Source organism: Panulirus ornatus, chromosome 4, assembly GCF_036320965.1.
Source record: "Panulirus ornatus isolate Po-2019 chromosome 4, ASM3632096v1, whole genome shotgun sequence".
NCBI lineage: Eukaryota > Metazoa > Arthropoda > Malacostraca > Decapoda > Palinuridae > Panulirus > Panulirus ornatus.
Genome location: NC_092227.1, coordinates 87,128,459 through 87,200,547, shown reverse-complemented (window position 1 = coordinate 87,200,547; position 72,089 = coordinate 87,128,459). Strand labels below are relative to the sequence as shown.

At 40.9% G+C, this 72,089-nt stretch overlaps 1 protein-coding gene across 2 annotated transcripts; it reads right to left on the bottom strand.

Moving 5' to 3' along the window:
• Positions 1 to 18,804: 18,804 nt before the first annotated feature.
• LOC139746154 (acyl-coenzyme A diphosphatase FITM2-like) lies at positions 18,805 to 71,752 on the bottom strand. 2 transcript variants are annotated; one of them, XM_071657032.1, is made up of 6 exons: positions 71,599 to 71,752; positions 62,738 to 62,810; positions 57,749 to 57,822; positions 51,995 to 52,203; positions 33,036 to 33,188; positions 18,805 to 19,475 (listed from the first exon to the last, which is right to left on the bottom strand). In XM_071657032.1, exons 3-6 carry the CDS (start codon positions 57,783 to 57,785, stop codon positions 18,972 to 18,974), a joined length of 903 nt encoding a protein of 300 aa, XP_071513133.1. In that variant the 5' UTR covers positions 57,786 to 57,822; positions 62,738 to 62,810; positions 71,599 to 71,752; the 3' UTR covers positions 18,805 to 18,971. The 2 variants fall into 2 exon arrangements, with proteins under 2 accessions (XP_071513133.1, XP_071513124.1); XM_071657023.1 differs by lacking the exon at positions 62,738 to 62,810 and having other exon boundaries at positions 71,599 to 71,732.
• Between the last annotated feature and the right edge of the window lie 337 nt (positions 71,753 to 72,089).

Here is a 72,089-nt window from a genome sequence, read left to right as displayed (position 1 = left end):
CAACATTAAGTGATGAATATTTTCATGGTTGTGTTAAAGTAATAGAGAAGTTGACATATATATAAATTTTTTTTTTTTTTTTTTTTTTTATACTTTGTCGCTGTCTCCCGCGTTTGCGAGGTAGCGCAAGGAAACAGACGAAAGAAATGGCCCAACCCCCCCCCCCCATACACATGTACATACACACGTCCACACACGCAAATATACATACCTACACAGCTTTCCATGGTTTACCCCAGACGCTTCACATGCCTTGCTTCAATCCACTGACAGCACGTCAACCCCTGTATACCACATGACTCCAATTCACTCTATTTCTTGCCCTCCTTTCACCCTCCTGCATGTTCAGGCCCCGATCACACAAAATCTTTTTCACTCCATCTTTCCACCTCCAATTTGGTCTCCCTCTTCTCCTCGTTCCCTCCACCTCCGACACATATATCCTCTTGGTCAATCTCTCCTCACTCATTCTCTCCATGTGCCCAAACCATTTCAAAACACCCTCTTCTGCTCTCTCGACCACGCTCTTTTTATTTCCACACATCTCTCTTACCCTTACGTTACTTACTCGATCAAACCACCTCACACCACACATTGTCCTCAAACATCTCATTTCCAGCACATCCATCCTCCTGCGCACATCTCTATCCATAGCCCACGCCTCGCAACCATACAGCATTGTTGGAACCACTATTCCCTCAAACATACCCATTTTTGCTTTCCGAGATAATGTTCTCGACTTCCACACATTTTTCAAGGCTCCCAAAATTTTCGCCCCCTCCCCCACCCTATGATCCACTTCCGCTTCCATGGTTCCATCCGCTGACAGATCCACTCCCAGATATCTAAAACACTTCACTTCCTCCAGTTTTTCTCCATTCAAACTCACCTCCCAATTGACTTGACCCTCACCCCTACTGTACCTAATAACCTTGCTCTTATTCACATTTACTCTCAACTTTCTTCTTCCACACACTTTACCAAACTCAGTCACCAGCTTCTGCAGTTTCTCACATGAATCAGCCACCAGCGCTGTATCATCAGCGAACAACAATTGACTCACTTCCCAAGCTCTCTCATCCCCAACAGACTTCATACTTGCCCCTCTTTCCAGGACTCTTGCATTTACCTCCTTTACAACCCCATCCATAAACAAATTAAACAACCATGGAGACATCACACACCCCTGCCGCAAACCTACATTCACTGAGAACCAATCACTTTCCTCTCTTCCTACACGTACACATGCCTTACATCCTCGATAAAAACTTTTCACTGCTTCTAACAACTTGCCTCCCACACCATATATTCTTAATACCTTCCACAGAGCATCTCTATCAACTCTATCATATGCCTTCTCCAGATCCATAAATGCTACATACAAATCCATTTGCTTTTCTAAGTATTTCTCACATACATTCTTCAAAGCAAACACCTGATCCACACATCCTCTACCACTTCTGAAACCGCACTGCTCTTCCCCAATCTGATGCTCTGTACATGCCTTCACCCTCTCAATCAATACCCTCCCATATAATTTACCAGGAATACTCAACAAACTTATACCTCTGTAATTTGAGCACTCACTCTTTTCCCCTTTGCCTTTGTACAATGGCACTATGCACGCATTCCGCCAATCCTCAGGCACCTCACCATGAGTCATACATACATTAAATAACCTTACCAACCAGTCAACAATACAGTCACCCCCTTTCTTAATAAATTCCACTGCAATACCATCCAAACCTGCTGCCTTGCCGGCTTTCATCTTCCGCAAAGCTTTTACTACCTCTTCTCTGTTTACCAAATCATTTTCCCTAACCCTCTCACTTTGCACACCACCTCGACCAAAACACCCTATATCTGCCACTCTGTCATCAGACACATTCAACAAACCTTCAAAATACTCATTCCATCTCCTTCTCACATCACCGCTACTTGTTATCACCTCCCCATTTACGCCCTTCACTGAAGTTCCCATTTGCTCCCTTGTCTTACGCACCCTATTTACCTCCTTCCAGAACATCTTTTTATTCTCCCTAAAATTTACTGATAGTCTCTCACCCCAACTCTCATTTGCCCTTTTTTTCACCTCTTGCACCTTTCTCTTGACCTCCTGTCTCTTTCTTTTATACTTCTCCCACTCAATTGCATTTTTTCCCTGCAAAAATCGTCCAAATGCCTCTCTCTTCTCTTTCACTAATACTCTTACTTCTTCATCCCACCACTCACTACCCTTTCTAAACAGCCCACCTCCCACTCTTCTCATGCCACAAGCATCTTTTGCGCAATCCATCACTGATTCCCTAAATACATCCCATTCCTCCCCGACTCCCCTTACTTCCATTGTTCTCACCTTTTTCCATTCTGTACACAGTCTCTCCTGGTACTTCCCCACACAGGTCTCCTTCCCAAGCTCACTTACTCTCACCACCTTCTTCACCCCAACATTCACTCCTCTTTTCTGAAAACCCATACTAATCTTCACCTTAGCCTCCACAAGATAATGATCAGACATCCCTCCAGTTGCACCTCTCAGCACATTAACATCCAAAAGTCTCTCTTTCGCACGCCTGTCAATTAACACGTAATCCAATAACGCTCTCTGGCCATCTCTCCTACTTACATAAGTATACTTATGTATATCTCGCTTTTTAAACCAGGTATTCCCAATCATCAGTCCTTTTTCAGCACATAAATCTACAAGCTCTTCACCATTTCCATTTACAACACTGAACACCCCATGCATACCAATTATTCCCTCAACTGCCACATTACTCACCTTTGCATTCAAATCACCCATCACTATAACCCGGTCTCGTGCATCAAAACCGCTAACACACTCATTTAGCTGCTCCCAAAACACTTGCCTCTCATGATCTTTCTTCTCATGCCCAGGTGCATATGCACCAATAATCACCCACCTCTCTCCATCAACTTTCAGTTTTACCCATATTAATCGAGAATTTACTTTCTTACATTCTATCACATACTCCCACAACTCCTGTTTCAGGAGTATTGCTACTCCTTCCCTTGCTCTTGTCCTCTCACTAACCCCTGACTTCACTCCCCAGACATTTCCAAACCACTCTTCCCCTTTACCCTTGAGCTTCGTTTCACTCAGAGCCAAAACATCCAGGTTCCTTTCCTCAAACATACTACCTATCTCTCCTTTTTTCACATCTTGGTTACATCCACACACATTTAGGCACCCCACTCTGAGCCTTCGAGGAGGATGATCACTCCCCGCGTGACTCCTTCTTCTGTTTCCCATTTTAGAAAGTTAATACAAGGAGGGGAGGATTTCCGGCCCCCCGCTCCCGTCCCCTCTAGTCGCTTTCTACGACACGCGAGGAATACGTGGGAAGTATTCTTTCACCCCTATCCCCAGGGATAATATACATATATATATACATATACACACACACACACACACACACACATATGCACATACACACACACACACACACATACATATATATACATATGAAAAATGTAAGAACAATTTAGAAACAAACTTTTAGCTTGAAAAAAAAAAAAAATGAATGTCACATAATGGTTCAACCTCTGGCTATGGAAAAGGAATATACATAAATATGCAACAAAAATAATAAGCTACTTGCTTGCTTAGCTGTGCGCTTGTTCTTGGAGTTTATGACATTCACAGTTGGTATGCAATTCATTTATCAATATATGCACTGGTTGGCACAAAGAGATTGTGGTGATGGATGATGATCAAGCGGTCGCCCTTCTGACCCTCGAGGAAATTCAGAGTTCCTTTGGTCAGCTGGGTGGGTCACAACTCCTGTGGTTAGCTGGGTGGGCCACAGCTCCTATGGTCAGCTGAGTGGGTTACAACTGCGGTCAGCTGGGTGGGTCACAACTGGTCAGCTGGGTGGGTCACAATTCCTGTGGTCAGCTGGGTGGGTCACAATTCCTGTGGTCAGCTGGGTGGGTCACAATTCCTGTGGTCAGCTGGGTGGGTTACAATTCCTGTGGTCAGCTGGGTGGGTCACAATTCCTGTGGTCGGGTGCGTGGGTCTAAACTCCTGGGTCAGGTGCATGGGTCACAATTCCTGTGGTCAGCTGGGTGGGTCACAACTCCTGTGGTCAGCTGGGTGGGTTACAATTCCTGTGGTCAGCTGGGTGGGTTACAATTCCTGTGGTCAGCTGGGTGGGTTACAATTTCTGTGGTCAGCTTGGTGGGTCATAACTATGGTTAGGGGCCATGGTCCATTGTTTACACTGAGACAACCGCATTTCCAGCACAGGCACCAATGGCTCACTGTTAAAGGCTTCTAGTCTATATTATTTACCTCTTTCACAGTCAAATTCATTTGAGGTAGACACTCTTGTGCGAAGATGATAGGTCCAATCAGGGATAATCAAGTGAGCGGCTGGAGAGTGCCAATGACACACGTAGTAGCCCAATGAGGGTTGCTGCTGGTGTGTGTGTGTGTGTGTGCTTTTTTGGGGTGGTGGGGGGGGGAGGCTTTGTAGGTGACATTTTCTGTTTGTAGATGGTATGGCTGCGGTGTTGGACTCCAGAAACTGTAGAAGTTGGTGTCGGAGTTTAGAGGTGTGTGGGAAGAGGAAGTTGAAAGTACTTGTAAACAAAAGTAAAGTAATGAAGTACAGCAGGAGATGGGACAGGATGGTTTGAAAGTTTGTATAAGGAGGACCTGGAGGAAATGGGGTGTTTTAGGTAATCGGAAATGAGCATTGCAGCAAAGGAAACCATGGGTCAGAGCTCTAATGGAAGAAGAGGCTAAAGTCCTGGTTGCCATAAAGAGCATGCAAGAGAGGTCAGTGTCTGCAAGGGCAAAAATGGGTATGTGTAAAGGTATAATAGTCCCAGCAATATTGTATGGATGTGCATCTTTCGATTTAAGTGCAAAGGAAAGGAACAGGGTGAGTTTGAAATAAAATGCCTGAGGACAATATGTGGTGTGAGGAAGATCAATCATGTAAGAAATGATGGAATCAGACTAAGTCTAACTGGAGGGGTCACCAAGTTGTGCTGAAATAGTTCAGGCATATGGAAAGGATGAGTGAAAAAAGTCTAAGAGGATCTTTCATTTCAGAAGCATTGGGAACAAGGGGTTGAGGGGGACAAATGAGATGGAAGGATGAAGTAAGGAACACTTTGTGGCATCAAGGCTTGAACATTTAGTAGAGCAAGAGGCATGCATTGAGTAGAATGAAATGGATCAATATGGTATATGGTCGGCAACATGCTATCAGTGAGGTGAACCAGGGCAGATAAAGTAAAGATGATTCATGGAATAGTCCATGGGGCTTGGGTATGGATAGCAGGTTCTGGTTTCAGTGCATTATATTTGACAGCTGGATATTGTGCTGGATATATGTAGGTGGGGCCAGCTTTTGTTTGTTTCTAATGCTGCCTCACCATGGTAGAAGAGGCAGTTGGGGACAAAACAAAACACCAGTACATGACATGAAATGATTACATTCTACAAAAGAAACAACTGCAAACACTAACATTACCATTCAAGCAAAGACACCCACAAAAAAATCACAAACCATAATTATTTCTGTAAAGTGGATGGCACACCTACCTTTCAATTCCCTGAACTTAAGTTTTTATCTTTTAAAGTCTTCTGTTTATCTTATGCTCCAATTAATCCACTGGGTCAAATGTTCACACCTTTAATTGAGTTTAGTTCACTTTTGTCTCCATTCACACCTCATCACCTCTCTGTGTTATTCCCTCACTCTCTTTCATTCTCCTTACCCATCTGTATATTCATACATTGCTTTCAGCGACACGAGGTAAGCTGTCTCTACCTGATGTCCAGCTTCAATCAACACCCACTCTTTGTTCTTATTGTATTTTACCACTGTTTCCCAGCCCTTTCAGTCTGGCTTTAAGTAAAGAGATCATTAGACTGCCTCTGGTCAGTACCTTGAGAGAGATAGGTATCAAAAAGATTTATCATACAGAAAACAAATGTGTTTAGCCTAACTACAATGGCAAACAACAAGTGTCTGTTAATTTCACAATAATGTTAATGTTTAATGCTTATGTTGCTTATACTGTGGAGTTATTGTGCTTTGTTTATTTTTTTGTTTCTTGGTGTAGAATGTAACGAGTAAAATTTTTTTTTACAAATTTTTGAACCAGAAGATACATGTTCACTAGCTTGATGTTCTACATAACTTGTAGGTGTGGATTAATTCCAGAGCATAAGAGTGTATTCACAATACATATTATAATGACAGTACTGATTTAGGTTTACTGAAACTAATGTAAAACCAAATCCTTCCAAGACCTCACCATTCTGACAATTGCATCAAGAGTAATCGTCACATGAGTTGTGGGTTAAAAGGATGTTCATGCACTATTACTCTATTCCACAAGAAACAAATTCTTCATTTTTCCTTTTCATCAAGTCTGAGAATGAAATGGATCAATATGGTATATGGTGGGGAACATTCTATCAATGAGCTAAACCAAGGCAGATAAAGTAAATCATGTGAGTATTGAGATGGTTAATAACTAAAGTTTGGAGGGTGATTAAGCATCCACTGCCCTATAATCAATTTCCCCACTGTGACCTAACATGCTTCAATACTTACCCCTGATAGCTAGCTTCTGAATGCCTCCACCTTTAGAAACAGAACATACTGCTCTGCAAAGCCCAACCTCATAAAGATACTCTGTGGCCAAGGGCAATCAGGGAGTGAACCGTTGTCATATCTTTGTATCCATAAACCACAAAGGTGTGGAACTCCTGACCTTCTCATGTCTTTCAAAATATTTATAACCTGCCCCTTATCAAAAGGTAAGATTTCTATCTCCAAAAAATCTGCCAATTCTTATCTCTATTTTTCCTTCTTTTATTCTTTTTATTTCAGTGTCAATCTTTTATATTAACAACTTATATTTCTTACAAATAGATTTTCTCTACCTAATTGCCTCTCCAGCTTTAGCACAGTGGTGTCAGGAAAAGAGGAACAATGAACTTATTCACATGTATAAAGTCTCTGGATATCCTGTTACTGTTATAACAATACATCTTATTTCAAAGCTTTTCTATTTCATTCATACACATTTGTATCAACACTGCATATGACTGGAAGGATGAAGAGTAAATTTTTCTTGGTAGCCAATGAAATGGGGTTGATGTTGTTGAGCATGTTCAAATGCAAAGCTGCAGTCTCTGTATTTATTCCAACCTTGAACAATTTATGCATAATTCATCTGGCTGTAAACAAATAACTGATCAATGTAAAAAGGTTATTCAAGGCAGTCATATATTGTTGAAAAAAAGAACCTGGCTGGTAATATTACAAATTGGATCACAATTCCTACAAATCATTACTAAAGCATTCTGGTCACCTTAAACTGCTCCACCTTTTCTACACTTATCACGATTTATATTATAGTGCTATGGTGTTTATGTTTTGTATGCCTAAAACTAATTTGTAAGACCATCATGTTCTTTTCATTATTTTTCTTCCATACTTGTTCATTGTTTTCTGAGTGAGATTACATACAAAGAATAGTCACATTCACTCACATCCATTCTCTGTCAGATATGTTTAATGTGCCAAAATCAAAGCCCCCATCCACAGCCAGGCCCCACAGACCTATCTATGGTTTCTCTGACCACTTCATGCACCCTAGTTCAGGCCCGGAAGCCACAGAGCTAATTTCACTCCATCCTTCCATCTCCAATTCAGTTTCCCCTTCTCCTTGTCCCCTACACTTCTGATACATATACCCTCCATTCATCCTCTTTCGCAACCATACTCTTACGAGCACACCCATCTCTAATTCCATCATTTCTCACCTAATCAACCCTCCTCTTACCACAAATTGTCATCTACATTTCATTTCCAACACATTCACCCACCCCCTTCCAAAATCTATGATAATCTAGGGCCCCTACCTCAAATCCATACAACACAGTTAAAAGCACTATACTGTTGAATGTATTCATGTTTACCCTCATAGACTAAACTTTCCATACATCTCTTAACATGCCTTACCTGCACTACGGATTACTTCAGCCCATGGTTCTATTTACTGACATGTCCACTCCCAAGTATCTAAAACTCCCCATATCCTCCAAGTTCTCTCCATTTAAACTCACTCCAAATAACCTGTCTTTTTCTAATTGTAAATTCAAAGAAATATCTGTAGTTTCTAAATGTAATCTGTCATCAGTGTCATGTCATCAGCAAAGAGTAACCGACTCCCCCTCATGTACCACAGATCTAGTTCTATTCTGAAAAACCCTTGCATTCACCTCTCTCACCATCCCATCTACATACAGATTAAACAGTCGTGGTGACATCTCGCAACCCTGCCACAGATGCACTTTCACCTGGAACCACTCACCCTTCCCTCTTTCTGCTTGCATTCAAGTCTTACTTTCTTCATGTGGACTACTCTCTACTTCTGATAGCTTTCCTTCCACACCACATATTCGTAACATTTCCCACAAAGTATATCTGTCAACCCTATCATGTATCTCCAGATCCATAAATGTAACACAAAAATCCTTCTGTTTCTGTATTTCTCTTACAAATACTTCAAAGCAAACACCTGATCCACACATCCTCTACCACTGCTGAAACCACATTGTTCCTTCTCAGTCTAGTGCCCTGTGCATGCCACCACGCTCTCAAACATCACTCTCCTTTACAACTTACCAGTTACACTCAACAAACTTATACCTGTAATTTGAACATTCACCTTTGTCCCCCTCTCCTTTATAAAACATTCCTATACAGGCATTCTTCTAATCCACAAAACACTGAAAATCGTAACCAACCAGTCAACAACACAGTTTTCTCAAAAAAGCCAGCTGCGATCCCATCCACTTAAGCTGCTTTGCCACTCTTCATTTTACACAAGGCTTTCACCACCTTTTCTCTTTTCACCAAATCACTAGCCATGACTGTCTCACCTCACATACCTTTATCTCCAAAGCACCACACATCTACCACCCTATCATCAAATGCATTCAAGTCCTTCAAAATACTCGCTCCATCTCTTAACCTAATCCCTGCCTCTTACCACTTCCCTATCTGCCCCCTTCACTAATGCTCCTATTTGTTCTTGTTTTTCACACAACATTAACCTCTCTAAAACATTTTCTTAATCTACCTGAAGTTTGCTGATATTTGATCACCCCAACTCTCATTCGCCCTCTTTTTCATACTTTTCTCCCTCTTCTTGTAAACTTCTCAGGTGCACTTCCCATTCCCTTGCACACCTTCCCTGCAAGTAATGCCCATACTCCTTTCTTTTCCATTTCATTAGCAACTTAACTTTCTCATTTCACCACTCCCTACCCTTTTTCACATACCCACCTTAGACACACCAGATACTTCTCTTGCACACAAGCATTACTTCCCTAAATACCTTCCATTTCTCGTCCACTCCCCTAGCTTCATTCATTTGCACCTTGCCATTTGATCTCCCCTGGCATCTCTCCATAAAAGCCTCTTTCCCAGACTCAATCATTTTCACCAACCTATTCCCTCCCATATCATTTCCTCTTTTCCTAAAGCCTCCACAAAACCTCTCCCTCACTTCCACCAAATAGTGATCAGACAATCCGTTGGGTGCCTGTCCCAGCAAATTCAAATCCAAGAATCTCTTTTTTTACATAACTTTCAACAATTCATAATGCAAATATGCCCATCCACCACCTACTTTACAAACCCATATATACTTATGTATATCCCTCAATTACAAACTAGGCATTGGAATATCACTCCCTTTTCAGTACACAACTCCACAAGCTGTTCACCGCTTCCTTTCACATTGCTGGGTACTCCCTGCCTCATAATTATACCAACATACACATTACTCATTCTCAAATTTAAATCATCCATCATTAATTCTAGTTCCCTTAAAACTATACTGCTGACATACTCACTCTGCTTCTAAAACACTCACCTCTCTTCCTAATTTCTATCATATCTTGGTGCATATGCAATGATAATACCCCATCTCTAATAATACACGCTCATATTTACTGATGTCATTTGAGTTCATTTCACACAACTCTTTCATCAGAAGTGCTACCCTTTCCTTAGCTCTCTCCCTCACACTAACCCCTGACTTTACCCCTAAGATATTCCCAAACCAGTTTTCCTCCTTCCCCTTGAGCTTAGTTTCCATGAGATTTAGAACACTGTGGATCCTCTCCCTTCTTGTCATCCTGGTTATATGAGACAATCCAGGATGAGCCCTCAAGGAGGATGAATACTCCTCACATGGCTCCTTTTGTTCCATCTTATAGAAATTAAAATACAGGCATGGAAGGGTTTCCAGTCACCAGTTCCTGCCCCTTTTAGTCACCCTCTACAATATACAGATAAGACAAGGGAAGTATCCTTTCTCTCCTGTTCCCACTAAAAATAAATGACCAAAGAATGAAAATAAAACCATATGCTTAATGGAAACTGGAGCTCATCCGAAAGATTTCCATCACAGAAATGACAGAGGTTCTTTCAAATTTGAAGAGTATGGAAGGGATAATGGCAGGCTTCAGTTTAAATCATGGAAAGACGGGGTTGTAAGAAACAGGAATAGTCTATAAATATCTTGCATTGTGATGAAATTCAAACTGCTATCATGATGAAGAGAGTATGGAAGTATGTAATCCAGTTAGTTTTCATTATCTTCTGAGCAGTACAAAATAATGTGAAATAAACAGCTGGGATGAAGAAGTAAGATTGTTAGTGAAAGAGAAGAGAGAGGCATTTGGAGGATTTTTGCAGGGAAGTAATGCAAATGACTGGGAAAGGTATAAAAGAAAGCAGCAGGAGGTCAAGAGAAAGTTGCAAGAGGTGAAAAAGAGGGCAAATGAGAGTTGCGGTGAGAGAGTATAATTAAATCTTAGGGAGAATAAAAAGATGTTTTTGAAGGAGGTAAATAAAGTGTGTAAGACAAAGAAACAAATGGGAACTTCAGTGAAGGGGGTAATGGGGAGGTGATAACAAGTCGTGGTGATGTGAGAAGGAGATGGAGTGAGTATTTTGAAGGTTTGTTGAATGTGTTTGATGATAGAGTGGCAGATATAGGCTGTTTTGGTCGAGGTAGTGTGCAAAGTGAGAGGGTTAGGGAAAATGATTTGGTAAACAGAGAAGAGGTAGTAAAAGCTTTGCGGAAGATGAAAGCTGGCAAGGCAGTGGGTTTGGATGGTATTGCAGTGGAATTTATTAAAAAAGGGGGTGACTGTATTGTTGACTGGTTGGTAAGGTTATTTAATGTATGTATGATTCATGGTGAGGTGCCTGAGGATTGGCGGAATGCTTGCATAGTGCCATTGTACAAAGGCAAAGTGGATAAGAGTGAGTGCTCAAATTACAGAGGTATAAGTTTGTTGAGTATTCCTGGTAAATTATACGGGAGGGTATTGATTGAGAGGGTGAAGGCATGTACAGAGCATCAGATTGGGGAAGAGCAGTGTGGTTTCAGAAGTGGTAAAGGATGTGTGGATCAGGTGTTTGCTTTGAAGAATGTATGTGAGAAATACTTAGAAAAGCAAATGGATTTGTATGTAGCATTTATGGATCTTGAGAAGGCATATGATAAAAGTTGATAGAGATGCTGTGTGGAAGGTATTAAGAATATATGGTGTGGGAGGCACGTTGTTAGAAGCAGTGAAAAGTTTTTATCGAGGATGTAAGGCATGTGTACCTGTAGGAAGAGAGGAAAGTGATTGGTTCTCAGTGAATGTAGGTTTGCGGCAGGGGTGTGTGATGTCTCCATGGTTGTTTAATTTGTTTATGGATGGGGTTGTTAGGGAGGTGAATGCAAGAGTTTTGGAAAGAGGGGCAAGTATGCAGTTTGTTGTGGATGAGAGAGCTTGGGAAGTGAGTCAGTTGTTGTTCGCTGATGATACAGTGCTGGTGGCTGATTCATGTGAGAAACTGCAGAAGCTAGTGACTGAGTTTGGTAAAGTGTGTGAAAGAAGAAAGTTGAGAGTAAATGTGAATAAGAGTAAGGTTATTAGGTACAGTAGGGTTGTGGGTCAAGTCAAGTGGGAGGTAAGAGTTTGAATGGAGAAAAAGTGGAGGAAGTGAAGTGTTTTAGATATCTGGGAGTGAATTTGGCAGCGGATGGAACCATGGAAGCGGAAGTGAATCATAGGGTGGGGGAGGGGGCAAAAATTCTGGGAGCCTTGAAAAATGTGTGGAAGTCGAGAACATTATCTCGGAAAGCAAAAATGGGTATGTTTGAAGGAATAGTGGTTCCAACAATGTTGTATGGTTGAGAGGTGTGGGCTATGGATAGAGTTGTGCACAGGAGGGTGGATGTGCTGGAAATGAGATGTTTGAGGACAATGTGTGGTGTGAGGTGGTTTGATCGAGTAAGTAATAATAGGGTAAGAGAGATGTGTGGAAATAAAAAGAGTGTGGTTGAGAGAGCAGAAGAGGGTGTTTTGAAATGGTTTGGTCACATGGAGAGAATGAGTGAGGAAAGACTGACCAAGAGGATATACGTGTCAGAGGTGGAGGGAACGAGGAGAAGTGGGAGACCAAATTGGAGGTGGAAAGATGGAGTGAAAAAGATTTTGAGTGATTGGGGCCAGAACATGCAGGAGGGTGAAAGGCGTGCAAGGAATAGAGTGAATTGGAACGATGTGGTATACCAGGGTCGACGTGCTGTCAATGGATTGAACCAGGGCTTGTGAAGCGTCTGAGGTAAACCATGGAAGAACTAGTTCTGTGGGGCCTGGATGTGGAAAGGGAGCTGTGGCTTTGGTGCATTTTTACATGACAGCTAGAGACCAAGTGTGAACGAATGGGGCCTTTGTTCTTTTCCTAGCGCTACCTCGCACACATGAGGGGGGAGGGTGTTGTTATTCCATGTGTGGCGGGGTGGCGATGGGAATGAATAAAGGCAGACTATGAATTATGTATGTGGGTATATATGTATATGTCTGTGTCTGTACAAATATGTATACATTGAGATGTATAGGTATGTATATGTGCTGTGTGTGGATGTGTATGTATATACATGTGTATGTGGGTGGGTAGGGCCTTTCTTTCGTCTGTTTCCTTGCGCTACCTCGCTAACGCGGGAGACAGCGACAAAGCAAAATGAATAAATGTAAATAAATAAATGATAAATACATTGAAATGTATAGGTATGTATATGTGCGTTTGTGGGCATTTATGTATATACACGTGTATGTGGGTGGGTTGGGCAATTCTTTTGTCTGTTTCCTTGCACTACCTTGCTAACGTGGGAGACTAAGTATAATAAAAAAAAATGTTTCGGAAGGAGGTAAATAAAGTGCGTAAGTGATGAAGTGAGAAGGAGATGGAGTGAATATTTTGAAGGTGTGTTAAATGTGTTTGAAGATAAAGTGGCAGATATAGGGTGTTTTGGTCAGGGTAGAGTGCAAAGGGAGAGGGTCAGGGAGAATGGTTTGGTGAACGGAGAAGAGGCAGTGAAAGCTTTGCAGATGAAAGCAGTCAAGGCAGCAGCTTTGGATGGTATTACAGTGGAATTTATCAAAAAAGGGGGTGAATGTGTTGTTGATTGGTTGGTAAGGATATTCAGTGTATATATGGATCATGGTGAAGTGCGTGAGGATTGGCAGGATGCATGCATAGTACCATTATACAAAGGCAAAGGGGATAAAGGTGAGTGTCCAAATACAGAGGCATAAGTTTGTCGAGTATTCTTGGGAAATTATATGGGATGGTATTGATTGAGAGGGTAAAGGAATGAACAGAGCATCAGATTGGGGAAGGGCAGTGTGGTAGGATGTGTGGATCAGGTGTTTGCTTTGAAAAATGTATGAGAGAAATATTTAGAAAAACAGATGGATTTGTACATTGCATTTATGGATCTGGAGAAGGCATATGATAGGGTGGATAGAGATGCTTTGTGGAAGGTTTTAAGAGTATATGGTGTGGGAGGTAAGTTGCAAGAAGCAGTGAAGAGTTTTTACCAAAGATGTATGAGAAGAAAGAGAGGAAAAAGATTGGTTCCCATTGAATGTCAGTTTGCGGCAGGGGTGCATGATGTCTCCATAGTTGTCTAATTTGTTTATGGATGGGGTTTTTAATGCTACCTCACTAACATGGGATAAGGCGAATATAAAAAAATAAAATGTGCATGTGTGGGCGCTCGTGTATGTACATGTGTATGTGGGTGGGTTGGGCATTCCTCATCTGTTTCCTTGCGCTAACTCCCTAACGCAAGAGACAGAGGTTAAGTATAATATATAAATCAACAGCTGATCAATCAAGAACTTTTATTTGTCTATTTTCAATCAAATGAATAACAAAGATGAGGAAGCATGGCCACAAGCAGTTAGTGACCCCTACTAACCCCAGTTAACATACATCATTCACTGAAGACACCACACATACCCACACAATAATACAGAGATGGCACTGTACTTTTACATGTAAAATGTAGGGTTTTTGTCTCAACAGACACTCACTCTCAAACTTAACAAAATACTATGCCCAATATGATATGAACCACCTTTTTCTCTTCCTTGAAAGGTGAAGGAATCCTGAGTCAGTCTTTATAATGTTGTTCAAAATCTACATTAAAAATCAATATCAAAACCACATAGTTTTCAAATATTACATAAATATTTGATCAACTTCATGAACAGACAAATAGTCTATTAAAAACAAATATCGAATCACATAGTTTATAAATACCACATACATATTTGATCAACTTTATGAACAGACAAAAAGCCTATCAAAAACAATCTTCTGCAAGAGAAATAAAGGGAAAGCCATGACTTTAGCAGTCTGACTATATCTGTGTTGTTAAGTGTAGCATACAACAGCATGCTTTTGGAACACTAATTGGTTCTAAATCTTCAGTGATTCACTTTGAAATTAGGAAAATTCAGACTGTATTAAACAGCCACATATTTGATCAACTTCATGAGTCGACAAAAATGGCCTATGAAAAAAATTCAGCTAGAGAAAAAAAGGGGAGCCATGAATTTTGCAGTTTAATCATATCTGTGTTGTTAGGTGCAGCTAAAAATAGCCTGTTTTTGAAACATCAATCAGTTCTGAATCTTCAGTGTTTCACTTAGAAATCAAGATAATTCATCATAAAACAGTCACTTTGGCCTTAAAAGCACATATCTTTGTTTTCATATGGGTGTTACTATACTTCCTCTGCTAAAGGTTGCATCATGATTGAAAGTCACCTTTGGTGAAGCTGTATCACTAGGAATATAGTCTTGTCAATGATGTTTTCACTCCAAAGGAGTCTACATTTCCCTGCTACTAGCAGTAGTGCAGCCAAGGACTGCAGGAGGCTTCAGAAAGGTTCTGGGTAATACCAAGACTCTTTCCCAAAAACTAGAACTTAAGTAATCATAAATGAATAAACTCATCATACCTAGATAAGGTTTAAGGTCACATGTGAGAAGATGAATCTGCACCAGTTAACATGTTCTGAATCTACTAAAAAGCATGCTGGATACATACAGGATAAAAAAGCTAGATTACCTGAGGATTTATCCTTCTACCATTTTTCTATTCTAAGCCATGCTTGTTTAGTTTAAACTGCATTAAGTCTGTATCTTAAAGTAATGTACATAACTTGGCATAGCATAACCTAGAAAAAGTGTTTTTTTTTTTTTTTTTTTTTTGGGGGGGGGGGGGGGGTGTCATCTTCAGATGACTTAAAAAAAATGTTGCCTTTGCTGAGCTCCACAGGATATAAAACCTCACTCAATCTACTTTTTCAAAAAAAGTAAAAATAATAGTTGCTCTCAACTAACTTTTACAGAAAATAAAACCCCACTTGGTCTAAATAATTCAAAAACATAATGGTTAGTAGCTCTAAACTGGGTGACACAAGAAATAAAATATCACTGTCTACATAATTAGAATTGCAAAAGGTTTAGTTGTTCACAACTGAGGTGCAGAGGAAATAAAACCCCAGTCAGTCTTCCTTATCTAGAAAGCTGCAGACTATAACACTAAATGTGTTCACAAAGTAGAATTCATTAACAGGCACTGCCTTGATTAGGGGGTGTGCTATTTTGTGTGTGGTGGGGTGGTGATGCGAATGAATGAAGGCAGCAAGGATGAATATGTACATGTGTATATATGTATATGTCTGTATATGTATATGCATGTATACATTGAAATGTATATGTATATATATGTGCGTGTGTGGGCATTTATGTATATACATTATATACATGTGTATGTGGGTGGGTTGGGCCATTCTTCATCTGTTTCCTTGCGTTACCTCGCTAACATGGGAGATGGCAGTTAAGTATAATAAATGAATATAAATATAGTTTGGTGAATGTAAATTGCACATGTATTCAAGAGAAAGCATTCCTTCTACTGACAAATTACATTTTTCAGTATGCTGTAATAAATGTACAACTTACAGAACTTAACACAAGAAATGCACTTCTATGTAAAGAATACATCATCAATCTAATATACACAGAATGCAAATAAATGATTAAGATTTATAGAAAAAAATACATAACCCTGAGTAACTTTGTGATACTTTACAACACATTACCAAACTCTAACTGCAGGTAGTTATGTCATGGGACTCTGATGACAGGTTAGGGTCTCTCTCACAAAAGATTCCTGCAGCTTATTACCACTTGATGATAATCATAAAGAGGCATTATTCCACCGTGAACCATCTTCACTACTTTACATTTACTCAGTTGTGTGTGTATGTGTGTGTGTGAGTGTGTGTAATTACCTATTTTACTGTATGAGAAGGAGGTCTGACACTAATGTATTAACAAGGAGAAACATGTCCTCTACTGTGATTACATCCTGGGTCTAAACATTCAGCTCCTCATGTAGGTCCATTTCTACATCTACATGCATGGAAATTTGTAAATTTCATTCATATTCATTAAGTACAGGCATGATTCCAAGCATAATTCTTCAGGTACAGATTTGTGCATACAGTACAGGTTTCCATGTGTACGACTATTTTGTATGTGTGAAAACTAAATCTAAGGAATTGTGCACATTCATGCAATGTCCATGCTTGAAAGACTATGTATGTTCATGTACATGTATGTATGGTTCATGGTGAAGTGCCTGAGGATTGGCTGAATGATGCATAGTGCCAGTGTATAAAAGGCAAAGGGGATAAAGGTGAGTGTTCAAATTAGAGAGGTATAAGTTTGTTTAGTATTCCAAGGAAATTATATGGGAGGGTACTGATTGAGAGGGTAAAGTCATATACAGAGCATCAGATTGGAGAAGAGCAGTATGGTTTCAGAAGTGGTAGAGGATGTGTGGATCAGGTGTTTGCTTTGAAGAATGTATGTGAGAAATACTAAGAAAAATAGATAGATTTGTATGTAGCATTTATGGATCTGGAGAAGGCATATGGTAGGGTTGATAGAGATGCTTTGTGGAAGGTCTTAAGAATATATGGTGTGGGAGGTAAGTTGCTAGCAGTGAAAAGTTTTTACAAAGGATATAAGGCATGTGTACGAGTAGGAAGAAAGGAAAGTGACTGGTCCCCAGTGAATGTCGGTTTGCAGTAGGGATGCGTGATGTTTCCATGGTTGTTTAATTTGTTTATGGATGGGGTTGTTAGGGAGGTGAATGCAAGAGCTTTGGAGAGAGGGGCAGCTATGCAGTCTGTTGTGGATGGGAGGACTTGGGAAGTGTCAGATGTTCGCTGATGATACACCGCCGGTGGCTGATTCAGGTGATAAAATGCAGAAGTTGGTGACTGAGTTTGGTAAAGTGTGTGAAAGAAGAAAGTTGAGATTTATTCTAGGTTATTAGGTTCAGTAGGGTTGAGGGACAAGTTAACTGGGAGGTAAGTTCAAATAGAGAAAAACTGGAGGAAGTGAAGGGATTTAGATATCTGGGAGTGGATTTAGCAGTGGATGGAACCATGGAAGTGGAAGTGAGTCACAGGGTGAGGGAGGGGGATGGCGGGGGGGTTCTGGGAGCGTTGAAAATGTGTGGAAGGCGTGAACGTTATCTCGGAGACCAAAAATGGGTATGTTTGAAGGAATAGTGGTTCCAACAATGTTATATGGTTGCGAGGCATGGGCTATAGATAGGGCTGTGCAGAGGAGGGTGGATGTGTTGGAAATGAAATGTTTGAGGACAATATGTGGTGTGAGGTGGTTTGATCAAGTAAGTAATGAAAGGGTAAGGGAGATGTGTGGTAATCAGAAGAGTGGTTGAGAGAACAGAAAAGGGTGTATTGAAATGGTTTGGTCACATGGAGAGAATGAGTGAGGAAAGATTGACAAAGAGGATATATGTGTCAGAGGTAGAGGGAACAAGAAGGGGGAGACTAAATTGGAGGTGGAATGAATGATGGAGAAAAAGATTTTGAGCGATTGGGGTCTGAACATACAGGAGGGTGAAAGGTGTGCAAAGAATAGTGAATTAGAATGATGTGGTATACTGGGGTAAACCATGGAAAGTTTTATGGGGCCTGGATGTGGAAAGGGAGCTGTGGTTTCGGTGCATTACACATAACAGCTAGAGACTGTGTGAACGAATGTGGCTGTTTTTGTTTTTTCCTAGCGCTACCTAGCACATGTGTGGGAGGGGGGGCGATGGGAATGGATGAAGGCAGCAAGTATGAATATGTACATATATGTATACGTCTGTGTATGTATATATACTTATACGTTGAAATGTATAGGTATGTATATGTGCGTGTGTGGGCATTTATGTGTATATATGGGTATGTGGGTGGGTTTGAGCCATTCTTTCGTCCATTTCCTTGTGCTACCTCACTAACGTGGGAGACGGCGATTAAGTATAATAAAAATAAAAAACAACATATTCATCTGTATATGTTTACATCATATATACATGCATATCATTACCTTCAATCAATGCCATGATAACAGTTTCCCATGAAGTTTATAAATTTGACCAGTAACTTCTAGTACTATGAACACTACAGTATATACATATGCATAGCTGAATATTTTACTGTGAACAGAAATGAATTTTTAAGAATTAAAAATATTATATCTGAAAATACATAAAAATGATCTTCTGTACAACATATACCACATACTTACAGCAAGTGTGGTGCCAATTACCTTTTCCAAAAAGGTGTGATAATATATTGTGGTAACAATTAGCATAAAGTCCCAGAGAAGGCATAACAATACAACACACATAAAAACAATAACGACTATAGGGGACAATATGGTAAGCCTTAGTGTCATTCTCTTAGCTTCCTTTGCCTCCAACACTGGCAAGGAGACCTCCTCTACTGTATCTTCATGAGCTCCACGTAGATATCTTCGAAGGCAAAGGAAATAGACGATCTCTTTGCTTTCCTCCATCATTATTAAAACACAATAAGTCAAGAGGTAAGAATGACCAGAAATATCAAAAGAATGGTATACATGGTCAGCTTTATTATGGCACTCCTTTTTTGTTAACTCAAATCTAATATTCCTGTAAGTGCAAGCTTGTGTGTAATTTTCAATCAGTTGGAAGATCACCTGTAACAGAGAAAATGAATCATAAGAATATGGAGTGAGTATTTTGAAGGTTGTTGAATGTGTTTGATGATAGAGTGGCAGATATAGGGTGTTTTGGTCGAGGTGGTGTGCAAAGTGAGAGGGTTAGGGAAAATGATTTGGTAAACAGAGAAGAGGTAGTTAAAGCTTTGCGGAAGATGAAAGCCGGCAAGGCAGCAGGTTTGGATGGTATTGCAGTGGAATTTATTAAAAAAGGGGGTGACTGTATTGTTGACTGGTTGGTAAGTTTATTTAATGTATGTATGACTCATGGTGAGGTGCCTGAGGATTGGCGGAATGCGTGCATAGTGCCATTGTACAAAGGCAAAGGGGATAAGAGTGAGTGCTCAAATTACAGAGGTATAAGGGCGCAAATGGGGAGGTGATAACAAGTAGTGGTGATGTGAGAAGGAGATGGAGTGAGTATTTTGAAGGTTTGTTGAATGTGTTTGATGATAGAGTGGCAGATATAGGGTGTTTTGGTCGAGGTGGTGTGCAAAGTGAGAGGGTTAGGGAAAATGATTTGGTAAACAGAGAAGAGGTAGTGAAAGCTTTGCGGAAGATGAAAGCCGGCAAGGCAGCAGGTTTGGATGGTATTGCAGTGGAATTTATTAAAAAAGGGGGTGACTGTATTGTTGACTGGTTGGTAAGGTTATTTAATGTATGTATGACTCATGGTGAGGTGCCTGAGGACTGGCGGAATGCGTGCATAGTGCCATTGTACAAAGGCAAAGGGGATGAGAGTGAGTGCTCAAATTACAGAGATATAAGTCTGAGTATTCCTGGTAAATTATATGGGAGGGTATTGATTGAGAGGGTGAAGGCATGTACAGAGCATCAGATTGGGGAAGAGCAGTGTGGTTTCAGAAGTGGTAGAGGATGTGTGGATCAGGTTTTTGCTTTGAAGAATGTATGTGAGAAATACTTAGAAAAGCAAATGGTTTTGTATGTAGCATTTATGGATCTGGAGAAGGCATATGATAGAGTTGATAGAGATGCTCTGTGGAAGGTATTAAGAATATATGGTGTGGGAGGAAAGTTGTTAGAAGCAGTGAAAAGTTTTTATCGAGGATGTAAGGCATGTGTACGTGTAGGAAGAGAGGAAAGTGATTGGTTCTCAGTGAATGTAGGTTTGCGGCAGGGGTGTGTGATGTCTCCATGGTTGTTTAATTTGTTTATGGATGGGGTTGTTAGGGAGGTAAATGCAAGAGTTTTGGAAAGAGGGGCAAGTATGAAGTCTGTTGGGGATGAGAGAGCTTGGGAAGTGAGTCAGTTGTTGTTCGCTGATGATACAGCGCTGGTGGCTGATTCATGTGAGAAGCTGCAGAAGCTGGTGACTGAGTTTGGTAAAGTGTGTGGAAGAAGAAAGTTAAGAGTAAATGTGAATAAGAGCAAGGTTATTAGGTACAGTAGGGTTGAGGGTCAAGTCAATTGGGAGGTGAGTTTGAATGGAGAAAAACTGGAGGAAGTGAAGTGTTTTAGATATCTGGGAGTGGATCTGGCAGCGGATGGAACCATGGAAGCGGAAGTGGATCATAGGGTGGGGGAGGGGGCGAAAATTCTGGGAGCCTTGAAGAATGTGTGGAAGTCGAGAACATTATCTCGGAAAGCAAAAATGGGTATGTTTGAAGGAATAGTGGTTCCAACAATGTTGTATGGTTGCGAGGCGTGGGCTATGGATAGAGTTGTGCGCAGGAGGATGGATGTGCTGGAAATGAGATGTTTGAGGACAATGTGTGGTGTGAGGTGGTTTGATCGAGTGAGTAACGTAAGGGTAAGAGAGATGTGTGGAAATAAAAAGAGCGTGGTTGAGAGAGCAGAAGAGGGTGTTTTGAAGTGGTTTGGGCACATGGAGAGAATGAGTGAGGAAAGATTGACCAAGAGGATATATGTGTCGGAGGTGGAGGGAACGAGGAGAAGAGGGAGACCAAATTGGAGGTGGAAAGATGGAGTGAAAAAGATTTTGTGTGATCGGGGCCTGAACATGCAGGAGGGTGAAAGGAGGGCAAGGAATAGAGTGAACTGGAGCGATGTGGTATACCGGGGTTGACGTGCTGTCAGTGGATTGAATCAAGGCATGTGAAGCGTCTGGGGTAAACCATGGAAAGCTGTGTAGGTATGTATATTTGCGTGTGTGGACGTATGTATATACATGTGTATGGGGGGGGGTTGGGCCATTTCTTTCGTCTGTTTCCTTGCGCTACCTCGCAAACGCGGGAGACAGCGACAAAGTATAATAAAAAAAAAAAAAAAATAAGTTTGTTGAGTATTCCTGGTAAATTATATGGGAGGATATTGATTGAGAGGGTGAAGGCATGTACAGAGCATCAGATTGGGGAAGAGCAGTGTGGTTTCAGAAGTGGTAGAGGATGTGTGGATCAGGTGTTTGCTTTGAAGAATGTATGTGAGAAATACTTAGAAAAGCAAATGGATTTGTATGTAGCATTAATGGATCTGGAGAAGGCATATGATAGAGTTGATAGAGATGCTCTGTGGAAGGTATTAAGAATATATGGTGTGGGAGGAAAGTTGTTAGAAGCAGTAAAAAGTTTTTATCGAGGATGTAAGGCATGTGTACGTGTAGGAAGAGAGGAAAGTGATTGGTTCTCAGTGAATGTAGGTTTACGGCAGGGGTGTGTGATGTCTCCATGGTTGTTTAATTTGTTTATGGATGGGGTTGTTAGGGAGGTAAATGCAAGAGTTTTGGAAAGAGGGGCAAGTATGAAGTCTGTTGGGGATGAGAGAGCTTGGGAAGTGAGTCAGTTGTTGTTCGCTGATGATACAGCGCTGGTGGCTGATTCATGTGAGAAGCTGCAGAAGCTGGTGACTGAGTTTGGTAAAGTGTGTGGAAGAAGAAAGTTAAGAGTAAATGTGAATAAGAGCAAGGTTATTAGGTACAGTAGGGTTGAGGGTCAAGTCAATTGGGAGGTGAGTTTGAATGGAGAAAAACTGGAGGAAGTGAAGTGTTTTAGATATCTGGGAGTGGATCTGGCAGCGGATGGAACCATGGAAGCGGAAGTGGATCATAGGGTGGGGGAGGGGGCGAAAATTCTGGGAGCCTTGAAGAATGTGTGGAAGTCGAGAACATTATCTCGGAAAGCAAAAATGGGTATGTTTGAAGGAATAGTGGTTCCAACAATGTTGTATGGTTGCGAGGCGTGGGCTATGGATAGAGTTGTGCGCAGGAGGATGGATGTGCTGGAAATGAGATGTTTGAGGACAATGTGTGGTGTGAGGTGGTTTGATCGAGTGAGTAACGTAAGGGTAAGAGAGATGTGTGGAAATAAAAAGAGCGTGGTTGAGAGAGCAGAAGAGGGTGTTTTGAAGTGGTTTGGGCACATGGAGAGAATGAGTGAGGAAAGATTGACCAAGAGGATATATGTGTCGGAGGTGGAGGGAACGAGGAGAAGAGGGAGACCAAATTGGAGGTGGAAAGATGGAGTGAAAAAGATTTTGTGTGATCGGGGCCTGAACATGCAGGAGGGTGAAAGGAGGGCAAGGAATAGAGTGAACTGGAGCGATGTGGTATACCGGGGTTGACGTGCTGTCAGTGGATTGAATCAAGGCATGTGAAGCGTCTGGGGTAAACCATGGAAAGCTGTGTAGGTATGTATATTTGCGTGTGTGGACGTATGTATATACATGTGTATGGGGGGGGGTTGGGCCATTTCTTTCGTCTGTTTCCTTGCGCTACCTCGCAAACGCGGGAGACAGCGACAAAGTATAATAAAAAAAAAAAAAAATAAGTTTGTTGAGTATTCCTGGTAAATTATATGGGAGGATATTGATTGAGAGGGTGAAGGCATGTACAGAGCATCAGATTGGGGAAGAGCAGTGTGGTTTCAGAAGTGGTAGAGGATGTGTGGATCAGGTGTTTGCTTTGAAGAATGTATGTGAGAAATACTTAGAAAAGCAAATGGATTTGTATGTAGCATTAATGGATCTGGAGAAGGCATATGATAGAGTTGATAGAGATGCTCTGTGGAAGGTATTAAGAATATATGGTGTGGGAGGAAAGTTGTTAGAAGCAGTAAAAAGTTTTTATCGAGGATGTAAGGCATGTGTACGTGTAGGAAGAGAGGAAAGTGATTGGTTCTCAGTGAATGTAGGTTTACGGCAGGGGTGTGTGATGTCTCCATGGTTGTTTAATTTGTTTATGGATGGGGTTGTTAGGGAGGTAAATGCAAGAGTTTTGGAAAGAGGGGCAAGTATGAAGTCTGTTGGGGATGAGAGAGCTTGGGAAGTGAGTCAGTTGTTGTTCGCTGATGATACAGCGCTGGTGGCTGATTCATGTGAGAAGCTGCAGAAGCTGGTGACTGAGTTTGGTAAAGTGTGTGGAAGAAGAAAGTTAAGAGTAAATGTGAATAAGAGCAAGGTTATTAGGTACAGTAGGGTTGAGGGTCAAGTCAATTGGGAGGTGAGTTTGAATGGAGAAAAACTGGAGGAAGTGAAGTGTTTTAGATATCTGGGAGTGGATCTGGCAGCGGATGGAACCATGGAAGCGGAAGTGGATCATAGGGTGGGGGAGGGGGCGAAAATTCTGGGAGCCTTGAAGAATGTGTGGAAGTCGAGAACATTATCTCGGAAAGCAAAAATGGGTATGTTTGAAGGAATAGTGGTTCCAACAATGTTGTATGGTTGCGAGGCGTGGGCTATGGATAGAGTTGTGCGCAGGAGGATGGATGTGCTGGAAATGAGATGTTTGAGGACAATGTGTGGTGTGAGGTGGTTTGATCGAGTGAGTAACGTAAGGGTAAGAGAGATGTGTGGAAATAAAAAGAGCGTGGTTGAGAGAGCAGAAGAGGGTGTTTTGAAGTGGTTTGGGCACATGGAGAGAATGAGTGAGGAAAGATTGACCAAGAGAATATATGTGTCGGAGGTGGAGGGAACGAGGAGAAGAGGGAGACCAAATTGGAGGTGGAAAGATGGAGTGAAAAAGATTTTGTGTGATCGGGGCCTGAACATGCAGGAGGGTGAAAGGAGGGCAAGGAATAGAGTGATTTGGAGCGATGTGGTATACCGGGGTTGACGTTCTGGCAGTGGATTGAATCAAGGCATGTGAAGCGTCTGGGGTAAACCATGGAAAGCTGTGTAGGTATGTATATTTGCGTGTGTGGACGTATGTATATACATGTGTATGGGGGTGGGTTGGGCCATTTCTTTCGTCTGTTTCCTTGTGCTACCTCGCAAACGCGGGAGACAGCGGGAAAAAAAAAAAAAAAGAATATTCAAAAGAAAGCAATACATAATGACCCTAAACATGGATGGTCTTTCTTAATCCCATCTAACTAAACTAGCCAAAATCTTATCTACAATCAGCTTCACTTATGGTCCAGCCCTCATTATATTTTCTCATCCTTTCATATGTTACCAAACATCTTTTCTTTTTCTTCCCCATGATTTTCAATCCAATCCCACTTCTACAATGAATCTAAATTCATCTTCCTAAACTTTTATGAAACAATCCAATTCCTACAGCTTTCATGAATTAAAACACTTTTCTACTGAGAGAAGTATTTACACCCTTCCCTGAAAGTGAGCATGAATACATTTCACATGCTTAATAATCTATCAAAACAAAATACTAATCTCCAAGATATGGTTACAATCTGCAACCTGCATGGCTGAAAACAGAAAAAATAAGAATAATAAGCTAATCAAAAGGTGGCATTTTGGCACAGCTACTCTTGACTTGCCTTATAAGCTAATGCTATAATCTCATCAGTCAACACTAAAAACCTCACTTTTGACACTAAAATAGATTTCAATTTATGGTACAATAAGATAATAAGAATATAAACACCAAAGGCAATTGAAAAAATTACATACTGAATTCCAGTAAAACAAAATAAGGAAGGAGTAGCACTACTCCTTAAGCAGGAGTTGTGGGAGTATGTGATAGAGTGTAAGAAATTAAATTCTAGATTGATGTGGGTAAAACTGAAAATGGATGGAGAGAGAAATGGGTGATTATTGGTGCCCATGCACCTGGTCATGAGAAGAAAGATCAGGCAAGCATTTTAGGAGCAGCTAAGTGAGTGTGTTAGCAGCTTTGATGCACAAGACCGGGTTATAGTGATGGATGATTTAAAAGCGAAGGTGAGTAATGTGGCAGTCGAGGGTATAATTAGTGTACATGGGGTATTCAGTGTTGTGAATGGAAATGGTGAAGAGCTTGTGAATTTGTGTGCTGAAAAAAGACTGGTGACTGGGAATACCTGGTATAAAAAGAGCGATATACATAAGTATAGATATATGAGTAGGAAAGATGGTCAAGGGCATTATTGGACTACGTGTTAATTGATGGGTGTGTAAAAGAGAGACTTTTGGATGTTAATGTGCTGAGAGGGGCAGTTGGAGGAATGTCTGACCACTATCTTGTGGATATGAAGGTGACGATTTGTAGGAGTTTTCAAAAAGAAGAGACAATGTTGGGGAAAAGAGAGTGGTGAGAGTAAGTGAGCTTGGAAAGGTGACTTAAGTGAGGAAGTACTAGGAGAGATTGAGTGTAGAATGGCAAAAGGTGAGAGCAAATGATGTGATGGGAGTGGGTGAGGAGTGGGATGTATTTAGGGAAGCAGTGATGGCTTGTGCAAAAGAGGCATGTGGCATGAGAAAGGTGGGAGGTGGGCAGATTAGAACGGGTAAAGAGTGGTAGGATGAAAATGTAAAGTTGTTACCGACAGAGAAAAGAGAAGCATTTGGACAATACTTGCAAGGAAGAAGTACAAATAACTGGGATTTGTATAAAAGAAAGCAGCAGGAGGTTAAGAGAAAGGTGTAAGGGCTGAAAAAGAGGGCAAATGAGAATTGGGGTGAGATGATTTGGAAGAAGGAAAATAACATGCGTAAGACAAGAAAACAAATGGGAACATCAGTGAAGGGGCAAGTGGGGAAGTAATAACAGTTGGTGATGAAGTGAGGAGATGGAGTGAGTATTTTGAAGGTTTGTTGAATGTGTTTGCTGATAGAGAGGCAGATGTAGGGTGTTTTGGTTGGGATGGTGCACAAAATGAGAGGGTCAGGGAAAATGTTTTGTTTAAGAGAGAAGAGGTAGTGGACACTTTGCAGAGGATGAAATCCAGCAAGGTGCCGGATTAAGTTGGTATTGCAGTAGAATTTATAAAAAAGGGGGAGGCTGTGTTGTTGATTGATTGGTAGGGATATTCAATTAATGTATGGAACATGGGGAAGTGCCCGAGGATTGGCAGAATGCATGCATAATGCCATTGTACAAAGGCTAAGGGGGATAAAGGTGAATGGTCAAACTACAGAGGCATCAGTTTGTTGAGTATTCCTGGGAAATTATATGGGAGGGTATTGATTGAGAAGGTGAAGGCATGTACAGAGCATCAGATTGGGAAAGAGCAGTGTGGTTTCAGAAGTGGTAGATGATGTGTGTAACAGGTGTTTGCTTTGAAGAATGTGTGTGAGAAATACTTAGAAAAACAGATGGATTTGTATATAGCATTTATGGATCTGGAGAAGGAATATAATAGGGTTGATATAGATGCTTTGTGGAAGGTCTTAAGACTATATGGTGTGGGAGGTAAGTTGCTAGAAGCAATGAAAAGTTTTTATCAAGGATGTAAGGCATGTGTACCAGTAGGAAGAGAGGAGAGTGATTGGTTCCCAGTAAAGGTCGGTCTGCAGCAGGGGTGTGTGATGTTCCCATGATTGTTTAATTTGTTTATGGATGGGATGGTTATGGAGGTAAATGCAAGAGTTTTGGAGAGAAGGGCAAGTATGCAGTCTGTTGGGGATGAGAGAGCCAGGGAAGTGAGTCAGTTGTTGTTCACCGATGATACAGCTCTGGTGGCTGACTTGAGTGTGAAACTGAAGAAGCTGGTGCCTACATTTGGAAAAGTGTGTGAAAGGAGAAAGTTGAGAGTGAATGTGAATAAGAGCAAGGTTATTAGGTTCAGTAGCACTGAGGGGCAAGTTAACTGGGATGTATGTTTAAATGGAAAAAAATTGGAGGAAACAAAATGTTTTAGAAATCTAGGAGTAGAATTAGCAATCAATGGAATCATGGAAGTGGAAGTAAATCACAGGGTAGGGAAGAAGGTAAAGGTTCTGGGAGCAATGAAGAATGTGTGGAAGGAGAGAATGTTATCTCAGACAGCAAAAATGGGTATGTCTGAAGGAAGAATAGTTCCAACAATGTTGTATGGTTACGAGGCATGGGCTATAGATAGGGTTGAGTGGAGGAGTATGGACATGTTGGAAATGAAGTGTTAGAGAACAATATGTGGTGTAAGGTGGTTTGATCGAGTAAGTAATGAAAGGGTAATAGAGATATGTGCAAATAAAAAGAATGTGGTTAAGAGAGCAGAAGAGGATATATTTGTCAGAGGCGGAGGGAACAAGGAGTGGCAGGAGACCAAATTGGAGGTGGAAGGATGGAGTGAAAAAGATTTTCAGCGATTGTGGCCTGAACATGCAGGAGGGTGAGAGGAGTGCATGGAATAGAATGAATTTGAAAGATGTGGTATACCGGGGTCGACGTGCTGTCAATGGACTCAACCAGGGCATGTGAAACATCTGGGGTAAACCATGGAAAGGTCTGTGGGGCCTGGATGTGGATAGGGAGCCGTAGTTTCGGTGCATTACACATAACAGATAGAGACTGAAAGTGGCCTATTTTGTCTGTTTTCCTGACACTACCTTGCTGCAGTAGGGGGTAGTGATGCTGTTTCCTGTGGGGCAAGTAGAGCCAGCAAGTATGAATATGTACACATGAATGTATGTATGTATATGTCTGTACATGTGTATGTATATGTGCATACACTGATTTTTTAATACATAGTCACCATTTCCCATGTTAGCGAGGTAGCATTAAGAACATAGGACTGAGCCTTAGACGGAATATCCTCACTTGGCCCCCTTCTCTGTTCCTTTTTTGGTAGGTGCATAGTTTTATATAATAAAAGTGAAAATGAAAAGGCAAGCTACAATATGAATATGATTGAACTACAAAAGGTAAATGAGAAAAGACTTAGATACATTAATCTCTGGCAATCTGAAACCAAGTAAGCAAAGCACAGAAGCAATTCAAAGGGTGAACAAATTCTTGGATTTATAGGCAGGGCTATCAAATCTAATTTCAAGAAAATTATCCTTTCCCTATACAGGTGCAACCCCAGCTTGAATATTATGTTCAGTGTTGGTCACCCTACTTCAAAAAAGGGAGATAAAATGGAAAGAGTACATCAGCAAGCTACTAAGATGATTCCCAGACTGAGATATAAATCTTATGAAAGATGACTAAATGGAGAGAGTACATCAACAAGCTTCTTGATTCCCAGACTGAGATATAAATCTTATGATAGATGACTAAATGACTTAGATTAATTTAGTTTAGAAGAGAGAAAGTTAAAAAGATGACTAGATGACTTACATCGATTTAGTTTAGAAAAGAAAAAGTTAAGAGGTAATTTAATATAGACATTCAAAATTACTTAAATCTACCAAGTATAGAAAAGAGCAAGTTAAAAGGTAATACAGGGATTCAAAGTTATCAGAGGCTTTGGCAATCTTCATCTAATAGGCTACTTTTTTTTTTGCTTTTTTTTTTTGCTTTGTCGCTGTCTCCCGCGTTTGCGAGGTAGCGCAAGGAAACAGACGAAAGAAATGGCCCAACCCACCCCCATACACATGTATATACATACACATCCACACACACAAATATACATACCTACACAGCTTTCCATGGTTTACCCCAGACGCTTCACATGCCCTGATTCAATCCACTGACAGCACATCAACCCCGGTATACCACATCGATCCAATTCACTCTATTCCTTGCCCTCCTTTCACCCTCCTGCATGTTCAGGCCCCGATCACTCAAAATCTTTTTCACTCCATCTTTCCACCTCCAATTTGGTCTCCCACTTCTCCTCGTTCCCTCCACCTCCGACACATATATCCTCTTGGTCAATCTTTCCTCACTCATTCTCTCCATGTGCCCAAACCATTTCAAAACACCCTCTTCTGCTCTCTCAACCACGCTCTTTTTATTTCCACACATCTCTCTTACCCTTACGTTACTTACTCGATCAAACCACCTCACACCACACATTGTCCTCAAACATCTCATTTCCAGCACATCCATCCTCCTGCGCACAACTCTATCCATAGCCCACGCCTCGCAACCATACAAAATTGTTGGAACCACTATTCCTTCAAACATACCCATTTTTGCTTTCCGAGATAATGTTCTCGACTTCCACACATTCTTCAAGGCTCCCAGGATTTTCGCCCCCTCCCCCACTCTATGATCCACTTCCGCTTCCATGGTTCCATCCGCTGCCAGATCCACTCCCAGATATCTAAAACACTTTACTTCCTCCAGTTTTTCTCCATTCAAACTTACCTCCCAATTGACTTGACCCTCAACCCTACTGTACCTAATAACCTTGCTCTTATTCACATTTACTCTTAACTTTCTTCTCTCACACACTTTACCAAACTCAGTCACCAGCTTCTGCAGTTTCTCACATGAATCAGCCACCAGCGCTGTATCATCAGTGAACAACAACTGACTCACTTCCCAAGCTCTCTCATCCACAACAGACTTCATACTTGCCCCTCTTTCCAAAACTCTTGCATTCACCTCCCTAACAACCCCATCCATAAACAAATTAAACAACCATGGAGACATCACACACCCCTGCCGCAAACCTACATTCACTGAGAACCAATCACTTTCCTCTCTTCCTACACGTACACATGCCTTACATCCTCGATAAAAACTTTTCACTGCTTCTAACAACTTGCCTCCCACACCATATACTCTTGATACCTTCCACAGAGCATCTCTATCAACTCTATCATATGCCTTTTCCAGATCCATAAATGCTACATACAAATCCATTTGCTTTTCTAAGTATTTCTCACATACATTCTTCAAAGCAAACACCTGATCCACACATCCTCTACCACTTCTACTTATGGATAGATTTGTCTGATTTCATTCACTGTAATGGTTACAAACACAGGAAAATGTTTCATGTAATATGAGATGAAGTTCTTTCTCTTCAACAAGAATGTTAATATATGACATGATTTACCTATAAATGTGGTTGAAAGTAGTACCATAGATTTTTTTTCATACATGTTCGCCATTTCCCACATTAGTGAGGTAGTGTTAAGAACATAGGACTAAGCCTTAGAGGGAAAAATCCTCACATGGACCCCTTATCTGTTCCTTCTTTTGGAAAAGCAAAAACTGGACAGGAGGATGTTCAGCCCCTGTTCCCTCCCCTTTTAGCTGCCTTCTACAACGACATACAGGGAATACGAAGGTAGAATTCTTTCTCCCATATCCCTAGGGATGTGTACCATAGATATGCTTAAGAATAAACATGAAAATTACTTCTCTTCAAATCAACAACTGACATTATCTGCTCTTCCTTAGTTACATGAAAATTTTAGTTTTTCTATTCCACAAATTTCTTTCTTTCTACTATTATCACACTGATCTATGAATTTCATTGATCTATGAATTTCATTGTATTTGCATTCCTTCATATTCCTTTTCTTCAGAAACTCAACTCCAATCCAATCTACTCCTGCTACTTTGCCACATTTTGTCTTATGCAAAGCTTTCACTACCTCCTCTCTTTTCACTAAACCATCCACCATGACTCTTTCACTACTCATAACACCTCATCCCAAGCACCACTCATCTACCATCTTATTGTCTAACACATCCAATATTCCATCAAAATACTCACTCCATTTCATTTTTACCACTTTTTTGTTGCCTCTTATCACTTCCCCATATGCATTCTTTACAAAGTGCTCCCATTTGTTCTCTTCTTTCAAAAATTAAAACTAAGTATGAGGAGATTCTAGAAAGCCTACTTTGCTTGAAACATATCAAGCGAGAAGGACTTGAAGTAGACATCATCCCTAACAGATCAACAAAGTCCCATATTAGGATGTAGCAACACAGCAACACAGGACATAACATAAAATTAAGCAAAAACTTTGTTAAAAAGGAAGTAAAAAAATATTTATACAGTATACAAGTGGTAGTACCACTGGATCTGGAGAAGGCATATGATAGAGTTGATAGAGATGCTCTGTGGAAGGTATTAAGGATATATGGTGTGGGAGGCAAGTTGTTAGAAGCAGTGACAAGTTTTTATCGAGGGTGTGAGGCATGTGTACGTGTAGGAAGAGAGGAAAGTGATTGGTTCTCAGTGAATGTAGGTTTGCGGCAGGGGTGTGTGATGTCTCCATAGTTGTTTAATTTGTTTATGGATGGGGTTGTTAGGGAGGTGAATGCAAGAGTTTTGGAAAGAGGGGCAAGTATGAAGTCTGTTGGGGATGAGAGAGCTTGGGAAGTGAGTCAGTTGTTGTTCGCTGATGATACAGCGCTGGTGGCTGATTCATGTGAGAAACTGCAGAAGCTGGTGACTGAGTTTGGAAAAGTGTGTGAAAGAAGAAAGTTAAGAGTAAATGTGAATAAGAGCAAGGTTATTAGGTACAGTAGGGTTGAGGGTCAAGTCAATTGGGAGGTAAGTTTGAATGGAGAAAAACTGGAGGAAGTAAAGTGTTTTAGATATCTGGGAGTGGATCTGGCAGCGGATGGAACCATGGAAGCGGAAGTGGATCATAGGGTGGGGGAGGGGGCGAAAATTCTGGGAGCCTTGAAGAATGTGTGGAAGTTGAGAGCATTATCTCGGAAAGCAAAAATGGGTATGTTTGAAGGAATAGTGGTTCCAACAATGTTGTATAGCTGCGAGGCGTGGGCTATGGATAGAGTTGTGCGCAGGAGGATGGATGTGCTGGAAATGAGATGTTTGAGGACAATGTGTGGTGTGAGGTGGTTTGATTGAGTAAGTAACGTAAGGGTAAGAGAGATGTGTGGAAATAAAAAGAGCGTGGTTGAGAGAGCAGAAGAGGGTGTTTTGAAATGGTTTGGGCACATGGAGAGAATGAGTGAGGAAAGATTGACCAAGAGGATATATGTGTCGGAGGTGGAGGGAACGAGGAGAAGTGGGAGACCAAATTGGAGGTGGAAAGATGGAGTGAAAAAGATTTTGTGTGATCGGGGCCTGAACATGCAGGAGGGTGAAAGGAGGGCAAGGAATAGAGTGAATTGGATCGATGTGGTATACCGGGGTTGACGTGCTGTCAGTGGATTGAATCAGGGCATGTGAAGCGTCTCGGGTAAACCATGGAAAGCTGTGTAGGTATGTATATTTGCGTGTGTGGACGTGTATGTATATACATGTGTATGGGGGTGGGTTGGGCCATTTCTTTCGTCTGTTTCCTTGCGCTACCTCGCAAACGCGGGAGACAGCAGCAAAAAAAAAAAAAAAAAAAAAAAAAAAAAAAAGTGGTAGATGAATGGAACAAAGTGACTGAGGATATGATTAATGCAGAGAGCATGCATAAATATCATAGGTTGTATAATAAAGTAGAGAATGATCGAGAGAACATTCCCCATACAGTACAAATAGGTAATTACAGGTGACAGATCAAGTGACTTACTGGTTCCAGAAAAACTAATTAATATCAGATACTCACTGCACACCATATGAAGAAGAAGAAGGTTGTGGCAACAGCTCGAACTAAGAGTTTCTTGAGACTAGCTTTCCACTTAGTGTGCAGAGTCAGGGATACTAGTTGGTATAAGACAAACACAACACAAGTGATACCCCAACCTTTTTTCACAAACATCTGTGGAATAAATATTGGTAAGTGAAAAATAAAACCTACTCAATTTTTCATCACAATTATCCATGTATTTTGATAAGTATCTTATGATTTATGAATTAACATTCTTCCCAATTTCCTTAGTAAATTATGTCTTAATTTTTCTAAAATAATTTCTGGGAAAAAATTTGCATATTCAACATATACACAACACTCATCTCTCTCTCTCTCTCTCTCTCTCTCTCTCTCTCTCTCTCTCTAAACAGTAAAACCTATGCCCTGCACCTTTGGGCACACAAAAGAGTGTAAAATTAGTTTGAAATACCTCCTCCTCTATATCTATATAACTATAACTTTGACACCCATTCCCTCTGGGTACTCCCATCAAGGGGTGGCCATGGCAAAAGTGTCCACTTACCCATCCTTACATGCCTCCCTTGCATAAACCATTCCATGCATTCTTCCACTATTTCCCTCCCTCCTGTATTCCTCCACTCTATTTGCCCATGTCACATGTGGTCATCTACTCACACCAACCCCTTTAATTATACTACGATACAATCTTGTAAACTCTCAGCCTTGCATTCTTTCTACATGCCCACACCACCTCAAAGTATCACATTTCACCCATTCTACCACTCCACAATTTACTCCCTCTGTATTCCCTGCCATACCACATATCTCATACGCCCTTTCATTTCTTTCTCCATTCCATCTGGTCATACCATATGCTCTTCTCAAATAGCTCATTTGCACAGTCTGGATTCTTGACCTCTGTGCCTCATTCCATGTCCATGTTTCAGCTGCAAAGGTCAGGGATGGGAGGACTATGCTGTCCCTGAATTCTCTCTTCACTTCCTTACTTACACCTCTACCCTTCAATATTCTATCAAGGGACCCAATGACTACTCTACCTTGTATTGCTCTCTCCCTTATCTCTCCTTCCATATCACTACACTTATCCAAGACAGCTCCCAGATACTTAAATTCCCTCACTTCTTCCAGCCTTTTTCCTCCTTATATCCACAACACAATACACTTTCTTCTTTCAATCTACATGGTTTAAGAAAAATTATACTTTCACTTTGTTTCCTTTCAAACAATATTACTTAACTTTTACTTGCATTTGCCTTCAATCACCCACATTTACAGACATCATAAAACACATTTACAACCTTCTGCAACTCCTCTTCACTCTTAGCAAACAACACAGTATCATCTGCAAACAGGCTTGCCACTAGCCACCATATCTCACCACCACTCCAACTCTGCACCCCTTTTCATTAGTTTTGTTTTCATATCTCTTATAACTCCATCCATATATATATATCAAAAAGCAATGGTGACATCTCACAGCCCTGCCTCACACCTACAGGTATCCCAAAACTCGTTCAGCTCTCCATCCACTTACACATGCATTTGCTCCTCTATAGAAGGCTTTTACACCATCCAACAGTTGTCCCCTTATACCAGATATCTTTTAACACATCCCACAAAGCATTCCACTTGACTCAGTCATATGCTTTCTCCAGATCCAAAAGCTCAATACAACTTCTTACCTTGGTCAATTTAACTACAAAAATCTGATCCACACATCCCCTACCTTTTCTAAAACCCCCTTGCTCCTCACTTATTCTACATTCAGTCACTTCCATTACTCTGTCGACTAATATTCTTGGAAACAATTTTCCCAGTATATTCAACAGACTTGAGGTGGTTTGTTCACATGGAGAGAATGAGTGAGGAAAGATTGAAAAAGAGGTTATGTGTGTCAGAGGTGAAGGGAATGAGAAAAGGGAGACCAAATTGGAGGTGGAAGGATGGAGTGAAAAAGATTTTGAGCGATTGGGGCCTGAACATACAGGAGGGTGAAAGGCTTGCAAGGAATAGAGTGAATTGGAACAATGTGTTATACCGTGGTTGACATGCTGTCAACGGACTGAACCAGGGCACGTGAAGCATCTGGGGTAAATCATGGAAAGTTTTGTGGGGCCTGGATGTGAAAAGGGAGCTGTGGTTTCACTGCATTACACATGACAGCTAGAGACTGAGTGTGAATGAATGTGGCCTTTGTTGTCTTTTCCTAACGCTACCTTGCGGGTGCATGGGGGGAAGGGGGTGCTGTTTCATGTGTGGCACGGTGGCGTCGGGAATGGATGAAGGAAGCAAGTATGAATATGTATGTGCTTATATGTATATTTGGGAGACCAAATTGGAGGTGGAAGGATGGAGTGAAAAAGATTTTGAGTGATTGGGGCCTGAACATACAGGAGGGTGAAAGGCTTGCAAGGAACAGAGTTGGTGACATGGCGCGGGGAGACAGATGAAAGAATGGCCCAACCCACCCACACACACGTGTATGCATGCACGTTCACGTGCACATATACATTTCAACGTATACATGTGTGTGCGTACACAGACATATGCATGTGTACATATGCATGTGTGTCATAGAAGGTGACTAAAAGGGGAGGAAGCAGGGGGCTGGAAATCCTCCCCTCCCATTTTTTTTTTTCCCAAAAGAAGGAACAGAGAAGGGGGCAGGTGGGGATGTTCCCTCAAAGGCCCAGTCCTCTGTTCTTAGCGCTACCTCGCTGGCACAGGAAGTGGTGAATAGTATGAAAGAAAGATATGTATATGTCTGAGTATGCATGTGTATATGTGTGTATTCGTTGAAATGTACTGGTATGTATATGTGTGTGTGTGTTTGGGCTTTTATGTATGTGCATGAGCATGTGGGTGGGTTGGGCCACTCTTTTGTCTGTTAAAATAAAAAAAAATATTTAACAGACTTATTCCCTTATAACCAATACATACATCCTTAGAACCTTTGCCTTTGAATAAAGGAACAACAATAGCTTTCACCCAATCCTCAGTGCAACTTTCCATTTTCATGCTGAATTACATACAAGATGCATCCACTTTATCACACTTTCTACTCTATACTTCAGCTTTTCAGCCATAATCCCATCCACTCTAGGTGCCTTTCCTACCTTCAGCCTCATTATTGCCCTTCTTAACTAACTCTTTGCTATAGGTCCCTGTGCTTGTATCCTCCTCCTTCTATCCTCCATACCCATGCATGTAACAACTGCTGCTTCCCCTTCTCTCACATTCATCAGTTTTTCAAAATACTCTTTCTATCTTCCTTTCACTTCCTCCTGATTCAGCAATTCTCCTTCCTTACCCCTCATCAACATTTCCTCTCTTACATCCATCTATTTCCTTTTTCACCTCCTTCAAGTACCATTTCTTATTATCCACTTAAATTTTCTTCCAAAATCTTCATCTACTCTTTCTTTACTTTCCTCTACCAGCTTCTTAACATTCCCCTTGCATATTTTGTATTCTTCCCTCCTCCTCTGCTGAACTTCCACTGGTACATTCCTATTGAGCAATCTACCATATGCCTTTTTCTTCTCTTCCACAGCATTTCTAATCTCTTCTGTCCATCATGCCTTGCCCTTTTTATTCCTGTATCTCACTACCTTGTATTCAACTACTGATTCTACAACCTTTAATAGTATTTCTCTAAACATTTCTAACACCTCATTCACACATAACTGCACTCCTACATTCACTGCACTTCCATCTAATCCTTCAGTCACCTCCCTTCTATGCTCCTCCCTGCATTTTTCCTGATTCATCTCCTCTTTCCATTCTTCCTTACACCATACCTCCACTTCTCCCTGATCCTCATCCCCACAAGAACTGTGAAATGGTCGTCTCCAAAGAATCCTCTCATGGCTCTGGCATCCAGCATAACCTTTCTCAATCTTTCACCCACTGACACATAGTCAATTAAAGCCTTTTGGTCTTCTTTTCCATCATCCCTCAACCATGTACATCTGTGGATCATCTGGCACTGAAAAATGGTGTTTACAAGGAATAAACCTCTCTCAGTACAAACATCTACAAGACAGCTTCCATTCTCATTTACTCCAGACACTCCTCATTTACCAATTATCTCACCAATTTGATCACATCCCACTTTTGCATTCATATCACCCAATAAGACCACTTTTCTCTCATTCTGAAAACTGTTTATACAGTCATTCAAATTTTTCCAGAAAAACTTCATTACATCCTTACCTTGTACAGTCTTTCACTCACACTATTCTTGATCCATTTCAGCCAAGCTCTGTAACATCTCAGTATACTCTTAGTGATAGCGGAATTGCACATCCTTCTTTTCCTCTTCCCTGATAATTTTCACTCATTCCCATCCATACTACACCTCTTTCCATGCCCTCCCATAACTTGTATTCATCATCTCCATTTTCACTCCAAACAACCTGCCCAAGGATATGGGCTTTCCCAGTCCCTAGCACATCTGTGCTACAACTTTCAAACCTATCCACAATCTCCCTCCTTTTACTCTCACCAGTCATCCCATTCACATTCAGCATCATCATTCTCAATCATTGAGGCTCATCTCTTTCAACCTTTGGCATAATAGGTAGACTCCAGTGCCTCCTCTAAAAGAAATTCAAAAAGACTGAAAGTAATTAAAAAAAGCTGTAATCATTGTAAGTATAATGACAAAGCAAATAAAAGGATAAGAGAACCAGCAAGAAGACAATTTGGAAAGCATCAATAGCAAAATTATGTTAACAGCAATGATTGTGGCAACCACGTGAAAGGAGCAGTGACATGGTACAGGCATGTCGAGTGTATACTGAAATGGTTGCTTATCAAATACATGTACTCTAAGAGAATATGGGTAAGATAAAACCAAATATAGAAGTCTGATGACTGAACAAGGGAGTATATTTGAAAGTCACTAAAGCAGGTGTGGAGATAGTGAGTTACTGATATATGAAATAGGATCTTATTGGTGTCTTTGATCTGCACTGAGGACTTTTTCAAATTTTTTTTTTTTTTTTTTTGTTGCTTTGTCGCTGTCTCCCGCGTTTGCGAGGTAGCGCAAGGAAACAGGCGAAAGAAATGGCCCAACCCACCCCCATACACATGTATATACATACGTCCACATATGCAAATATACATACCTACACAGCTTTCCATGGTTTACCCCAGACGCTTCACATGCCCTGATTCAATCTACTGACAGCACATCGATCCAATTCACTCTATTCCTTGCCCTCCTTTCACCCTCCTGCATGTTCAGGCCCTGATCACACAAAATCTTTTTCACTCCATCTTTCCACCTCGAATTTGGTCTCCCACTTCTCGTTCCCTCCACCTCCGACACATATATTCTCTTGGTCAATCTTTCCTCACTCATTCTCTCCATGTGCCCAAACCATTTCAAAACACCCTCTTCTGCTCTCTCAACCACGCTCTTTTTATTTCCACACATCTCTCTTACCCTTACGTTACTTACTCGATCAAACCACCTCACACCACACACTGTCCTCAAACATCTCATTTCCAGCACATCCATCCTCCTGCGCACAACTCTATCCATAGCCCACGCCTCGCAACCATACAACATTGTTGGGACCACTATTCCTTCAAACATACCCATTTTTGCTTTCCGAGAGAATGTTCTCGACTTCCACACATTCTTCAAGGCTCACAGGATTTTCGCCCCCTCCCCCACCCTATGATCCACTTCCGCTTCCATGGTTCCATCCGCTGCCAGATCCACTCCCAGATATCTAAAACACTTTACTTCCTCCAGTTTTTCTCCATTCTAACTTATCTCCCAATTTACTTGACCCTTAACCCTACTGTACCTAATAACCTTGCTCTTATTCACATTTACTCTTAAACTTTCTTCTTTCACACACTTTACCAAACTCAGTCACCAGCTTCTGCAGTTTCTCACATGAATCAGCCACCAGCGCTGTATCATCAGTGAACAACAACTGACTCACTTCCCAAGCTCTCTCATCCACAACAGACTTCATACTTGCCCCTCTTTCCAAAACTCTTGGATTCACCTCCCTAACAACCCCATCCATAAACAAATTAAACAACCATGGAGACATCACACACCCCTGCCGCAAACCTACATTCACTGAGAACCAATCACTTTACTCTCTTCCTACACGTACACATGCCTTACATCCTCGATAAAAACTTTTCACTGCTTCTAACAACTTGCCTCCCACACCATATATTCTTAATACCTTCCACAGAGCATCTCTATCAACTCTATCATATGCCTTCTCCAGATCCATAAATGCTACAGACAAATCCCTTTGCTTTTCTAAGTATTTCTCACATACATTTTTCAAAGCAAACACCTGATCCACACATCCTCTACCACTTCTGAAACCACACTGCTCTTCCCCAATCTGATGCTCTGTACATGCCTTCACCCTCTCAATCAATACCCTCCCATATAATTTACCAGGAATACTCAACAAACTTAAACCTCTGTAATTTGAGCACTCACTCTTATCCCCTTTGCCTTTGTACAATGGCACTATGCACGCATTCCGCCAATCCTCAGGCACCTCACCATGAGACATACATACACATTAAATAACCTTACCAACCAGTCAATAATACAGTCACCCCCTTTTTTAATAAATTCCACTGCAATACCATCCAAACCTGCTGCCTTGCCGGCTTTCATCTTCCGCAAAGCTTTCACTACCTCTTCTCTGATTACCAAATCATTTTCCCTAACCCTCTCACTTTGCACACCACCTCGACCAAAACACCCTATATCTGCCACTCTATCAGCAAACACATTCAACAAACCTTCAAAATACCCACTCCATCTCCTTCTCACATCACCACTACTTGTTATCACCTCCCCATTTGCGCCCTTCACTGAAGTTCCCATTTGCTCACTTGTCTTACGCACTTTATTTACCTCCTTCCAGAACATCTTTTTATTCTCCCTAAAATTTAATGATACTCTCTCACCCCAACTCTCATTTGCCCTCTTTTTCAACTCTTGCACCTTTTTCTTGACCTCCTGTCTCCTTCTTTTATACATCTCCCACTCAATTGCATTTTTTCCCTGCAAAAATCGTCCAAATGCCTCTCTCTTCTCTTTCACTAATACTCTTACTTCTTCATCCCACCACTCACTACCCTTTCTAATCAACCCACCTCCCACTCTTCTCATGCCACAAGCATCTTTTGCGCAATCCATCACTGATTCCCTAAATACATCCCATTCCTCCCCCACTCCTCTTACTTCCATTGTTCTCACCTTTTTCCATTGTGTGTGTGTGTGTATATATATATATATATATATATATATATATATATATATATATATATATATATATATATATTATTCTTTTTTATTTTTTTATTATACTTTGTCGCTGTCTCCCGCGTTTGCGAGGTAGCGCAAGGAAACAGACGAAAGAAATGGCCCAACCCCCCCCCATACACGTCAGCCCCGGTATACCACATCGCTCCAATTCACTCTATTCCTTGCCCTCCTTTCACCCTCCTGCATGCTCAGGCCCCGATCACACAAAATCTTTTTCACTCCATCTTTCCACCTCCAATTTGGTCTCCCTCTTCTCCTTGTTCCCTCCACCTCCGACACATATATCCTCTTGGTCAATCTTTCCTCACTCATCCTCTCCATGTGCCCAAACCACTTCAAAACACCCTCTTCTGCTCTCTCAACCACGCTCTTTTTATTTCCACACATCTCTCTTACCCTTACGTTACTCACTCGATCAAACCACCTCACACCACACATTGTCCTCAAACATCTCATTTCCAGCACATCCATCCTCCTGCGCACAATTCTATCCATAGCCCACGTCTCGCAACCATACAACATTGTTGGAACCACTATTCCTTCAAACATACCCATTTTTGCTTTCCGAGATAATGTTCTCGACTTCCACACATTCTTCAAGGCTCCCAGAATTTTCGCCCCCTCCCCCACCCTATGATCCACTTCCGCTTCCATGGTTCCATCTGCTGCCAGATCCACTCCCAGATATCTAAAACACTTCACTTCCTCCAGTTTTTCTCCATTCAAACTTATCTCCCAATTTACTTGACCCTTAACCCTACTGTACCTAATAACCTTGCTCTTATTCACATTTACTCTTAAACTTTCTTCTTTCACACATTTTACCAAACTCAGTCACCAGCTTCTGCAGTTTCTCACATGAATCAGCCACCAGCGCTATATCATCAGCGAACAACAACTGACTCACTTCCCAAGCTCTCTCATCCCCAACAGACTTCATACTTGCCCCTCTTTCCAAAACTCTTGCATTCACCTCCCTAACAACCCCATCCATAAACAAATTAAACAACCCTGGAGACATCACACACCCCTGCCGCAAACCTACATTCACTGAGAACCACTCACTTTCCTCTCTTCCTACACGTACACATGCCTTACATCCTCGATAAAAACTTTTCACTGCTTCTAACAACTTGCCTCCCACACCATATATTCTTAATACCTTCCACAGAGCATCTCTATCAACTCTATCATATGCCTTCTCCAGATCCATAAATACTACATACAAATCCATTTGCTTTTCTAAGTATTTCTCACATACATTCTTCAAAGCAAACACCTGATCCACACATCCTCTACCACTTCTGAAACCACACTGCTCTTCCCCAATCTGATGCTCTGTACATGCCTTCACCCTCTCAATCAATATCCTCCCATATAATTTACCAGGAATACTCAACAAACTTATACCTCTGTAATTTGAGCACTCACTCTTATCCCCTTTGCCTTTGTACAATGGCACTATGCACGCATTCCGCCAATCCTCAGGCACCTCACCATGAGTCATACATACATTAAATAACCTTACCAACCAGTCAACAATACAGTCACCCCCTTTTTTAATAAATTCCACTGCAATACCATCCAAACCTGCTGCCTTGCCGGCTTTCATCTTCCGCAAAGCTTTTACTACCTCTTCTCTGTTTACCAAATCATCTTCCCTAACCCTCTCACTTTGCACACCACCTCGACCAAAACACCCTATATCTGCCACTCTATCATCAAACACATTCAACAAACCTTCAAAATACTCACTCCATCTCCTTCTCACATCACCACTACTTGTTATCACCTCCCCATTTGCGCCCTTCACTGAAGTTCCCATTTGCTCCCTTGTCTTACGCACTTTATTTACCTCCTTCCCGAACATCTTTTTATTCTCCCTAAAATTTAATGATGAAAAAAAAAGTAATTATTAGCATGTGGCAGATCTGCTGGCCCTCGTCATGTGCAGGGTCATTTCTAAGTTAAAAGATATATGGTTTCCATAGTTAGGGAGCCTTCATCTCTGTCATGGAAAAGCCCATAATGGAATAAATGCATTGATGCTATACATTTACAAGAAGTTTAGGGATACAAGCTAGCCCAAAGCAAAATGTTAATTCTTGTTATGAGGTATAACAACTAGGTATCTTAGATTACCATGTTTTTCAAACTTCACTTGTAAGCCTTTCAAGATCAGTGTCAATTGGCTTTCATTTTCCCTACATGTTAAGAAATGGCCTCAGTAAAAATGTGTAGGTTGATAAAGTTTTTGTTAGGTTCTTTAATGGGACTCTAGATGATGGGGAATATGGATGATTTAGATCAAAGTACTGTGCATGGTTTGTATATTTTCCATGCAGATTTAAGTCCTGCTAAGACAGCACTTTGTGTCAAAAAATTTCTGGTAAACTAATATAATTTTCCTGACTTCTTTTTCAATCATTCTGCTCATGTTTTACATCTAAACATTTTCCTGTTTTCATACTACACTCTTATATTACTATCCACCTTCTTACCAACCATTTTTAATTACCAGTACTCTTATGATCATTTCACTTTTACACACACACATTTCATCTGCATATATCATAAGCTCCAAAAGACCCCTATATCTAGGGATGGGGAAAATGAATACTACCTACATACTTTCTACGTGTTGTAAAAGGTGACTAAAAAGGGTGGGGGATGGAGAGATGGAAACACCTCCCCTCCTTGAATTCCCAAATCTAAAAGTGTAAATGGAAGAAGGAGCAAAGTTTGGAGTGCTCCACTAAGGTTTCGGCCGGGGTATCTGAATGTATATGGATATAACCACATTGAGAGGAAGGGAGAGATATCATGTTTGGGATGACGAACTTGGATCCTCTGGCTCTGAGTGAAACTAAGTTTAAAGGGAAGGAGAAAAACAGTTTGGGGATGTCCACGGGGGAAAGCCTGGGATAGAGTCAGAGAAGAGTAAAGGAAGGGGTAGGAGGCACTTCTACTGTAATAGGGCTTGGGGGAATGTGTTATAGAGTGGATGGAAGTGACTTTTAAGACTAATGTGATTGAGAATGACAACAGATTACTATGTGATGGGTGACTGTCAGCGTATCTACACCTAAAAGTGAGAGGAGAGGGGGGAGAAATGCAGCTCTTTTGGGAGGAGCTAAAAGAGAAAGAGTCCATCTGTCGATCTATATATCTGATGCCCACTCCCTCTGGGAACTCGCATCAGGTGCTGACCACAATGTATTCCCTGCCATATCAGAACTCTCATACACCCCTTCATTTCTTTCTTATTCCACATAATCACAAAAATGCTCCTCTCAATTAGTTGAAAAAGTGCATCAGCAATTTTGATATAATCTGCAATTGAGTGGGAGATGTATAAAAGAAAGAGACAGGAGGTCAAGAGAAAGGTGCAAGAGGTGAAAAAAAGGGCAAATGAGAGTTGGGGTGAGAGAGTATCATTAAATTTTAGGGAGAATAAAAAGATGTTCTGGAAGGAGGTAAATAAAGTGCGTAAGACAAGGGAGCAAATGGGAACTTCAGTGAAGGGCGCAAATGGGGAGGTGATAACAAGTAGTGGTGATGTGAGAAGGAGATGGAGTGAGTATTTTGAAGGTTTGTTGAATGTGTTTGATGATAGAGTGGCAGATATAGGGTGTTTTGGTCGAGGTGGTGTGCAAAGTGAGAGGGTTAGGGAAAATGATTTGGTAATCAGAGAAGAGGTAGTGAAAGCTTTGTGGAAGATGAAAGCCGGCAAGGCAGCAGGTTTGGATGGTATTGCAGTGGAATTTATTAAAAAAGGGGGTGACTGTATTGTTGACTGGTTGGTAAGGTTATTTAATGTATGTGTGACTCATGGTGAGGTGCCTGAGGATTGGCGGAATGCGTGCATAGTGCCATTGTACAAAGGCAAAGGGGATAAGAGTGAGTGCTCAAATTACAGAGGTATAAGTTTGTTGAGTATTCCTGGTAAATTATATGGGAGGGTATTGATTGAGAGGGTGAAGGCATGTACAGAGCATCAGATTGGGGAAGAGCAGTGTGGTTTCAGAAGTGGTAGAGGATGTGTGGATCAGGTGTTTGCTTTGAAGAATGTATGTGAGAAATACTTAGAAAAGCAAATGGATTTGTATGTAGCATTTATGGATCTGGAGAAGGCATATGATAGAGTTGATAGAGATGCTCTGTGGAAGGTATTAAGAATATATGGTGTGGGAGGCAAGTTGTTAGAAGCAGTGAAAAGTTTTTATCGAGGATGTAAGGCATGTGTACGTGTAGGAAGAGAGGAAAGTGATTGGTTCTCAGTGAATGTAGGTTTGCGGCAGGGGTGTGTGATGTCTCCATGGTTGTTTAATTTGTTTATGGATGGGGTTGTTAGGGAGGTAAATGCAAGAGTTTTGGAAAGAGGGGCAAGTATGAAGTCTGTTGGGGATGAGAGAGCTTGGGAAGTGAGTCAGTTGTTGTTCGCTGATGATACAGCGCTGGTGGCTGATTCATGTGAGAAACTGCAGAAGCTGGTGACGGAGTTCGGTAAAGTGTGTGGAAGAAGAAAGTTAAGAGTAAATGTGAATAAGAGCAAGGTTATTAGGTACAGTAGGGTTGAGGGTCAAGTCAATTGGGAGGTAAGTTTGAATGGAGAAAAACTGGAGGAAGTAAAGTGTTTTAGATATCTGGGAGTGGATCTGGCAGCGGATGGAACCATGGAAGCGGAAGTGGATCATAGGGTGGGAGAGGGGGCGAAAATTCTGGGGGTCTTGAAGAATGTGTGGAAGTCGAGAACATTATCTCGGAAAGCAAAAATGGGTATGTTTGAAGGAATAGTGGTTCCAACAATGTTGTATGGTTGCGAGGCGTGGGCTATGGATAGAGTTGTGCGCAGGAGGGTGGATGTGCTGGAAATGAGACAATGTTGTATGGTTGCGAGGCGTGGGCTATGGATAGAGTTGTGCGCAGGAGGGTGGATGTGCTGGAAATGAGATGTTTGAGGACAATGTGTGGTGTGAGGTGGTTTGATCGAGTAAGTAATGTAAGGGTAAGAGAGATGTGTGGAAATAAAAAGAGCATGGTTGAGAGAGCAGAAGAGGGTGTTTTGAAATGGTTTGGGCACATGGAGAGAATGAGTGAAGAAAGATTGACCAAGAGGATATATGTGTCGGAGGTGGAGGGAACGAGGAGAAGTGGGAGACCAAATTGGAGGTGGAAAGATGGAGTGAAAAAGATTTTGAGTGATCGGGGCCTGAACATGCAGGAGGGTGAAAGGAGGGCAAGGAATAGAGTAAATTGGATCGATGTGGTATACTGGGGTTGACGTGCTGTCAGTGGATTGAATCAGGGCATGTGAAGCATCTGGGGTAAACCATGGAAAGCTGTGTAGGTATGTATATTTGCGTGTGTGGACGTGTATGTATATACATGTGTATGGGGATGGGTTGGGCCATTTCTTTCGTCTGTTTCCTTGCGCTACCTCGCAAACGCGGGAGACAGTGAAAAAAAAAAAAAAAAAAATCTATCTCTCTGGCACCTGTTCCCTTTGGGAACTCCCTCAAGGGGGTCACTACAGTAAACAAATCTCCATAACTGATAAACTCCAGTGATGCTTCTTAGTCTTTAATGCCTCATCCTGAACTGGCCACTTCCAAAGTGCAACTCTAGTGCAGTGTTTTCAGAGGCTCCTAACTAATATTGGTACCAACTACTTCTACCTGATGTGCCTCCCTAATGTTCTTAATTAATGTTCCAACATACTACTTCACCTAATACTCTCAGTTAATGCTCATACCTACTACTTCTATCTACAGCTTATACCTAATGCATCTGTCGAATGTTCCTACCTAATACTTCTATCTACTGCTTCTACCATTTTGCCAAAAGGTAGGGATAGCACACAGAGCTCACTGCAGGAAAATCTAAAGTTATGAAGAATGTGTGACTTAAGTGTTGTTAAGTGTTATAAATGACAGGGAGAGAATGTGTTTGTGGACAGAATGCCAGCAGTTCACATGTGAGAGAGGCAGAAAGAAAACACATTTATCTGAGTCAAAGGACTGCAACTTGACAGTCACTGAGGTGCTGACTCACGATGCAGCTGTCACTATCCTTTCCAATACCCAGGCAGGTAGTACTGGTAATATACCTCCCTAGTTGGTGGTTGCCTGCTAACTGCTAGGGATCAAGTATTAGTAGTGGAAGGCTTATACATAAATGGGTAATGTGGTAGATGAGGGTATAATTGGAGGGCATGGAGTACCTTGTGTAAATGAAAATCGTGAACAGCTTGGCAAGTGGTGTGCTGAAAAATGACTGATTAAAAAGAATGAAAATTCATGAATATATACGAAAGAGTGGGGCTAAGGGTCAGTATACATTACTGGATTAAGATTATGTACTGATTGACAAGCATCCAAATGAGGGACTGTTGGTTATAAAAGTGTTGAGATGTGCAGTGAATGTAGGAATGCAGTCAAGTGTGAATGACATGCATAAAATGTTTAGAGAAATACTACTAAAGGCTGTAGAATCAGTGGATGGATACAGGGTAGTAAGATACAGGAATGAAAAGGGCAATGTATGGTGGACAGAAGACATTAGAGATGCTGTGGAAGATTAAAAAAAACAAAAAGGCATATGGTAGATTGCTCGATAGGAATGTACCATATGAAGTTCTGCAAAGGAGGGAAGAATACAAAATATGTAAGCAGAATATCAAGAAGCTGATTGAGGAAAGCAAAGAAAGAGTAGATGAAGATTCTGGAAGGAAGTTGAGTAGAAAGTTTCGGGATGATAAACTACACTGGAAGAAGGTGAAAAAGGAAATAAATGGATGTGAAAGTGGAAATTTTGGTGTGAGAAGCAAGGAAGGGAATGTGCTGCATCAAAAAGGACAAGTGAAAGGAAAATGGAAAAAGAATTTTGAAGAAATGATGAATGTGGGAGAAGGGGAAGCAGCAGTCATTACATGCATGGGTATGGAGGATGGAAGGAAGAGAAAACACGTGCAAGGGCCTATAGCAAAAGGGGAGGTAAGAATGGCGATAATGAAACTGAAGGTAGGAAAGGCACCTGGAGTGGATGGGTTTATGGCTGAAATGCTGAAGTATGGAGGGCAAAGTGTGATAAAGTGGATGCTTCTTATATGAAATCTAAAACGGAAACAGAAGGTTGTGCCTGAGGACTGGGTGAGAGCAATTATCGTTCCTTTAATAAAAGGGAAAGGTTCTCAGGATGTGTGTGGCAATAATAGGGAAAGAAATCTGTTAACTATACCAGGAAAAAAGTATGCAAGAATATAAACCGACAGAGTGATGGAAGTGCCTGAAAGCAGAATAAGTGAAGAGCAAGGGGGTTTCACGAAAAGTAAGGGATGTGTGGATCACATCTTTGAAGTAAAGATCACAGTAGAAAAGTATTCAGTGAAAGGTAAGAAGTTGTATGCAGCTTTTATTGATCTGGAGAAAGCGTATAACAGATGGAAGTGCCTGACAGCAGAATAAGTGAAGAGCAAGGGGGTTTCAGGAAAAGTAAGGGATGTGTGGATCACATCTTTGAAGTAAAGATCACAGTAGAAAAGTATTCAGTGAAAGGTAAGAAGTTGTATGCAGCTTTTATGGATCTGGAGAAAGCGTATGACAGAGTCGAGTGGAATGCTTTATGGGATGTGTTAAGGATATATGGTACAGGACAACTATTGGATGGTGTGAAAGCCTTCTATAGATGAGCAAATGCATGTGTACGAGTGGATGGAGAGCTGAGCAAAAGTTTTGAGATACATGTAGGTGTAAAGCAGGCCTGTGTAATGTCACCATGGCATTTTAATATATATATGAATGGTTGACTGGTTGGTAAGGTTATTTAATGTATGTATGACTCATGGTGAGGTGCCTGAGGATTGGTGGAATGCGTGCATAGTGCCATTGTACAAAGGCAAAGGGGATAAGAGTGAGTGCTCAAATTACAGAGGTATAAGTTTGTTGAGTATTCCTGGTAAATTATATGGGAGGGTATTGATTGAGAGGGTGAAGGCATGTACAGAGCATCAGATTGGGGAAGAGCAGTGCGGTTTCAGAAGTGGTAGAGGATGTGTGGATCAGGTGTTTGCTTTGAAGAATGTATGTGAGAAATACTTAGAAAAGCAAATGGATTTGTATGTAGCATTTATGGATCTGGAGAAGGCATATGATAGAGTTGATAGAGATGCTCTGTGGAAGGTATTAAGAATATATGGTGTGGGAGGCAAGTTGTTAGAAGCAGTGAAAAGTTTTTATCGAGGATGTAAGGCATGTGTACGTGTAGGAAGAGAGGAAAGTGATTGGTTCTCAGTGAATGTAGGTTTGCGGCAGGGGTGTGTGATGTCTCCATGGTTGTTTAATTTGTTTATGGATGGGGTTGTAAGGGAGGTAAATGCAAGAGTCCTGGAAAGAGGGGCAAGTATGAAGTCTGTTGGGGATGAGAGAGCTTGGGAAGTGAGTCAGTTGTTGTTCGCTGATGATACAGCGCTGGTGGCTGATTCATGTGAGAAACTGCAGAAGCTGGTGACTGAGTTTGGTAAAGTGTGTGGAAGAAGAAAGTTGAGAATAAATGTGAATAAGAGCAAGGTTATTAGGTACAGTAGGGGTGAGGGTCAAGTCAATTGGGAGGTGAGTTTGAATGGAGAAAAACTGGAGGAAGTGAAGTGTTTTAGATATCTGGGAGTGGATCTGTCAGCGGATGGAACCATGGAAGCGGAAGTGGATCATAGGGTGGGGGAGGGGGCGAAAATTTTGGGAGCCTTGAAAAATGTGTGGAAGTCGAGAACATTATCTCGGAAAGCAAAAATGGGTATGTTTGAGGGAATAGTGGTTCCAACAATGTTGTATGGTTGCGAGGCGTGGGCTATGGATAGAGATGTGCGCAGGAGGATGGATGTGCTGGAAATGAGATGTTTGAGGACAATGTGTGGTGTGAGGTGGTTTGATCGAGTAAGTAACGTAAGGGTAAGAGAGATGTGTGGAAATAAAAAGAGCGTGGTTGAGAGAGCAGAAGAGGGTGTTTTGAAATGGTTTGGGCACATGGAGAGAATGAGTGAGGAGAGATTGACCAAGAGGATATATGTGTCGGAGGTGGAGGGAACGAGGAGAAGAGGTAGACCAAATTGGAGGTGGAAAGATGGAGTGAAAAAGATTTTGTGTGATCGGGGCCTGAACATGCAGGAGGGTGAAAGGAGGGCAAGAAATAGAGTGAATTGGAGTCATGTGGTATACAGGGGTTGACGTGCTGTCAGTGGATTGAAGCAAGGCATGTGAAGCGTCTGGGGTAAACCATGGAAAGCTGTGTAGGTATGTATATTTGCGTGTGTGGACGTGTGTATGTACATGTGTATGGGGGGGGGGGTTGGGCCATTTCTTTCGTCTGTTTCCTTGCGCTACCTCGCAAACGCGGGAGACAGCGACAAAGTATTAAAAAAAAAAAAAAAAAAAAAAAAAAATGAATGGAGTGATGAGAGATGAAAACAAAACTAGGGAAAATGGGTCCAGAGATGGAGTGTGGCAGTGATATATGATAGCTAGCGGCAAGCCTATTCATGGATAATATTGTGTTGTTTGCTGAGAGTGAAAAGGAGTTGCAGAAGGTTGTTTGTTTTATGATGTGTGAAAGAGCAGGTAATTGAAGGTAAATGCAAGTAATAGTAAAGTAATGGTGTTTGAAAGTAAAGAGTGAAAGTACAGATTTTGTAAAACCATACTGAGTGAAAGAAGAAAGTGTATGAAACTGTGCTTTGAATATGGAGTAAAAAGACTGGAAGAGGTGAGAAAATTGGGTTCGTGTGGTGATATGGAAGGAGAGATAAGGGAGAGAGCAGTACAGGGTAAAAGAGTCATTGGGTTCCTTAACAGAATAATGAAGGGTAGCGTAAGTATGGAAGTGAAGAGAGGATTACGGGACAGCACAGTCCTCACAACCCTAACCTATGCAGCCAAAACATGGACATGGAATGAGACAATGAGGTCAAGAATCCAGGCCGTGGAAATGAGCTATATGAGTGAAGAGCATGAGATGTAACTAGATGGAATGATAAAAAATGAAATGGTGTATGAGAGATGTGGTATGGCAGGAAATGCAAAGGAAGTGAATTGCCAAGAGGTAGAATGGGTGAAACATAATACTTTGAGGTGGTTTGGGCATGTGGAAAGAATGCAAGACTGGGAGTTTACAAGGAGAGTGTATGACAGTACAATTAAAGGGATTGGTATGAGTGGAAGACAACCTGTGATATGGGCAGAGTGGAGGAATACAGTAGGGAGAGAAATAGTGGAAGAATGCATGGAATGCTGTATGCGACAGAGGCACATAAAGACAAGGATAAGTGGAGGCTTTTTTGCCATGGCCATCCCTTGATGGGAGTTCATGGAGGGAACAGGCTTCAGAGATATAGATAGATAGATAGATAGACTAGGGCATATGAAGCAGTCAAGGTCAAATCACTGAGAGGTTTATGGGGTTTGGCTCTGGTTTCTGTGCATTACACATGACAGATAAAAAAGGATCTGAGCAAATGAGGCCCTTCTACATTTGTTCCTGATGCTACTTCACTAAGTAGAAAACAGAAAATGGATACGAAAACAAGACATGTACATATAAAGGATATGTACAAGTCTTTGAATCCCTCCTCAGCTCCCATATCCTTAAACACCTTGAAAATCACAGTCTTCTCTGATCACTAGTATGGCTTCCGTAAGGTGAGATCCACTAACGATATTCTTTCCTATCTTACTAATGTCTGGTCATCATCCCTGAAAGATTTTGGGGAGTCAAGTGTAGTTGCCCTTGACATATCTAAGGCTTCTGACAGGTGTGGCATAGGGGTCTCACCTCTAAGCTCCCCTTTTTGGCTTTCCTACCTCACTTTGTTCCTTCATATCTAGCTTCCTCTCTGGAGAATCTATCTTTGTGGTTGTTGATGGATCAGCTCTCTCTCTCTCTCTCTCTCTCTCTCTCTCTCTCTCTCTCTCTCTCTCTCTCTCTCTCTCTCTCTCTCCCCCCCTTCCACCTTTCTCCATCAACAGCAATATCCTTCAAGGTTCTGTCCTGTCTCATGCACTTATTCTCCTTTTTTTCAACAATTTCTTCTCCACAAATAATCCAATGCACTCATATGCTGAAGAATCAACACTGTATTCATCCACATCCTTCAACTCTGCTCCCTCTTCACTCATTTGATCTGCACCTCATCTTGGCACAGCTTCCTCGATAAACTCAAGACTTGGACAAGATATCTCAATGGGGTAGACAAAATCTTGTTAAGTTTAATGCCTCCAAGATCCAGTTTCTATTCACCTCTCGGCTCTCCTTTGATGGTTCTATAATTCCACCTCTTGACTTAATGAAAATACTTGGTATTACTATAACATCCACTCTTTCTTGGAAACCCCACATTATAGGAATAGGTAAGTCAGCCTCTAAGAAACTGGGCATCCTGTTTAGATGTTGAGAGAGAGAGAGAGAGAGAGAGAGAGAGAGAGAGAGAGAGAGAGAGAGAGAGAGAGAGAGAGAGAGAGAGAGAGAGAGAGAGAGAGAGACTTTAATGTCATCAAAAATTTCAGAACTGATGTACGTCCCCTATCTATATGAAAAAATACACACAGCAACAACACACACATCATTATGTTGAGCTCACCTTATTTAAAACACTTTGTTTACCAGTCAGGATCTCAAAATGTGGTATATCCATTGACTCTTTCATCAATGAGAATATGAGTAAGGTGATGATATAATAGATTATCTTCATCACTGGGTTAATGTGCAAGTAGTAAACACCCCAGCTAAAGAAAGTTTCCCACACTGATGATCCAGGTAACTGCTTTTTCTTTTCTTCAACAGGTGTTTCTGTAATGGAAAAGTTTATAAAAACAATTGCTTATGTAAGACAAGATTTTGCAACATAACATCCAATAACAATCCAAGTCCCTTCCAGGCTTACTAATATATTATTAATTTTACTATACACAATCGCTGTTTCCTGTGTCAGTGAGGTAGCGCCAGGAAACAGATGAAGAATGGCCCACCTACTCATATACACATATATATACACATAAATGCCCATATATGCACATATACATAAACATACACAGACATAAAAATATATACACATGTACATATTCATGCTTGCCTTCATCCATTCCCGTTGCTACCCCATCCTCACAGGGAACAGCACCTCTACAAAAATCAGGGGATTTTAGGGGTGATTCAAAAGTCCAACATAAGGGATATAATTCTACGAGTTCATCCTCATGGATCTTTTTTCCTATACCGAACTGCATTCCCACCTTAGAATTATGGCTTAATTTGCACACTTTCACTCTAGCTGTCATATATATAATGTACTAAAAGCACAGCCTACCATTCACAGTCAAGCCCCACAGATTACTTAATGGTTTATCTTGACATGCCCTGATTCAACCAACTGACAGCATGATGCTCTCCGTATATCACACAGACCTAATGTATTCTTTTCGAAACAAACCTCTCATCATTCTGAAAATTCATGCTCCTGTACCTAGAAACCCCCCTCACTCCCCCTATTTCCTTCTAGATCTACCCTCCTCTTCAGACATAGATCTCCTTAGTCAGCCCTTCTTCATCCATTCTCTCCATGTCTCTGAATCATTTCAACAATCCTGGTTGACTCTCTAAATCAGACTGCCCTACCTCCACATCTCTCTCTGCATTTGCACTGGATATATCTCTGACACAAAACTAATGTCCCCGGGCATTAAGTTTCCAATAATCCAAGCTCTCTCTTTCTTTTATGTTTAATATCCAAAACTTATATTCAAACAACACCATCAAGACTGCTAGATCTTCAAACATGCCTATCTTTACCCTTACAATATTGTCCTCTCCTTCCACAAGCTCCTTAATGTATATAAAACCTTAGACCCTTCCTTCATCCTTGTGTCACTTTAACCCCCAAGGTTACATCTGCTGACATATCCACTTCCTGGTCTCTAAAAAACTCTATCTTCCCAAGCCCTCCAAATTCAAACTTACAAATCAACTCTTCCACTCTCATAGCCAAGTTACACCTCATTACCTCACTTTTGTTCATATTGTCTCTTGACTTCTTTCTTCCACTTTTACACATTCTCCCAAACTCTGACACCAACTTCAGGAGCATCTCTCAGGAGTCTGCTAATCAAAGTCATGTCATCTCTCAACAGCAACTGATTCACATCCTATATCCCACCAGCCCCAGCAGAGTGCAGATCCACTCATACCTGGTTCACAACTCCACCTTTCCTGAATCCACACTGCTCCTACCCAGTCATATTTTCTTTGCCATCACACTCTCAACTACCACTTATTAGGTATACTCAAAAGGATTATACTTCTGTTATGTTAACATCCATTTTTGTTCTCCTTACCTTTACAATGGACACTATACATACATTTCAACTGTCCACAGGTATTTCATCTTGGGACACACAAATACTGAAAAGACTGATTAACCAATCAACAGCATTTTCACTCCCATTCTTTGTTAACTGAACTGCATTTCCATCCACTTTTGTCTATCTGCACTCTGCCACACTTCATCTTGTACAAGGCTTTCACCTTCTATCTATCTATTTCTCTGGCACCAGTTCCCTCCAGAAACTCCCTCAAGGGGGTAGCCACAGCAGTCTCCACAACAGGTGAAATCCAGTACCACTCTTCCCCTTAACAGGCCACTGGCAGAGGGCAACTCTAGCACAATGTTTCATAAGCTCCTACATATTGTTCCAACTGAATACTATGGTGTCTACCTAATGTTCCGGCCAACTACTTTTACCTAATGTTCCTGCCTATTGCTCCTAACATTTTGCTAAAAGGAAGGGCTAGTGCACAGTGCTCACTGCAGGAAAATCTAGAGTTAAGAATGTGCGAGCTGAATGTTTCCAAGTGTTATGTGCAACAAGGAGAGATTGTATGTCTGTGAACATAATGCCAGCAGTCCATATGCAGGTGAGGAAGAAAGAAAAGATAGCTAACTGGGTTAGAGGATGCAACCTGAAAATCACTATACTGCTGGCTCACTATACAGCTGTCACTAATCATCATGATACCCAGGTGGATAGTACCATTAATATACCTCCCTGGTCAGTGGCTACCTACCAACTGCTACCTACTCAGGCTTTCAGGACTTCCTCTCTTTTCATTTTACTAATCACTATGATTTTTTCACTGTACTCCTCCTCTATGCCTTCTCTAGTTTTTATGCTTCTGTAAGCAGAGTGACCAAACTTGAGAAGCATAATTTAGTTTCAGCTTAATTTAAGATGAAAACATCGTGTTGAATACTTCCTCATCCATATGCTTAAATGCTACTCTAATATTTGCCAACAGCCACTCTATTTGACTTATTACTCTCCTAATGTGGGACTTTGGCAACAAGTCAGGAAAAACGCTGACTCCCAAGTCCCACACACATACACACATTCCTGCAGCTTATTTCCTGCTACATAATATTCATTATGAGGCCTTCATGTACTGTATCCCAATCTCATTATCTTGTATCTACTTGAGATGAATTTCATCACTCATGTACCAGACCAACTCTAGAGACTGTCTAGATTCACTTGTAATTGGTTCCAATCCTACTATCTCTTTACCTCCCTCATGGCTTTGGTATCATCACTGAGCATATTCAGGTAGGAGTCAAATCCTTACGGCAAGTCACTTACATGGATCAAGAAGAGCAATGGTCCTAGAACAGACCCACTGATAACCTTAACCCATTCTGAGAGGGTTCCCCTGACATTAAGCCTATGCTCCCTTCCATTAAGATAATCTTTTACCCATCAAAGTAGTTAGGAGAACAGGACAACAAATGGGAGCAACAATGAGGAGTAGATGGAAAGTGGTTACAGCCAAAGAAGAGGATGAAAGGGAGATCATGCGAGTGTTCTGAGGGACTGTTGAATGTGTTAAATGAAATGGCAGTAGGTGTGGTTTGTCTGTCACCAGCTGACACATGGAGTGAAGAATTCTCAGAGAATGTATGGCAAACTGTGAGGAGGTAGTGAAAGTCTTGCATAAGATAAAATATAGCAGAGTGGCATGAGTGGATGGACTTGCAGTTGAATTTCTCAAGAAAAAAGGTGACTGTTTCTGACTGGTTAGGCTATTCATAAACAGAATGGCCTAAGGTAAGGTGCCTAATGATAGGAAGAATACATGTATCATGCCCTTATATAAAGGCAAAGGGGTGAAATTGAACAATTGAACCACAGAGGTTTAAGTCTTCTGAATATACTTCGCAAGGTGTAGAAGAGTGGTGATAAGAGGGTAATGGCATGCACAGAATCTCTGACTGGAAAGGATAAGTGCAACTTCTGGTTAAGTAAAGGATGTGTGGCCCATATGTCTGCTTTACTTTGAAGACCCTGAGCCTGAGATGCCTGGAGAAACAGAGTGAAATGTGTGTGGCATTTATGGATCACGAGAAAGTGTAAGGAAAAGTTTAGAAAAAGGTCTAGTGGAAGGTGCTATAAATTTAGGGATAAAGTTATTCAAAGTAACTGTCATCTCATTTATCCTTATAAAGACATGCAGCACTAAAGAAGCTGGCCACATCCACCAGTCAGGACCAAAGGTCACAGAGTGTTGAGATATCATGTGTGTATATACATGCAAAGAATGCAGAGCAACTGACTGGTAAGTGTCTTCTTTATGATAGATGCAAGATGAACATGAAGGGTTTTGGGATATGCTTAAATGGTGTTTGTAGTGTTGTAGTGATATACACGGACTAGGTCAGGTGCTCAATTTAGCTTTCCTCCAATGAAAGGATTCAAGGAAGGATATGAAAGAGCACATCTTTCTCACATCATAGATTCTAGTATAAGGCCTAAGTCAAGCCAAAAAAGTTTCTTAATTCTTGCACAGATATTTCTTGCTGAGAGAAATCTCAAAGATCAGGATGTGAAAATAAATGATCCCATTAGTAATCACTGGCGAAGTCCAATACTTCCCTAAGAGAATCAAGAGGACATAAGGCATCATGCACGCCTGATGAAATCTCCCAGGAGTGGATGACAACAGGGCTATTTCTAAATCTAATATTTTCATGCCTAGAAACAAATGGGGTATGGGTTACCTTTAACCATAAGAGAATGTCATCAAAGACAAGATCTTCTGGCTACATAGCATGTAATTCACAAACTTTCTCTCAAAGCCTAAGGTTCCAAGGACAAGTTTCATAAGAACAGGGTGGGGATCTAAACCTCTACAAGAAATTACCAGATTGTGATAGGTCTAAAACTTTGAAAGCTCCCACTTGGGCTGTTGTGGTTGTGGGAGAACAAACCAGACTCCTCAAAAGAATGACCAAAGTATGTTTGCATCAAACAGGAACTGTCAGATTAATGATAAAACCCAAAGGCAGGGGTTCTTAATGGGTACTCTTTTAAGAGGCAATAGTGTTGCTAGCCTTGACTTTATCATAATAAAGGCTAAAGAAGAACTTTAAATATAAAGCTGGTCACTTCTGAAACATTAAATTCTTCAAAGAAGACTGAAAAGTTTTCTACAATGACTGGTTATGAATCGAGTTCAAGGGGGACATCTTAGGCACTCTCTAAATCTCTGATTGTGAAAGTATTTGAGACAATCTTTTTTTATTACACGATCTATCTTTATCATTTTTATTCTACTTAGTCGTTGTCACCTGCGTTAATGAGGTAAAGCAAGGAAACAGACGAAAGAATGGCCCAACTAACCCACATACGCATGTATATACATAAACGCCCACACATGCACATATACATACCCATTCACCTCAACATATACATACTTATACATACACAGACATATACATATATACATATTCATATGTGGGTGGGTTGGGCCATTCTTTCATCTGTTTCCTTGCGCTACCTCGCTAACGCAGGAGACAGCGACAAAGTATAATAAGTTTGTCTAACAGGCAGTGGACAGCCACAGTATTGTCCATCAGAATTAGCATTCCAAAATTCAGCCTCTGGCCACTCTGAGAGATGAAAAAACCATGAAACCAAATGCTTACAAATTGATACAATAGGTCTTCTATACTCTGTACAAGGGCCGACATTCATAGGACCTTCTGAAGAATGGAAGTCCAAGTAACAATTCAAAGTATCTTACCAAACCACCTGAGAGGACACTGGAATCTTTAGAAAAAGTTTATATGTGTCATTTCCTACAAAACACTTGGTTATGCCACATCATTCTCTGCAAAGCTTAAGACATCTATCAATAAAGAAGACTGCAATCAGCATCATGTCTTTACTGCAATATGAAAGTGTCCATGGAAGTGTACGAGATGGAATAGAGACTGTGATGCGAGAGTGATGAGAGTAATTTGCCTGTATGTAAACAATAAATCTTACAGCTAACCCACTCTAGTACATACCTATATCCTGTACAACTATGGTATCTGGGCTGCACATTTTCCCATCTCTTATAGGTTTCCTGCCTGTGATAGAACTGAAAGGAAAAATCAATAAACGAGTGAATAGATATCACAATCAATATAAGTAATCATCATTGTAATGCTAAGCTATATCTAACAATTATTCAGCTACACTCACTGTACCAGAATGTATTTCACGAAAGTGTTTATAATGAAGAAGCACCACTACAGTATTTCTTACAGTATGTACAGTGCAGTTTGAAAAACATGAATTCTTAAACTGAAGAGATTCAAACATTAAAGGATTCCCTACATCTTGAGAATTCAGATGCTGAATTTTTCTGAAGTTTCCTGCTTCCTCTCTGTAACCAACTGCTAAGGAAAGTGTGAAATGCCCTGGATATCTGACTAACTTCTGTATGTAGTCTGTGAGAATAGCATAATTTTTTCATCTCAAGATTCCAATGGTACAAACTGAATTTATTTTCTACTTGTAAGTGTTTGCTGTTTCCCACTTTAAATGCGGTAACACCAGGAATAGGCAATACAGCAACCTCATTTCCTGACAGCCATTCCCTATCTGTTATGCATGATGTACAAAAACCAGAGGTTTCATGAAAATCTTGACCACTATAGTTAATTGTTAAGATAATACATTTCATCCAGTACTCATGAGAGATTTAGGATAGTAAAATTCTAGGTTCTGGTTAATTTTGAAAAACATAACTAAACCAGATTTTAACAGCATATATTGTTGAATGTGTTTGATGATAGAGTGGCAGATATAGGGTGTTTTGGTTGAGGTGGTGTGCAAAGTGCGAGGGTTAGGGAAAATGATTTGGTAAACAGAGAAGAGGTAGTGAAAGCTTTGCGGAAGATGAAAGCCGGCAAGGCAGCAGGTTTGGATGGTATTGCAGTGGAATTTATTAAAAAAGGGGGTGACTGTATGGTTGACTGGTTGGTAAGGTTATTTAATGTATGTATGACTCATGGTGAGGTGCCTGAGGATTGGCGGAATGCGTGCATAGTGCCATTGTACAAAGGCAAAGGGGATAAGAGTGAGTGCTCAAATTACAGAGGTATAAGTTTGTTGAGTATTCCTGGCAAATTATATGGGTGGGTATTGATTGAGAGGGTGAAGGCATGTACAGAGCATCAGATTGGGGAAGAGCAGTGTGGTTTCAGAAGTGGTAGAGGATGTGTGGATCAGGTGTTTGCTTTGAAGAATGTATGTGAGAAATACTTAGAAAAGCAAATGGATTTGTATGTAGCATTTATGGATCTGAAGAAGGCATATGATAGAGTTGATAGAGATGCTCTGTGGAAGGTATTAAGAATATATGGTGTGGGAGGCAAGTTGTTAGAAGCAGTGAAAAGTTTTTATCGAGGACGTAAGGCATGTGTACGTGTAGGAAGAGAGGAAAGTGATTGGTTCTCAGTGAATGTAGGTTTGCGGCAGGGGTGTGTGATGTCTCCATGGTTGTTTAATTTGTTTATGGATGGGGTTGTTAGGGAGGTGAATGCAAGAGTTTTGGAAAGAGGGGCAAGTATGAAGTCTGTTGGGGATGAGAGAGCTTGGGAAGTGAGTCAGTTGTTGTTCGCTGATGATACAGCGCTGGTGGCTGATTCATGTGAGAAACTGCAGAAGCTGGTGACTGAGTTTGGTAAAGTGTGTGAAAGAAGAAAGTTAAGAGTAAATGTGAATAAGAGCAAGGTTATTAGGTACAGTAGGGTTGTGGGTCAAGTCAATTGGGAGGTGAGTTTGAATGGAGAAAAACTGGAGGAAGTGAAGTGTTTTAGATATCTGGGAGTGGATCTGGCAGCGGATGGAAACATGGAAGCGGAAGTGGATCATAGGGTGGGGGAGGGGGCGAAAATTCTGGGAGCCTTGAAGAATGTGTGGAAGTCGAGAACATTATCTCGGAAAGCAAAAATGGGTATGTTTGAAGGAATAGTGGTTCCAACAATGTTGTATGGTTGCGAGGCGTGGACTATGGATAGAGTTGTGCGCAGGAGGATGGATGTGCTGGAAATGAGATGTTTGAGGACAATGTGTGGTGTGAGGTGGTTTGATCGAGTAAGTAACGTAAGGGTAAGAGAGATGTGTGGAAATAAAAAGAGCGTGGTTGAGAGAGCAGAAGAGGGTGTTTTGAAATGGTTTGGTCACATGGAGAGAATGAGTGAGGAAAGATTGACCAAGAGGATATATGTGTCGGAGGTGGAGGGAACGAGGAGAAGAGGGAGACCAAATTGGAGGTGGAAAGATGGAGTGAAAAAGATTTTGTGTGATCGGGGCCTGAACATGCAGGAGGGTGAAAGGAGGGCAAGGAATGGAGTGAATTGGAGCGATGTGGTATACCGGGGTTGACGTGCTGTCAGTGGATTGAATCAAGGCATGTGAAGCGTCTGGGGTAAACCATGGAAAGCTGTGTAGGTATGTATATTTGCGTGTGTGGACGTATGTATATACATGTGTATGGGGGTGGGTTGGGCCATTTCTTTCGTCTGTTTCCTTGCGCTACCTCGCAAATGCGGGAGACAGCGACAAAGCAAAAAAAAAAAAAAAAAAAAAAAAAAAGATATATTGTATCACGAACTTTACTTTTTCTAGAACAAAAAAATTAAAAACAGACACCAAAATGAATCAACTTAACACTGAATTAATTCTATCATTTTTCATGCATGTGCTTCAGGAAAAGAAAATTTCATGATACAAATTTCCATACATGCTGTAAACATCTGATATAGATGGGTTGTATAAACTAAACAATACCTAAGGCTTTTACAGGCCTAAATCTATTATGAATAACTATTAATATAACCATCATTTTTTCATACTTGATAGCCCTCTTCTGTGTTAGCGAGGTAGTGCCAGGAACACACAAAGAAAGGTCTCATCTGCTCACATCTATTCTCTAGCTGTCATGTGTAATGCAATAAAAACCACAGCTCCCTATCACAACCAGGCCCTAGAGAATTTTCCTTGGTTTACCCCGGATGCTTCACATGTGCTGGTTTAGTCCACTGACAGCACGTTGACCCTAGTATACCACATTGTTTCAATTCACTCTCTCCCGTACACACCTTTCACCCTCCTGCATGTAAAGGCTCTGATTGCTCAAAACCATTTTACTCCATCCTTCCATCTCCAATTTGGTCTCCCCATTCTCCACTTTTGGTACATATATCCTCTTTGTCACCCTTTCCTCATATTTTCTCTATATGCCCAAGCCACTTCACCACACCCTCTTCAGCTCTCTCAACCACTCTTTTCATCTATCAATATCTTTGATGCCTGTTACCTCCAGGAACTTCCATCAAGGTGGCCACAGCAAAAAGAGTCTCCAAATATCCCTATCCCTATACACCTTCCTCACATACACCATTCTACTCATTCTTTCCCCAGTCCTCCAGTACTCTTCCACTCTATTTCCTAATGTCACAGGTGGTCTTCTTCTCACACCAGCCCCTTTAATAGCACTATCACACATTCTTCTTGTAAACTCCCTTGGCAGTCTCCAGTGCGGCTTCTTAGCCTTAAGTGCCTAACCCTTGACAGGCCACTGGCAGAGGGCAACTCCAATGCAGTATTTTCCAAAGGTATATTTATACAAAATACAAACAGTTAAAAGAATATCAGCTCTGAACAATAACAACTTTAAAAACATTTACTAAAAAATGATAATGAAATGTCACATACAGTTGAATGGAGTATACATGAACAAATTACCACATTTCTATCTATCTGTATCTCTGATGCCTGTTTCCTCTGGGAACTCCCATTAAGGAGGTGACCATGGCAAAACAGTCTCCACTTATCCCTATCCTTCCATGCCTCTCTCGCACACACTACTCCATGCATTCTTCCATCATTTCTCTCCCTCCAGTATTTTTCCTCTCTATTTTTCCCATATCACAAGTGGTCTCCTTCTCACACCAACCCCTTTAATTGTAAACTTCATGTCTTGCATTCTTTCCAGTACCATGTTTCACCCACTTTACCACTCCACAATTCATTCCCTTTGCATTCCCTACAATACCAAGTCTCTCATGCACCCCCTCATTTCTTAATCATTCCATCTAGTAATACCACATGCTCCTCTGAAATAAGATACTAAGAATAAATACATATCTTTCAAACTGCTATGAGTAAACACACACTACTCAAGACTAAATTTGAAGAAATCAAGTTCATTACAATACAAGGATGCTGGTATGGCTGTCAGAATACTGGAAGAGCTGTCAAGATATTCATGAAACCTATGAATTGGTAAACTTTTCTCTTATGGTAAAAGGTTTACTGTAGTATAGCTACTGCAATCACATATTCCCATGTTTACCAATCACATAGAAAGAACAGGTAATTTGACTTTCCAATCCCTTAGGACACCAACAATCTTAAGAAGTAATTCTAGAAGACTATGCCTCTTGTGATAAAACATTTTGAAAACTCTTCATAGCTATGAAAACAGCAAAATACTCCCAATTCAATCAAAACTATACATTATAATGATTTAAGAAAACATTTACAAAACACACAGTTACAAGAGAATTGTAGGCTATTATAGTACAAGGTATGACACCAAAAGGTAAAGTAAAATTGGATTATTTACTCAGCAGTGAACTAAGATGAGATGAGGTTAATTATCATTCCAAAATATACCATTTACCTGATGCTTCTATTTTTCAACTGTTTACAGTTAGGTTCATTTCCTTGTTCACAGTTAAAAAATATCATATTTGCTAAAACCTCAGCTGAATGTAACAATGGATAAAGGTGTTTATGCACTGTTAAGTCACACAAATACTGTTAATTAGAATTCTGCCAAAGATGGAAAGTAGAAATACAAAAACTGTATGCCAAAATCAACAACTTTAAACTTATCAGCACAGTTTAGTTATTCCATCTATACATAACAAGCTTCATTTTATTCAGGCAATACAAATGGGGGATGTCTAAGTAAGATTCTTTATGGGTGAATACCTCACCTTTAACACTGTAAATATTATAACTCTGAGTGTAGATGAGTAGTCTTCTCCATCATTCTTGGACTTCAAAATTCTTCACATTAAAAAGAATACAGAGAAAAGTAACATTAGAAAGTTTATCTTTATGCCAATGAACATTATTACATGTCAGTTAAACCTACTCATAATAAGAGCTCAATGAAAGGGTCTAGGAGTAAAGTTTGGCCAAGCTTAATCAGCACATAGATAAGTATTGGAGTGGTAATTCAAGAGCTGGAGAGATGGAAATGACATAAAAGCGATGATAGACAGCTTTCTCTTACTGCTCATCATTTGAGCAATTTAGTATCTGAAATGATCTGCATAATTAATCATTACTAAGAATAAAATGTTTGACACCAAAGACAATACTTTACATCTCATGTAATAAATCCTTATACTTTAAGTAAATTCTCTTTGATGCTCTTTCTTTGTAATCTTGTTCTGAATTTCTTTTCAGTCTATTCATCACTAATTTCTCAACAGAAACTTAGGTGTGATTCCAGTCTCATGATAACAAATGAATGGCTATTTACCAGATGTCAAACAGTCTGGTTGAGCCTAGATATGCATTTTAAAGCATTTATCTATCTATTTCATTATACTTAATTGCCGTCTCCCACGTTAGCAAGGTAGCACAAGGAAACAGATGAAAGAATGGCCCAAACCCACCCACATACACATGTATATACATAAACGCCTACACACGCACATATACCTATACATTTCAACGTACACATACATATACATTTTTCATATTTATTTATTATACTTAATTGCTGTCTCCCACATTAGTGAGGTAGCACAAGGAAACAGACGAAAGAGTGCCCCAACCCACCTACATGCACATGTATATATGTAAATGCCCACACATGCACATATACATACCTATACATTTCAACGTATACACACATATATGTATATATACATACACATACATACACATGCACATATTCATACTTGCTGTCTTCATCCATTCCCGTCGCCAGCCTGCCACACATGAAATAGCACTTCCCCACGAGGTAGCGCTATGAAAAGACAAAAAAGGCCACATTCGTTCACACTCAGTCTCTAGCTGTCATGTGTAATACACCAAAACCACAGCTCCCTTTCCACATCCAGGCCCCACAAAACTTTCCTTGGTTTACTCTAGACACTTCACATGCCCTGGTTCATCAATCCAGTGACAGCACGTCAACCCCGGTATACCACATCGTTCCAATTCACTCTATTCCTTGCATGCCTTCCACCCTCCTATATGTTCAGGCCCCAACCGCTCAAAATCTTTTTCACTCCATCTTTCCATCTCCTATTTGGTCTCCCATTTCTCCTCGTTCCCTCTACCTCTCACACATATATCCTCTTTGTCAATCTTTCCTCACTCATTCTCTCCATGTGACCAAACCATTTCAACACATCCTCTTCTGTTCTCTCAACCACACTCTTTTTATTACCACACATCTCTCTTACCCTTTCATTACTTACTCGATCAAACCACCTCACACCACATATTGTCCTCAAACATCTCATTTCCACCATATCCACCCTCTGCCGCACAACCCTATAACACTGTTAGAACCACTATTCCTTCAAACATACCTATTTTTGCTCTCCAAGATAACGGTTTTGCCTTCTACACATTTTTCAACACTCCGAGAACCTTCGCCCCATCCCCCACCGACTCACTTCCGCTTCCATAGTTCCAACCACTGCTAAATCCACTCCCAGATATCTAAAAAAATTCACTTCCTCCAGTTTTTCTCCATTCAAACTTACTTTCCAATTGACTTGTCCCTCAACCCTATTGAACCTAATAACCTTGCTCTTATTCACATTTACTCTCAACTTTCTTCTTTCACACACTTTACCAAACTCAGTAACCAACTTCTGCAGTTTCTCACCCAAATCAACTACCAATGCTGTATCATTAGCGAACAACAACTGACTCACTTCTCAAGCCCTCTCATCCATAACAGACTGCATACTTGCCCCCCTTCTCCAACACTCTTGCATTCACCTCCCTAACCACCCCATCCATGAATAAATTAAACAACCATAGAGACATCATGCACCCATGCTGCAAACCGACATTCACTGGGAACCAATCACTTTCCTCTCTTCCTACTCATACACATGCCTTACATCCTTGGTAAAAACTTTTCACTGCTTCTAGCAACTTACCTCCCACACCATATGTAAGTTTTAAAGTATGAACAACTATTTATCTACTAAAAGCAGAACCCCTGTGAAAGCATTTGCTTGCTGGAGGGACTGAAACACCCTTTTACCCCCTAAATGAGGCTTCTTCAAAGAGATCTATCCCTTTTAACCATAAAAAAACACACGGTTGGCAGATGCTAATTCCCAGGACTCAATGGCCATATAACAACATGTTCAGGGTTATAATGACACTAGATTGTGATGTAGTGGAACCATCCTCATTCACTGACAGAGCAATGGTATCTGAGCCTCAAACCTGCTACCATTCAGCATAGTTCTCCAAAAAGGAGAGGGGATGGAAAGAATGGAAAATAAATAAATAAACAGATTCTAAGAGGGTTTTGCCTACAGTGGAGCTACGGTTTTTATGATACAAAACCTTCACTTATCAACTACTGACACAGCCCTAAGAGGAACTTTGAGCATGCTCACATGAAGAAAGTACTTAATGAAAACTAAGAATTACTTAGGAAAGGACATACACGTGCATATTCATTTTGAGAATTCCTATGACACATTCTCGCTTAGGGATGGGGGTTGAACATGGGTGCCATATGCTTCCAAAAGACAATCACTCTGTTACCCTGCAGAAATGACAAGGGAGAGAAATGTGGAGTTTGTGTCAAAGCTACCATATTTGCCAATTTTTGGTAACAGATGGTACAGTATCTGGATAATAGTTACTGAGAAAGTTACCATAATTGCCAATTTTCTATGAAAGATGGTACAGTATCCTAATAACTGTATATGAGAAAGTTACAAGTGGAGTATATTCATACATTTTTATCACACAGGAATTAGATCAAAACCATTATCTTTCCATCAATATATGAGAGAAAAATTATATCATGACATTTTGAAAGCAAAACTGTACTCTGTTATATCTGATAGCAGTGTAGCAATAGCCCCTCTGTGGGCAGTACAAGGCAAAACTCCTAATCATCAGTCCTTTTTTTCAGCACAGTGCCACAAGCTGTTCACCTCACCCCCAATCATACCATCAACGCGGGAGTTTTGGAGACAGCGACAAAGTATAATAAATAAAAATAAAACAATAAAAAAGGGTCGACCAAGCCAACTACCAACCTATGGTTGTTTGTTACATTAACTACTCATCACAAAGCTGTGACAAAGTTTGCAGATGAATTTGCACAGTTAGTGGCAAGAGAAAACCTAGCCATAGAACAAGTGTATAATACTAACAAATCTGCCCTGTATTAGTGTCATATGCCATGATAAACCCTTGCCCAAGATATTGAGGGGTCTCCATCCGGGGATACTTTTTATGTAAACTGATTTTGCTTTGTCACTGTCTCCCGTGTTTTCGAGGTAGCGCGAGGAAACAGACGAAAGAAATGGCCCAACCCACCCCCATACACATGTATATACATACACGTCCATACACGCAAATATACATACCTATACATCTCAATGTACACCTATATATACACACACAGACATATACATATATACACATGTACATAATTCACACTGTCTGCCTTTATTTATTCCCATCGCCACCTCGCCACACATGGAATAACATCCCCCTCCCCCCTCATGTGTGCGAGGTAGCGCTAGGAAAAGACAACAAAGGCCCCATTCGTTCACGCTGTCTCTAGCTGTCATGTAATAATGCCCGAAACCACAGCTCCCTTTCCACTGACGCTTCACATGCCCTGATTTAATCCATTGACAGCACGTCAACCCCGGTATACCACATCGATCCAATTCACTCTATTTCTTGCCCGCCTTTCACCCTCCTGCATGTTCAGGCCCCGATCACTCAAAATCTTTTTCACTCCATCTTTCCACCTCCAATTTGGTCTCCCACTTCTCCTCGTTCCCTCCACCTCCGACACATATATCCTCTTGGTCAATCTTTCCTCACTCATTCTCTCCATGTGCCCAAACCATTTCAAAACACCCTCTTCTGCTCTCTCAACCATGCTCTTTTTATTTCCACACATCTCTCTTATCCTTACGTTACTTACTCAATCAAACCACCTCACACCACATATTGTCCTCAAACATCTCATTTTCAGCACATCCACCCTCCTGCGCACAACTCTATTCATAGCCCACACCTCGCGATAAGTTTATGTAAACTGATGTGACATTAAAAACCTTGTTTGAAAGATTTGATGGTTATATCATTTCTTTTTCAAGCTTTGTTCTACCTTTGATAACACAGCAATACTTATGTGGAATGAGATGGCAAGACTAGGAGTCAGGAATATGTTTACATAGGAGGTTCCCTTAGGGGTCAATTTTCAATTTCTGGCTGGTTGTTTTGTACATGATGTGTTTCAGTATTTTTTTTTTTTTATACTATTCGCTATTTCCCGCGATAGCGAGGTAGCGTTAAGAACAGAGGACTGGGCCTTTGAGGGAATATCCTCACCTGGACCTCTTCTCTGTTCCTTCTTTTGGAAAATTACAGGCAAAACAAAACATATCCAATCAAGGCCAGCTCAGGCAAAAGAGAGTCAGGGTAAGAAAAAAAATAAAGTAACAGGGTTCATCAGGTATCAGTAGACCTGAAGACCTGAGTCTTAAAGGTAGAAAGGTTATAGAAAGAGGGACGAGGGAAAATGAAAGAAGGAACAAGTTCCACAGCTCTGCCGTTCAAGGGGAAAAGGAGGCATCTTACTGGTCTCACTGAGGCAGAGACTTCTCCTCCCAGAAACTATGGGAAGCAGCAGCAAGCAGACAACTTACAGGAGTACTAAAAAATAATAAAATCTGATGCTCCATACCCCAATGGGGACCCTTAATCAACTTTTCTGAGAGGCAAGAATGCACTGATATTTCATCAAATTCCTTAAAATACAGAAAACATTTTTCTTAATTTTTGTCACAACACCTAAAGAAGCACAAAGAGTTAATAGAGAAGGTCTAGTGGAAGGCAACAAAGATGATACCAGAATTAAGAAAGCTAAGCTACATGGGAAGACTAGAGGCTTTAAATATGCCCAACTCTGAACAGAGAAGAGTGAGGAGTGACCTGATCTCAACTTTTATATCATAAAACAGACCAATGATGTGGGCAGTGAAAACTTTATCAAGAGGTGTTGGGACAACCAGAGGACAAAACATGAAATTAAGCAAGACACCTGTTAATATGATGTAAAGAAGTATCTTTAAGGTACAAGAGTTGTGGATGAATTGAACAGAATGACTGAGAACATGAGTGATGCCAATGGCATACATGAATTTAATAAATTGTACAGTAACATATAATGTTCAAGAGAAAAGGCCCTACAAGTGTAAAACTCCCTCACTGCACAGTATAAACAGGCAATTGCATGCCTACTCATAGAGTTTTACTATATGGTGTAATTCTGCCCACACCATACAGTTACAATACAATGCAAGAATAAAAATGATCTATCAGTTTACCCTGTATTAAAACAAATTTTGATTACTGAGTGGATTGGGTTTGCAATGCTAGTGTATAGTGTAGTACTGTTTACAGAATATATTAAGTTGTGGTATATAATCTGGAGCATAATGTTCTCTAAAATATCAATATTATACTTTGTCGCTGTCTCCCACGTTAGTGAGGTAGCGCAAGGAAACAGACGAAAGAATAGCCTAACTCACCCACTTACACATGCATATACATACACGTCCACACACGCACATATACATACCTATACATTTCAACGTATACATACATAAACATATACAGATATACACATGTACATAATTCATACTTGCTGCCTTCATTCATTCCCGTCGCCACCCCGCCACACATGAAATGACAACCCCCTCCCCCTGCATGTGCGTGAGGTAGCACTAGGAAAAGACAACAAAGGCCACATTCATTCACACTCAGTCTCTAGCTGTCATGTACAATGCACCGAAACCACAGCTCCCTTTCCACATCCAGGCCCCACAAAACTTTCCATGGTTTACCCCAGATGCTTCACATGCCCTGGTTCAATCCATTGACAGCACATTGACAATGGTATACCACATCGTTCCAATTCACTCTATTCCTTGCACGCCTTCCACCCTCCTGCAAGTTCAGGCCCCGATCGCTTAAAATCTTTTTCACTCCATCTTTCCACCTCCAATTTGGTCTCCCACTTCTCGTTCCCTCCACCTCTGACACATATATCCTCTTGGTCAATCTTTCCTCACTCATTCTCTCCACGTGACCAATCATTTCAAAACACCATCTTCTCCTCTCTCAACCACACTCTTTTTATTACCACACATCTCCCTTACCCTTTCATTACTTACTCGATCAAACCACCTCACACGACATATTGTCCTTAAACATTTCATTTCCAACACATCCACCCTCCTCCGCAAAACTCTATCTATAGCCCATGCCTCGCAACCATATAACATTGCTGGAACCACCATTCCTTCAAACATACCCATTTCTGATTTCCGAGATAACGTTCTCACCTTCCACACATTTTTCAACGTTCCCAGATCTTTCGCCCCCTCCCCCACCCTGTGACTCACTTCCGCTTCCATTGTTCCATCCGCTGCCAAATCCACTCCCAGATATCTAAAACACTTCACTTCCACCAGTTTTTCTCCATTCAAACTTACCTCCCAATTGACTTGTCCCTCAACCCTACTGTACCTAATAACCTTGCTCTTATTCACATTTACTCCCAGGTTTCTTCTTTCACACACTTTATTAAACTCAGTCACCAGCTTCTGCAGTTTCTCACCCGAATCAGCCACCAGCGCTGTATCATCAGCGAACAACAACTGACTCACTTCCTAAGCTCTCTCATCCACAACAGACTGCATGTTTGCCCCTCTCTCCAAAACTCTTCTATTCACCACCCCATCCATAAACAAATTAAACAACCATGGAGACATCACGCACCCCTGCCACAAACCAACATTCACTGAGAACCAATAAATATCAATGGCTGTTAAGTATATCAAGGAATATATGGGGCTAATTAAAGTAAAAGTAGGTAGAACATTCATAAAAATAAATGGAACCTTTGAAAACCTTACCAAGCCTTCCCTAGTAGCAGAAATGTATAGCTAGTAAAAATACATTAACATTACTTTGGTGTGATACTCGGAAAGTAAATGGCTGCTTATGGGTAGGCTGGGCAGCAGCATACCTGGCAGTTGGGTATGTCATCTCATTTTTGACATTCACTGGCAGTTGGCATGATGCTTTAAAAAACTTTCCATACTTTTACATTAATTAGCCTCAATTTCTCTGAGATTCATAACCCTCACCATCAATTATCTACAGTCACAGAATAAGCCATACAACTCTAGCTATAGTCTCCAAAGGATATACCAACAGTACAGAACAAAATTACTCAATTTCCAAATCTAATCTGATGCCAGGGTAAACTGATGAATTTTCAAAAAATAACTGAAATAAACCTAGTCTACGATAACACAGATTATGCTAGATCTGACTGTCACACTTATATGAAATTCATTACCTTTAGCCCTAAAGTGTCCCAGATCTTTAAAGCCCTCCCCATTTTGTGGTACATATTCATTTATGGTTGTCGGGTGGAGAAAGGGGTAGTGCTACAACAGGTGCCAAAGTGTCACAGTACAGGCCGATATGAAAAGGAATAATCCTGGCCAATATTCACCCTAATCTAATCTAACATCACCTCACATCACTTGTAAATTAGGGGTGAGGTTGAGTGACGTTAAAGGTGAGGTTAAGTTAGGTCAGGAGGAGCACTGCCCTGGATTGCTCCCTTGTCACACTGGCATGTGTGGTTACTTTTTCTGACTAGCAACAGCCCTCTGTGGCCTGTGAGTGGGGGGTTAAGGTGCCCCTAAACTCAATTACTAAATACAAGAGGACTGCTGTAGAGTTGGTAAAACTTTTCATGTAATAATGTAGAAGACCCAGATGAGTTAATGCTCATTTTAACATATTAAAGCATTTCTTATTCTTACTAATCTGTTCCACAATCTCCAACCCAATGATGCGACGCCATACTTCTTTAATGTTTCACAATCTCCAACCTAATGAATGCCATACTTCCTAGTCACAGAAAATAAGGCATCTTTCATATGAAAAACAATTTTTCTTATGAAATGAAAGGAACATAATATAAGGCAAATAAAGCAACCAAGGAACATGAAGAATAAGCTTCAACTTACTCTGGAGGTAAGGACAATCTTCCAGTGAACGTATAATTACAATGGCAATAAGCGTTACACTGTCTGGTGTTGATCCGTCTCGCCAGGCGGTATTTTCATTTTTTTTTTTTTACAAGCACAAACCCAACCTGCTACGGATGCCTCATATTTAAGGATCACCCTTGTTCCACAAGTCTCCAATGCCTCCAGAACTGGGTATACTGGTTTATTATGACATTTACTGTGAGGAATTAGATGATATTCGTTGTTTATGGAGGCCAGAAGGGTAAAACTAGGTACGAGAGGCCGAGGTATTAGTGCTACCTCAGAAAATATACCTCAAAAGTCTCATTTAAATCATTTACCCTGAGAATTTATAAAAACTAATAATACGAAACACGTAAAGTAAATGATTACGTAAACCTTTACTAAGACTGACAAGTCAGCAAGCTATCTCTATACCGGTTTACGTTCGACCCCCAACTTACTAGCACATACATACGTGTCTCTTGCCACACTACCTCATTGTGAAGGGCTTAATGCAACCACAGTATGGTGATGACACGGAGCTGTTCTGCAACCACGGCTGGCAAGATCCGCTAATCCCCAGAATGTGTGGCTTCTCAGGTACCTCGCTCACCAAGTCACCTTCACGATCCACGAGCCTCGTCAAGTGTTGTTGTGATGATCCGACTACACGAACGATGCGCACTATCATTCCGGATTCATGCGACTTCTAGGCGAACACCTTCAGGATGCTAACATGTGATGTGACTCATCGTTTAATAAATTACATGAAGCTTCAACAAACAGACTCTAATTAGACTCTGAACTCCGAAAAATAATCTACGACGCTAAACAAAGAAATAAAGATTAAGTTTGGATTCATTAAAAAACAATGACAATGAACGCTTCAATGTTCAATACGAAAATGGCTTCGAGTACTATATTATTTACATCTTATTCAAATATCAACTGTACGGGAAGGGTTTTGCACTCGTAAGACCCCATG

Coding starts and splice junctions, on each gene's coding strand:
- LOC139746154 (XM_071657023.1), bottom strand. Junction 52,204..57,748: donor CATAGTTGTACAGGATATAG/GTATGTACTAGA, acceptor TTTCCATTACAG/AAACACCTGTTGAAGAAAAG. Junction 19,476..33,035: donor TCTTCTTCATATGGTGTGCA/GTGAGTATCTGA, acceptor TCTCTGTTACAG/GTGATCTTCCAACTGATTGA.